Here is a 72,089-nt window from a genome sequence, read left to right on the forward strand (position 1 = left end):
ATGCCCATATCTATTTGTATCTTTTTAGTAGCCCATCAGGTATTATTGAGTGGATTTGATGGAGGGTCCTTCCCCACTAGTTTTCCTCTGAATTTATTATTTCCTTCACCCCTAGGCTTATTATTTGATGAGTAATCCATTTTTTCCTTTCTATTTTTTTTGTAGCATATGTGTAAGCAATTTCCAATGTTTCAATATTCAAGAATTTCATTTCATTTTGAATGTATCTATGAATCCCACTATGATATTTCAGTATTCATTGATTCTCTAAATCTTTTATACCAAGTTTTGTAGAGAGTGCATGGAATGTCTTGGTGTAATCTTGCACAAATTGGTCTCTCTTTTGTTGAAGCAACTATCATTCTATATATTTTTGCTCATAAACATCTTTAGGCAAGTATGCTTCTTTTATGTATTCCACAAATTCTCCCCAAGTGGGTTTATTATTAGAGAGTATTTCTAGTTGTTCTCCCGCTTCACTTTCTTTATTCAATACTTTGGTTTCCCATGCTAGTTTGACATGGATTTCAGCTTTTAAGAGGGAAAATTTTATCTTTTCCAGATTAGAAAAATTATTTATAGAGAAGTATCATTCTGACTTAGATAACCAATCATCAACAGCATTAGCATAAACTTTTCCTTCAAAATTTGGGATATAAAAATTCATCTATGCTTTGAAATGGGTGTTTGGAATGGTGCTACTGAATTCAACACTTTTTCGAACTTCAAAATTTCTAAAATCTTACTCATCATATCTTCTTACTGCCTAGCCAAAGCCTCTTCCACCATCTTCTTCATAGAATCTATCGAGCTTTCTAACATCTTTGGTTTTGTGCATCACAAGGGAATGTATTCTAAAAAAATTATTGTATCCAATCCTAGTCTTTCATAGGAAGTTTTTGTGTTAGTTTGCATATAAGAGTGTTCCTGTGATGCAAGAAAAGGATGAATAACTAGGGCCAAAGGCTCACCTAGCTATCCAAACTACCCTACAAGAGTTAACACAATGGAAGCAAACACAAGGAGCAACAACCAAATGCAAAAGAAGGTGAAATACTTTTATTGATTCATCAAAACATCTTCATACATGCCCAACTGTAAGGCCTTCTAGGTTATGGCCAATTACAATACATTCACTTGTAAAGATCCAATAGAAAATTCACACCTTTAGTTCTACTCTAAAATCTACTTCTCTAAAACTTACCTATCTCTAAGCCAAAACACTATATATATATTTGCCAAAATAGCTTACCAATCATTCTAGAATCATTACATAAGAGGAAGGCTGACCTAACAATGGTCTAGACTCATCCCCAGAAAATATCGTAACATAAATGTCGCAAATAAAATAAATCCTACAAGTGGGCTCGCAAAAATCACATCCAAATATTGACACTCGGCATACAGTGGGTAACTTAGCATATGAAGAGTGCTACAGTAACTTAGCATATGAAGAGTGCTATAGTAACTTGGCACCAACTAAGTGCTAAAGTAACTTGGCACCAACTAAGTGCTATAGTAACTCGGCACATGAGGAGTGCTACAGTAACTCAACACTAACTAAGTGCTATAGTAACTCAATACCAAGTGCTACAGTAACTTGGCACCAACAAAGTGCTATAGTAACTCAGCACCAATTGATTCCTATAGTAACTCGGCACCAACTAAGTGCTATAGTAACTCGGCACCAACTAAGTGCTATAGTAACTCGGCACCAACTTGCAAAATGAACAAAAATTGAGTAGGATAACAAGGCAACCTAGGATGCTCCTACATCAAACAACCAAGGTTGAAAGAAATGATTCTCCTAAATCATTGAGATGTTCCAACCTAAGATGAATCCAACTCAAATTTAAAAATCCATGAAGCATCTTCAATAGGTCTATTCTTTCACTTCACCAAATATTTATAGTAATATTTTCCTCTTGTGCTCTTGCCAACTCTCTGATCCAATATCTATTCAACTTCTTCAATTTGGTCCTTAGGTTAATCATCTGATACAACAAATTCATCCTCTAACTCATGATACTTATACAAATCAGCAATATTGAATATAGGAGATATATCCATGTCATCAAGTAACTCAACTTCATAAGCATTACCATTGTCAAACTTCTTCAAGATATTATAAGGTCCAAATTTCTTCATCTTCATCTTACTATATGTTCCAACTGGGAATCTTTCTTTCTTCAAATGAACCATGACCTCATCACCAACTTGAAAATCATGGTGTCTTCTAGAATGATTAGCATTCTCCTTATACTTCTGACTACTTTGTTCCAACCTCAACTTCACTTCCTTATGCAAAGACTCCATAAAATTAGCAAATTCTTCTCCTACATCACTTCTCTTTTCTTCACCAAAAAAATTTCTCAAATTTAATATACCTCTAGGATGTATTCCAGTAACAATCTCAAAAGGTGTCTTCCCTGTACTCCTATTCATAGAATTATTATATGCAAATTTATCTTGTGCGAATACCATCTCCCAATTACTTGGCTTATTCCCAACTAAACATCTTAGCAAATTGTCCAAGCTTCTATTCACAACCTTTGTCTGTGCATCTATTTGTGCATGGTTTGTAGAACTAAACTTCAATTCAGTACCCATCTTCTTCCACAAAGTCTTCCAAAAGTACAATCTCTTTAAAGAAAAATTGAGCAACATGCTTAGCATCTAATGTCTTCTTACATGGTTTGAAATGAGCCATCTTAGAAACTCTATCCACTACAACAAATATAGAATCATACCCCTTCACTATCTTAGGCAATCCAAGAACAAAATCCATACTGATGCCAGTCCAAGGTTTCTTAGGAACAGTAATAGGTGTATACAAACTAGTATTTTGACTCACTCTCTTTGCAACTTGAAAAAATCCACAACTCTTTACAAATTTTTGAACATCCTTATACATTTGTGGCCAATAATACTTCTCTTTCATCAAACTCAATGTCTTATCAATTCCAAAATGTCCAGCTAATCCACCACTATGCTCTTCCTTAATCGGATTCAACCTCATAGGACTTTTAGGAATACACAACTAAATACCTTTGAACAACATGTTGACATAAAGTTATTTGTCATTAGTGACAACACTTTTTCACAGTATTAACCGAGTTCAGTCGGTTAACCAAAAACTCAGCATTAACCGAGTTCGGTCGGTTAACATAAAACTCAATATTAACCGAGTAAAGACGGATGCAGTGTTAACCGAGTTAGGTCGGTTAATATAGGACCCAGTGTTAACCGAGCTCAGTCGGTAAACAAAGAAGTTTGTTCTACCGAGTTTGTTTTGCTATTTGGCCGACACAGTTAAATTTTGTCTACTTTTGTTCAGCCGACCATTGCATGTAATTTTAACTTGGATGGTATATATATGTAATGTATTGTATCATTCAAAGGACATATATGTGTGATGTATATGAAGTATGTGAAGAATGTGTGCGAAAGCATGTAAGCTGAATTTTGAAGGTTTTCAGCAAGGTCAGCATTGGAGCAGAAATGTGTTATCTGTCATATCAAGGACAATCAGAGCATAGCGGATCTTATCAGCAATCAGTTGTATTCAGATCCACTGTTTCATTCTAACAGGTGAATCAGTTTTTATAAATCTTTTAACAGGGTAGACTTAACAGTCTTTGTACTAAATCTCCTAACAGAGTGCATACTTATGAAGTATGTTTCAAATCCTTTAACAAGGTGGATATAACAATCCTTTATGCTCCTAACAGGGCAGATCACCAGAAGTGATCATTGTATGCCTTAACCGGCTAACTTCCTACTGCAGTAAAGAAGATTTGTGGGTTTCATCCCCACCCCAATTTTACTTTCTATTTTGGAAGGTTTCTGGGTCACCAAAATCTCTGTGCTTATGTGTTATGAATGTCTTCATACTGCAGATTAGATGATTAAATATTTTACTGGTTAATATGAATTGATTTAAGATTTTATGTTTACTAATTCACCCCTCCCCTCTCAGTAAACTGTTATATCTTGAATATTTCCAACAATTGGTATCAGAGCTAACTTGGTTCTCAGGAAACAGCTTGATAGCTTGAGCAAAGATCAAAATCAATGGAGAAAGTTATAGAAAATGAAAAGTTAGATTTTGAAATGGCCATGGTTCAACTTAAAGAAGCAAAGGAACATCTTTCTCAATCCCTAAAAAGAAGAAAGGATCTTGCAAAACAAATGAATGATCATCAGTATGTTGAAGTGAAGATTGAAGACCTGTTACCATCAAGCAATTCAGAAGAAGCTGACCAAGCAATCAAAGAACTTCTAGAAAAGAATGGATCCCTGCAAGAAGAGGTGAGAAAGCTTAAGAGAGAACAAGAAATAGAGTCAATCAGGCTATGTGAAGCTTTGGATCAAAGAAACAAAGCACAAGAAGAACTGGAAGATAGAAGTCATGAAATTCACAATCAAACTCATCAGTATGAAGATCTCATAGACCAACTCACCAATGCAAATGAAGAAATCAGGATTCTCAGAGCACAAAATGAAAGAATAAGGAATGATTTGAACATTGAAAAGCAAATCAATGAAAGTCTACAGAATGACTTGAGATCAAAAAGACAAATCAATGAAAGCTTGAAAAATGACCTAATCTCTGAAAGGCAAGTCAATGAAAGGATGATGAAATCTCAGGTAGACGTAAATCAATTGAATGAGCAGAATCTTCAAAGACAATCAAGCAAAGCTGGTCTTGGATACAAGGAAACTGGTGAATCCTCCAAGCAAGGTGAACAAAGGAATAAAAGATCCACTTGTAATCATTGTGGCAAGATAGGTCATACATCAAACAAATGCTGGAGCAATGGGAAAGCAAAATTCAATGGTAAGTGCTTCAACTGCAATCAGCATGGTCACAAGGCAAATGAGTGTAAAGAAAAACCAAAATTTGAAGGCAATTGTTACAAATGCAAAAAGCATGGTCACAAGGCATTCCAGTGCAAATCCAAATCATTCAATCCAGCTGAACAACTTGTCAAAGCCATATTCGGATGGGACTACAACACCTGGTGCAGATGTCACTATTGTGGAGAGTATGGACATACTGGCATAAATTGTGCCAGACATCACCTAAGAAAAAAAGACACAACTGTAAGGTGCTATACATGTACAGAACTTGGTCATATAGCCAAAAATTGCATGAATATCAAAAGAATTGAAGATGAAAAGAAAATCAAAGCAGATAACATTCGAAAGCAAATGAAGCAGCAATGGATTCCAAAATCTACCGAACAAGATAAGTCAGAAAGGAGTGTCACTCAAGAGGTGGGTGACTCTACCATTTCCAATTAGTATTCATAAAAAAAAAAAAAACATTGGAACTGCATCTTCCAAGATTTATCCTATGCAGCTCCAAAAGAATAAGATGGATCAAATTAGTATTATAGATACACTCTGACTCCAGGACGGTTCAATACTTTACCAAGTTTGGTTAGATGTAACAAAGCTTCATTAACCGAGTAGCAGTTACCGAGTTGAGTCGGTAAGAGACTTTGCCGAGTTTGGTCGGTCACAACTAAGTTTCATTGACCATGTTGTGTCAATCGAGCAAGGTCGGTTCGTGACCTAACCGAGTAAGGTCGGTACTTCAATATTTTCTTTCGATCACCGAGTTGATAATATCTACCGAGCTAGTGGATGACAACCTGTCATTTCTTCTGCCATCGTACCAAAACATTTATGGAAAATTTGTTATCAAAAGGGGCAAAATTTGATCTAAATTTTACTGCGAACAAAGAGCTAAGATATTTTTTTTTGCAAATTCAGAGCAAGCTTAAGACATTTCCGAGCGAATTTTTCAAAAGAACAAAAGAATCAATTCAGAATTTTTCTACACCTACCAAGTAACAATGGCATCCGGAAGTGGAAGCTCTAAGACTAAGAAAGGCTCAAAAATGCTGATTAGAGGAGAGGAATGGAAGGTGCCAAACTTCAAATTAGCACCAGCTGTTGCAGAATCACTGGACCCCAATGGTGCCCAATCTCAAATTCCTTCAAAGGTACTTCTTGTCAATGATATAAGATCTCATTTTAAATGCTCTATTCAAGAACTTGGAAACCTAGTAATTGATAATGCCCTAGGTGAAATGAGCATATATGGAAACCTAAAACCCGAACATAAGCATCTTGAAACAAAAGGGTTAACCCACATTTCGCACTTGCCAAGGAAATTTCAAGTTAAATGGGTTAGGTATGTACTCAGTCGAGTTCACAATGGCCAATTGTGGTTAGAACAACCAGTGCTCATCACAAAGAATATGATTAACAAAATTACTGGACTCCCCATGCTGAGCAAAGCCAAGGCTACCAAAACCCTAGGTCGGGAGGAATTGCAGAAACTGACCCAAGCAGAATGGGATGGTAGGGGACTTAAGCTAAATACTGTAGCTGACGTCGAATTGAAATTTGGCATTCACGTCATTGCTCACAAAATCTATAGTTCAAGCTGTCCAAACAGTGTACCCTGTGAAGCTGTGGATCTGGCGTACAAAATAGTGAAGAAGAATTTAGAATTTGATTTATCAGAATTACTTTTATCCCAACTCAATAAGAATATGGAAAGCATTAGAACCTCCAAGAACAATCCCTGCAAATTCGGTTCGCTTTTGATTTGTTTATTCTTCTATATTCAGAAATCTTTTCCATCAAAGGGATCAGTGGTATGGAGAAAAGATATACCAATTCTTTATCAGATAAACGAGTTCATTACAGAACTAGGTGAAAATTTTGATATTATTCTGGATAACTATTTTGAAGAATTTAAGGAAAAGATGAATCATAGGTTCCGAATTCCACCCAAACTGGTTGAAGAATACAAAGAAGACATATGTTTCATGGTAGATTGCGACAAGGTATACATTCAGGCAGCCAGACCTCGAGTAGCATGGGTGAAACCTCTTCCCTATGAGGTAAAAATTGACGAAGCCAAGGATATCATAGAAGCACTGGTGAATGAACCAGTAGACCCAAGGCAACCAATTTTTGGAACATATGATCAAGCTAAGGCCAGAATTGAGCTCCAAATTAAAATCCCTCAGGCCATTAGCAAAGGAAAGAGAAGGATAACCCAACTGATAACAGAAGGCAAAGAAGAAGAAGAAGAAGAAGAAGAAGAAACCGAGTCAGACAAGGAAAAGGAGCCTCAACAAAAGAAAGGCAAGGTGATCATCACCAAACCTAAAAGACAAACCTCTGCAGTCTTCTCCAGGGGAACAAGACAAGGAAAGAAAGAACCTGTACTTGTTAAGCCTCCACTCACATTTGAGGATAGAATGAAGCAGTTAGAAGCAGGTGTTAGCTTCACAAACTTCAAAGCATTGAAGTTTGAAACCAGAACAGAACAAGAAAAGATGCAGATTGAGGAACTGGTACTGAACAAGATGGGTAAATGGAAATACTCACCGGACCAGATAGCCTCCCAGATCTCCAAAGAACTATTGGAGAGGTTGCAAATCAGATGGGAAGCTGCAACCAAGACTGTAAAAGACATCTATGAGCAGACACTGAAGAATCTCTTGCCGAGTTTCACTAATGCTGAAGTGAAAGCATCACTGAAAGATCACGAAGGCAACATGATGATTAGATTCCACACCTGTTTGATACTTGTCAAAGACATTGAGCATGTGGTAAATGATGCAACAAACATGTGGAAAAACATCTATCATCTACACAAATCCAGTGATAATACTTTTGAAATCAAGGACACTGACAACAGTGATGATGATGAAGATGATGATGATATTGAAGACATTCCAGAGGATCTTCATTCAATCTTGTTAGAAGTGGAAGAAGAGGCTAAGAGAGAATTAGAGGAAGAAGAAGCTGAAAAAGAAATGGAAGAGAAAGAAGATGAACAAGCAAAGGTGGAAGAAGATCCAGTTGCAGCAGAAATCATTGCATCTCTTCCACACTCTCCAGTTACATCAACTATGGAAATAGCTTCCACTGGTAAGTCCTCTCAGCTCCATGTACCATCTATGCAAGTGCCAATCACTTCATTAACTGAACTGCAGCCACCTTCATTAACCGAGTCTCCATCAGTCTCTGCAGTAAGTTCATCATGCACATCAACCTCTACTACAGAATGTATAATAAATGTACCTACAAATACTACAATTTTGACCTCTCTTAATCAAATTTTGGCAACTAGTAGCTCTTCCACTCCATCCTGTACAGAAACATCAATTTTTGATACCATTTGCACATCTCTTAGTCTTCCTTTACATAGTCCTATTCCAGTCTTATCGGCCAGCCCTGCCTCATCAACTATAGTCTCAGTTCACAAGGGTCAAGATGAAGTCTTTGCTGGAAAAGCAAAAAGATACATGTTTTCCAGCAAGACACTGGATGAGGAAATTGATTTAGATAAAGACATTATTCTTCCTAAAATAGATCTTGATACAACATCAGTTGATGAAATGAGAATGCTCAGTCAGCTATTAGAGCAGAAGGCTAGGCAGAAACAGCTACGGCATGAAAGAGATCTGGAATATAGCATCATTGAGAGTGCCAAAAATATTATAACAGAGGCTATAGGTGTTGAAGTAGATTCTACTCAACACATTTTGATTCAGTTGGAAGAGGCTATAAAAAAATTCAATGAGGATACCTCCAGCCAAGAAAAGTTGATTGAAAAGGCAGAGAAGAAATTTGACAATAAGGTGCTTGAGCACATTGCTCAGCATATTGCATTAAATCAGGTAGAATTGTCTACAATTTTGAATAATTTTGAGAATTCTTTTAATAATGTAACTTCACTTTTTGGAAAACTCTGTGATGTTACTAAGTATACCAAGGATATAAAGGAAAAGTTGAATAAAATTGATGAGGATATGAAGGTTAGTGCCCAAGTGCTGCAATCTGACCTCAGTACAAGTTCATCCCATCATCATAAAATAAGATTTTTGTCGGAGAAACAGGCAGAATTTTTGAGAGAGGAAGCAAGAATCAGGTCTACTATCATAGATATCCAGAATATGATTCTTCCTGTCATGACTTCAATGCAAAAGCATATTGCTCATTCCAGAACATTGATTCATGACAACAATTTCTCAGTTGCAGATCATATGATTGAACTTTCTGCAGAAATTCATATTGCACTCTCCTCCAGCAAAATTTTGCAAGAAAATTGGGATAAGACTTTGGCTCTTATTCTCAAGGTACATTCATAATTTCTTTCTCATTTTGAAATCTCAGTATAAATATATGTTATTTGGCATTATTGTCAAAAAGGGGGAGACAGAACTTCAGAACTTCAGAGCTATCCGTGCAAAGAAATATGTATTGATCTGTAAATACTGTGCATATTGTATGGGGGAGACATACATCTAATAAGATCTATAATTTTGGAAAATTTTTGAAATGTATGTACATAAACCTTGATACATAATTGTTTTTGTCACTAATGCCAAAGGGGGAGATTGTTGACATAAAGTTATTTGTCATTAGTGACAACACTTTTTCACAGTATTAACCGAGTTCAGTCGGTTAACCAAAAACTCAGCATTAACCGAGTTCGATCGGTTAACATAAAACTCAATATTAACCGAGTAAAGACGGATGCAGTGTTAACCGAGTTAGGTTGGTTAATATAGGACCCAGTGTTAACCGAGCTCAGTCGGTAAACAAAGAAGTTTGTTCTACCGAGTTTGTTTTGCTATTTGGCCGACTCAGTTAAATTTTGTCTACTTTTGTTCAGCCGACCATTGCATGTAATTTTAACTTGGATGGTATATATATGTAATGTATTGTATCATTCAAAGGACATATATGTGTGATGTATATGAAGTATGTGAAGAATGTGTGCGAAAGCATGTAAGCTGAATTTTGAAGGTTTTCAGCAAGGTCAGCATTGGAGCAGAAATGTGTTATCTATCATATCAAGGACAATCAGAGCATAGCGGATCTTATCAGCAATCAGTTGTATTCAGATCCACTATTTCATTCTAACAGGTGAATCAGTTTTTATAAATCCTTTAACAGGGTAGACTTAACAGTCTTTGTACTAAATCTCCTAACAGAGTGCATACTTATGAAGTATGTTTCAAATCCTTTAACAAGGTGGATATAACAATCCTTTATGCTCCTAACAGGGCAGATCACCAGAAGTGATCATTGTATGCCTTAACTGGCTATCTTCCTACTGCAGTAAAGAAGATTTGTGGGTTTCATCCCCACTCCAGTTTTACTTTCTATTTTGGAAGGTTTCTGGGTCACCAAAATCTCTGTGCTTATGTGTTATGAATGTCTTCATACTGTAGATTAGATGATTAAATATTTTACTGGTTAATATGAATTGATTTAAGATTTTATGTTTACTGATTCACCCCTCCCCTCTCAGTAAACTGTTATATCTTGAATATTTCCAACACAACATACCCTCTTGAATGAAATATTCATCATACTTACTTATGTGCTCTATCAGATTTGGTGCTCTACACTCTCTCTATGCCTCAGAAAAATTAGTATCAGCATCATACAATTCTTTCATTTCATCAAAACCAAGAACTTCAACCTTCATTTCAGTCAACAAAGAATGTCTTCTACTCAATGCATCAACAACTTTGCTAGTTACTCCACTCTTATGCTTGATCATAAATGTAAAACTTTGCAATTACTCAACCCATTTCATATGTCTTTGATTCAATTTATGTTGAATTCTCAAGTATTGTAAAGCTTTATGATCAGTAAACAACACAAACTACTTAGGAATCAAATAATGTCTTCACTTCTTCAATGCTTGAACAATGGCATAAAATTATTGATCATACACAAAATACTTCCTTTTATCATCATTCAAATTTTCATGAAAGAAAGCAAACAGTTTCCCTTCTTGACTTAATACAACTCCTATTGCATTACCACTTGCATCACATTCAACTTGAAATACTTTGTTGAAATTAGGCAAAGCCAATATAGGTAATTCAAAAACCTTTCATTTCAAAGTCTCAAAACTCTTATCATCTCCATTTGTCCACTTGAATTCCATTTTATCTCCCCTCATTGTTTCAGTCATAATATTACAAATGGCACTAAAATTATTTATAATTTTTTTGTAAAAACTAGCCAAACCATGAAATGATCTTACCTCACCCACATTCTTAGGTGTAGGCCATTCCAAAATTGCTTTAACCTTCTGAAGATCCATCTTCAATCTATCAGCTGAAATCACAAATCCCAAATACACAATCTCCTCTTGCATAAAAGAACACTTTTTAAGATTAATCAGCAAATTTTCCTCTGTCAACCTTTGCAATACTTGTCTAATATGCTCAAGATTTTCTTCCTTAGTCTTGCTGAATACCAGAATATCATCGAAATAAACAATCACAAATTTACCCAAGAATATTTTTAGAACTTCATTAATCAACCTCATGAAAGTAGTAGGTGCGTTATTTAAACTAAAAGGCATAACCAACCATTGATACAAACTATCTTTTGTCTTGAATGCAGTCTTCCACTCATCACCTTCTTTGATTTTGATCTGATGATAGCCACTCTTCAAATCAATCTTGGTAAAATACTTTGCTCCACTCAAACAATCCATTATGTCATCCATCCTTGGCATAGGAAACCTATATTTCACTATGATCTTGTTGATAGCTCTAGAATCAGTACACATTCTCCATTCTCCATTCTTTTTAGCTGCTAATATAGTACGTACAACACATGGACTCAATCTTTCTCTAATCAAACCTTTCTACAACAACTCATGCACTTTTATGTTAAGTTATTTATTCTCTACAGGTGTCAATCTATATGGTGCTTTGTTTGGAAAACTAGCTCCAGGAATCAAATCCATACCATGACTTATACTTCTTACAGGAGGTAAACCATTTGGGATATTGTCAAGAATAATATCTTTATACTCATTCAACAACTTTGCAATTTCTTCTAGTACTCAGTAAATACTACCATCTATCACTTAGTCACCACTGACTAGCACTCGGTTAACACTATTTTCTTGCACTTGGTCTCCATTGAAAAAACTCAATTTTCTTTGAATTATAGCAAAATAGACTTGATTCTTTTTCATTTCCTTTTCAAATTATTTCCCATTAACTATTCAAATTTTTACATCAGTACAATTAACCTCATCTAGACTTTCAATCAAAGGAAACAATGTTTGTTTCTTCTCATTTACCCAAAGAGTATATTGATTTCTTCTTCCATCATATGTTACATATCTATCATATTGCCAAGGTCTACCCAACAAAATATGACAAAAATTCATGGGAATAATATCACACAAAACTTCATCAAAGTAATGTCCAATTTTGAACTTCATGAGGTATTTCTCACTTACAAATATCTTATGCTCATCTTTAATCCATGAAACATGATAAGGTTTGGGATGTTTTAGCCTCTTCAACTACAACTTGGTAACCAACTCTTCTGATGCCAGATTTGTAGAACTTCCACTATCAATGATCTCTTTGCAGCATTTTCCAGCCATCTTACATCTTTTCTTGAGAAGACTTCTCCTTAAAACAGCTTCATCATCACTTCCTTTATTACATAAGGTTCTTCTCACCATCAAATTTTCTCCAGCCTCAGGTCCACTTGGTGAACCCTCATCATCTTCTTGAATCACAACATTTCTATTATTTTGGCCACTTTCAAAGGATCTACATTCAAAAAATCTATGTCCCTATTTACCACATTTAAAACAATTAGCATGAAATCCACCTCTAGAATAGGAATTACCTTTTCCTTGATAAGAATTAGTGTCTCCTCAGTAAGAATTAACACTTGTCCATATAGTCTTGTCTTTTTCATCATTCTTGCATTTAGATTTTCCTTTATCCTATATAGAACTATCAGATCTGCCACTTTCTCCATAAGATCTACCTCTACCTCTCTAGAATCTACCACCTCTTCCTCTTTGTCTTTGTTCATGCTTCTTTGTCAAGATCTCCTTAACTTTCAAGGCATATTGATATGCTTCTTCTACACTTTCTAGCTTCACAAAAATTATTTCATCTTGTATTCCAAATCTCAATCCATTAATGTACCTTGCAATTTTCTCAACATCATCATCCACATGTCTAGATCTAATGTCCAATCTCTAGAATTCCTCGATATATTCTTTCATAGTCATGTCTTTTTGTTTCAAATTGTGCATCTTTCTCAATAGGCTAACTTGGTAATTAGAAGGAAGGAATTTATTCTTTACCGTTTTCACCATCTTTGGCCAAGTTTTGATCTTCTCCTTTCATGTCCTTTGTCTATCAGTTTGCAAGTGCTCCCACCATAGTGATGCATGACCTTTCTGCCTAGTGACTGCAATCTTTACCTTTCTATTATCAGGAGTTTTTTCATAATCAAAGAACTTCTCCATATTAGAGATCCAATCCAACATGGAATTGGTATCCAATTTTTCATCATAACCAACAACTTCTATAGTAGGCTTTGAATTTTCCATAGACAACACTCACAATAATCTTTCCTCATCTTGATCTTCTTCAAGTTTTGGACTATGGTTCTATCTTGTTGCTTCATCATCACTTACATAATCAAGATGTGCTCCTCTCCTCTAGGCTATCTCCACAGCATCTAATCTGACCATAATTTGTCTCAATTGATCCAATATAGCATCATTGGCATTTTTTCTACCATGAACCATCTTTACAAATCAAGTTCTTACAAGATCATAACCCTCTGCAAGTTATAGGTCAAATCCACAAATTTGTCACCCTATAACCAAATCCAAATTAGGGTTCTACATGATCCAATCTTCATAAGGATGAACCTCAAGCTCTGATACCAACTAACATAGGCAAAGATTGAATAAATAGGTCCAAAGGCTCACCCATCTATCCAAACCACCCTACAGGAGTTAACACAATGAAAGCAAACACAAGGAACAACAACCAAAGGAGGAAGAAGGGTGAAATACTTTTATTGATTCATCAAAACATCTTCATACATGCCTAGTTTTAAGGCCTTCTAGGTTACGGCCAATTACAATACATTCACTTACAAAGATCCAAGAGAAAATTCGCACCTTCAAGTTTGCTCTATAATCTTCTTCTCTAAAACTTAGCTATCTCTAAGCCAAAACACTCTATATATATTTGCCAAAATGGCTTACAGATCATTCTAGAATCATTACATAAGAGGAAGGCCGACCCAACAATAGTTTGGACTCATCCCAAGGAAAGATCTTAACATAAATGTCATGAATGAAATAAATCCCACAAGTCAGCTCATAGAAATCACATCCAAATACTAACACTCGGCATACATTGGGTAATTTCACACATGAAGAGTGCTACAGTAACTCAACACATGAGGAGTTTTATAGTAACTCAGCACATGAAGAGTGGTACAATAACTCAGCACCAAGTGCTATAGTAACTTGGCACCAACTAAGTGCTATAGCAACTCAGCACATTAAGAGTGCTTATATAGTAACTTGGCACCAACTAAGTGCTACAGTAACTTGGCACCAACTAAGTGCTATAGTAAGTCTGCACATGAAGGGTGCTATAGTAACTCAGCTCATTAAGAGTACTATAGTAACTTGGCACCAACTAAGTGCTACAGTAACTCGGCACCAACTAAGTGCTACAGTAACTCGACACCAACTAATTGCTATAGTAACTTGGCACATGAAGAGTGCTAGTGACCCAAGGTAAACTTTAAGCACCCCCCCTCAAAAAAGAGATATAAAAATATTGGCAAATCTTACATTATTTTGAAAAATAAAAAATAATTTATATTATTAATTGGCGAATTTTTAACTATTTAAATATTTTTTATAATTAAATTTAATAAAAATGTGGCAATTTTAAATATTTTTAAGAACTAAATTATTAGCCAAAATTTTCTAAAATTATCCAATTAGTGAATATTAGCCACTAAAAAATATCCTAAGTGCTATAGTAACTCGACACATGAAGAGTGCTACAATAACTTGGCACCAACTAAGTGCTACAGTAACTCGGTGCCAACTAAGTCCTACTGTAACTCGACACCAATTGACTGCCACAATAACTTGACACCAAGTGCTATAGTAACTCAACACCAACTAAGTGCTATAGTAACTCAACACCAACTAAGTTCTATAGTAACTCAGTACCAACTTTCAAAATGAAGAAAAATTGAGCAAGATAACAAGGCAACCTAGGATGCTCCTGTATCAAACAATCGGGGTTGAAAGAAATGATTCTCCTAAATCATTGAGATGTCCCAACCTAAGCTGAATCCAACTCAAATTGAGAAATCTATAAAGTATCTTCAATAGGTCTATTCTTCCACTTCACCAAATATTCATACTAATCTTTTCCTCTTGTGCTCTTGCCAACTCTCTAATCCAATATATATTCAACTTCTTCAATTTGGTCCTTAGGTTAATCATCTGATACAACAACTTCATCCTCTAACTCATGATACTTATACAAATCAGCAATATTGAATATAGGAGATATATCCATGTCATCGAGTAACTCAACTTCATAAGCATTACCACTGTCAAACTTCTTCAAGATCTTACAAGGTCCAAATTTCTTCATCTTCATCTCACTATATGTTCCAACTGAGAATCTTCCTTTCTTCAAATGACCCATCATCTCATCACCAACTTGAAAATCATGGTGTCTTCTAGACTAATTAGCATTCTCCTTATAATTTTGATTACTTTGTTCCAACCTCAACTTCACTTCCTTATGCAAAGACTCCTTAAAATCAAAAAATTCTTCTTCTATAGCACTTATCTTTTTTTCACTAGCAACATCTCTCAAATTTGATCTACCTCTAGGATGCATTCTAGTAACAATCTCAAAAGGTGTCTTCCCTATACTCCTATTCATAGAATTATTACATGCAAATTTAGCTTGTGATAATACCATCTCCCAATTACTTAGCTTATTCCCAACTAAACATCTTAGCAAATTTCCCAAGCTTCTATTTACAACCTCTATCTATCCATCATTTTTTGGATGGAATGTAGAGCTAAACTTCAATTTAGTACCCATCTTCTTTCACAAAGTCTTCCAAATGTATCCAACAAACTTACTATCTCTGTTAGAAATAATACTTCTTAGTAATCCATGCAATCTCACAATCTCTTTAAAGAAAAGTTTAGCAACATGCTCAGCATCTAATGTCTTCTTATATGGTATGAAATGAGACATCTTAGAAAATCTATCCACTACAAAAAATATAGAATAATACCCCTTCATTGTCTTAGGCAATCCAAGAACAAGATCCATACTGATGTCAGTCTAAGATTTCTTAGGAACAATAATAGGTGTATACAAACTAGTATTTTGACTCACTCCCTTTGCAACTTAAAAAACTCCACAAATCTTTATAAATTTTTGAACATCCTTATACATTTGTGGCCAATAATACTTCTCTTTCAGCAAACTCAATGTCTTATCAATTCCAAAATGTCCAACTAATCCACCACTATGTTTTTCCTTAATTAGATTCAACCTCATAGGACTTCTAGGAATACACAACTAAATACCTTTGAACAAAATACCCTCTTGAATAAAATATTTATCATACTTACTTATTTGGTCTATCAGATTTGGTGCTCTACACTCTCTCCATGCCTCAGAAAAATCAAGATCAGCATCCAAACCGCCTTGCAAGAGTTAACACAATGGAAGCAAACACAAGGAACAACAACCAAATGAGGAAGAAGGGAGAAATAATTTTATTGATTCATCAAAACATCTTCATACATGCCTAGCTATAAGGCCTTCTGGGTTATGGCCAATTACAATACATTCACTTACAGAGATCCAACAACAAATTCACACATTTAGTTCTTGTTTTAGATGTGGTAAAGAGGGACATAGATATTTTGAATGTAGATCCTCTAAAAGTGGGTAGAATAACAGAAATTTTTTGATTCAAGAAGATGATAAGGGTTCACTAAGTGGACCTAAGGCTGGAGAAAATCTAATGGTGAGAAGAACTTTATGTAATAAAGGAAGTGATGAGGAACCTATTTTAAGGAGAATTCTTTTCAAGACAAGATGTAAGATGGATGGAAAATACTAAAAAGTGGTCATTAAAAGTGGAAGTTCTACAAATCTAGCATTAGAAGAGTTGGTTACCAAGTTGCAGTTGTAGAGGCTAAAACATCCCAAACATTATCATGTTTCATGGATCAAAGATGAGTATAAGATATTGGTAAGTGAGTAATGCCTTGTGAAGTTCAAAATTGGACATTACTTTGATGAAGTTTTGTGTGATATTATGCCCATGGATTGTTGTCATATTTTATTGGATAGACCTTGGTGGAGCTAATAAGAGTTTTGAGAATTTGAAACAAAAGGTTGCAGAATTACTTGTATTGGCCTTGCTAGATTTCAAAAAAGTATGTCTACTTGAATGTGATGCAAGTGGTAATGCAATAGGAGCTGTATTAAGTCAAGAAGGTAAACCCATTCCCTTCTTTAGTAAAAATTTGAATGATGCTAAAAGGAAGTATTCTATGTATGATCAAGAATTTTATGCCATTGTTCAAGCAATGAAGAAGTGGAGACATTATTTGATTCTTAAGGAGTTTGTGTTGTATATTGATCATAAAGCTTTACAATACTTGGGAAGTCAACATAAATTGAATCAAATATATATGAAGTGGGTTGAGTACTTGTAGAGTTTTACATTTATGACCAAGCATAAGAGTGGAGTTACTAACAAAGTTGCTGATGCATTGAGTAGAAGACATTCTTTGTTGACTGAAATGAAGGTTGAAGTTCTTGGTTTTGATGAAATGAGAGAATTATATGATGTTGATCCTAATTTTTTTGAGGTGTGAAGAGAGTGTAGAGCACCAAATCTGATAGACCACATAAGTAAGTATGATGAATATTTCAGTCAAGAGGGTATGTCATTCAAAGGTATTCAGTTCTCTATTCCTAGAAGTCCTATGATGTTGAATCTAATTAAGGAAAAGCATAGTGGTGGATTAGCTAGATATTTTGGAATTGATAAGACATTGAGTTTTTTTGAAAGAGAAGTATTATTGGCCACAATTGTATAAGGATATGGAGAAATTTGTAAAGAGTTGTGGAGTTTGTCAAGTTGCAAAAGGAGTGAGTCAAAATACTAGTTTGTATACACCTATTACTATTCCTAAGAAACCTTGGACTAACATCAATATGGATTTTGTTCTTGGATTTCCTAAGACAATAAAGGTGTATGATTCTATATTTCTTGCTTCAATTTTTTTCCCATTAACCATACAATTTTTTATAGTAATACAATTAACCTCATCTAGACTTTCAATCAAAGGCAGCAATGTTTGTTTCTTCCCATTTACCCAAAGAGTATATTGATTTAATATTTCATCATGTATAGCATATCTATCATATTGCCAAGGTCTACCCAACAAAATATGACAACAATCCATGGACATAATATCACACAAAACTTCATCAAAGTAATGTCCAATTTTGAACTTCACGAGGCATTGCTCACTTACCAATATCTTATGCTCATCTTTGATCCATGAAACATGATAAGGTTTGGGATTTTTCAGCCTTTGCAACTGCAACTTGGTAACCAGCTCTTTTGATGCCACATTTGTAGAACTTCCACTATCAATGATCACTTTGTAGAATTTTCTAGCCATCTTACATCTTGTCTTGAAAAGACTTCTCCTTAAAATAGCTTCCTCATCACTTCCTTTATTACATAAGGTTCTTCTCACCATCAAATTTTCTCCAGCCTTAGGCCCACTTGGTGAACCCTTATCATCTTCTTGAATCATAAAATTTCTATTATTCTACCCACTTTCAGAGGATCCACATTAAAAAGATCTATGTCCCTCTTTACCACATCTAAAACAATTACCATGAAATCCACCTCTAGAGTAGGAATTGCCTCTTCCTTGGTAAGAATTAGTGCCTCCTTGGTAAAAATTATCACTTTTTCATTTAGTCTTGCCTTTGTCATCATTCTTCCATTTAGATTTGCCTTTATCCTGCATAGAACTATCAGATCTGCCACTTTCTCAATAAGATCTACCTCTACCTCTCTAGAATCTACCACCTCTACCTCTTTTTCTTTGTTCATGCTTCTTTGTCAAGATCTCCTCAGCTTTCAAGGCATAATTATATGCTTCTTCTACACTTTTCAGCTTCACAAAACTTATTTGATCTTGTATTCTAGATCTCAATCCTTTAATGTACCTTGCAATTTTCTCAACATCATCATCCACATGTCTAGATCTGATGTCCAATCTATAGAATTCCTCAGTATATTCTTTCATAATCATGTCCTTTTGTTTCAAATTCTGCATCTTTCTCAATAGGCTAACTTAGTAATCAGCAGGAAGGAATTTTTTCTTTACCTTGTCCACCATCTTTGGCTAAGTTCTGATCTTCTCCTTTCCTCTCCTTTGTCTATCAATTTGCAAGTGCTCCCACCATAGTGATGCATGACCTTTCAACATAATGACTACAATCTTCACCTTTCTATTATCAGGAGTGTTTTCATACTTAAAGAACTTCTTCATATAAGAGATCCAATCCAACACAACATTCGTATCCAATTTTCCTTCATAAGGAACAAATTCTATAGTAGGCTTTGAATTTTCCCTAGACAACACTCACAATAATCTTTCCTCATCTTAATCTTCTTCAGGTTCTGAATTATGGTTTGATGTTGCTACTTCATCCTCACTTACATCATCAAGATGTGCTCCTCTCCTTTGGGCTGTCTCCATAGCATCTAATATGGCTACAATTTGTCTCAACTAATCCAATATAGCATCATCGGCATTTCTTCTACCATGAACTATCTTTATAGATCAAGTTCCTATAAGATCATAACCCTCTGCAAGTTATAGGTTAAATCCATAGATCTACCACCCTACAACCAAATCCAAATTAGGGTTCTACACAGTCCAATCTCCATAAGGATGAACCTCAAGCTCTGATACCAATTGACATAGGCCAAGGATGAATAAGAGGACCAAAGGCTCACCCAGCTATCCAAACCACCTTGCAAGAGTTAACACAACAGAAGTAAACACAAGTAGAAACAACCAAATGAGGAAGAAGGGTGAAATACTTTTATTGATTCATCAAAACATCTTCATACATGCCTAGCTATAAGTCTTTTTGGGTTATAGCCAATTACAATACATTCACTTATAAAGATCCAATACAAAATTCATACCTTTAGTTCTAATCTAAAATCTTCTTCTCTAAAACTTACCTATCTCTAATCCAATATATATATATATATATATATATATATATATATATATATATATATATATATATATATATATATATATATATTGTTGGCATTAAGTTACTATTTCCATTAGTGACAACACTTATCTATATTAGTATAGCTATCGAGCTCAGCATCTGAGTATCCACCGAGCACCTCAGTATCTACCAAGCATCTTGGTGTCTATCGAGCAGTCAAACTGTGTCATGAGAATTTAGTGTAAACTAAGCATGGAAGTTATAACGTTTACTGAGTAAAGAAAGGTAAAATCAGTGTGGAGTATCTACCAAGTAACACTACATCTACCGAGTCACCAGTGGTCATCGAGTTGAGAACTATGTCGAGTGATTAGTATGGACCGAGCCTTCACTTCTACTGAGTGCATGATGATGCTGAGTAATGTAGTGGATGTCAAGTATCAGACGCTCACTGAGTTAGTACAGTGAGCCCGAGTTATTTACTATTGGGCCAACTCAGTAATGTTTTGTTCACTTGTGTTTTAGCCGACCTTGCAATTATAATTATTGGAATGATATATATGTAATGTATTATATCATTTACAATGAATGCATGAGAGTATCAAGAAATAGACATGTAATATTTTGAGAAGTCAAAATGTGAATCAGTAGCACAGAAGAATACTCAGCAAGGTCAACAAGGAATAGTAAAGATTCATCAATCACAAAAGGTGATTTGTACTTCAAGGATCTAATCAGCAATCAAGTTGTAAGTCAAATATATTGTTTCATCCTAATAGGTGAAGTAGTTTCTAAATCCTTTAAACAAGGTAGACTTAACACTCTTTTGTAAATCTCTTAAACAAGTGCATACTTCATTGTATGTTTATAAATCCTCTAACAAGGTGGACCTAGTAGTCCTTTGTGCTCCTAATAGGGCACATCACTAGAAGTGGTCAATGTAAGCGTTAACAAGCCAACTTTATACTGCAGTATTGAAGTTTTGTAGGTATCATCCCCACCCCAATTTTACTTTCTATTTGGAAGGTTTCTAAGTCACCAAATCACTGTGTACATGTGTTATGAATGTTTGATCTCTCATACATGTAGTAGATTAGATGAATGAATGGTGAATAGTATATATGATTAAAGTGCTGAATTGTATTAAAGTTTTGAGATTAATGATTCACCCCTCCCCTCTCAGTAACCTCTCATATCTTGAATATTTCCAACAATTGGTATCAGAGCTTTGTGGTTCTCAGGATAAAGTTTGACAACTTGAGCAAAGATCAAGGACAATGGAGATATTCAAACTTGACAAAGCTATTGAAAATGAAAAGCTAGATCTGGAAATGGCTATGGCTCAAATCAAAGAAGCAAAGAAGCATCTTTCCCAATCCCTAAAAAGAAGGAAGGAACTTGCAAGACAAATAAATGACCATCAATATGTTGAAGAGAAGATTGAAGACCTTTTACCATCAAGAAGTTTAGATGAAGCTAATGAGGCAATCAAGGAACTCCTAGCAAAGAATGGCTCTCTGAAGGAAGAAATAAGAAAGCTTAAAAGAGAACAAGAAATCCAATCAATCAGGCTATGTGAAGTTTTGGAACAGAGAAACAAGGAAAATGAAGAGTTGGAGGCAAGAAATAATCAATCTAATAAGCATGTAGATCTTATAGATCAACTATCTAATGCAAATGAAGAAATTATGAATCTAAGATCTAAAAATGAAAGCTTGAGGAATGATTTAATCTCTGAAAGACAAATCAATGAAAGCTTAAAAAGTGACTTAAGATCTGAAAGAAAAATCAATGAAAGTTTGGAAAATGACTTAATCACTAAAAAGAAAGTCAATGAAAGGATAATGAAATCTCAAGAAAACATGACTCAATTAAATCAACAAAGTGAGCAGAATCTTCATAGACAAAAAGGTAAATCTGGTCTTGGTTATAAGGAAGAAGGTGAAACCTCCAAACAAGGTGCCCAAAGGAATCAAAGACCTACTTGCAATCACTGTGGTAAGTCAGGTCACACATCAAACAAATGTTGGAGCAATGAAAAAGGAAAATTTAATGGTAAATGCTACAATTGTAGTCAGCATGGTCATAAAGCTAATGAATGCAAGGAGAAACCAAAATTTGAAGGTAATTGGCACAAATGTAAGAAGCATGGTCACAAGGCATTCCAATGTAGATCCAAATCATTCAATCTAGCTGAACAACTTGTTAAAGCAATATTTGGATGGGACTACAATACCTGGTGTTGATGTCATTATTGTGGAGAATATGGACATATTGGTATAAACTGTGCAAGACATCACCTAAGGAAGAAGGACACTACTTTCAGGTTCTATACATGCATAGAACTCGGTCATATAGCTAAAAATTGCATGAATATAGGAAGAATTGAAGATGAAAAAAAAGTTGAAGCTAATAACATTCAGAAGCAGATGAGGCAATAGTGGATTCCTAAATCTACTGAGTAGAATAGTTCAAATGATGGAAATGTCACTCAAGAAGTGGGTGACTCCACCATTTCCAGTTAGATCCATAAACAAGGATATGAAATTGTATCTTCAAGTGATATCTCAAGCAGTTCCAAATGAAAGAAAGCAAAATGATCAAATTAGTATTCCAAATACACAAGGATCAAAGAAAGTGTATCCTTCACCAACTTGCATCTACCAAGGAGAGTTAGTTGAAGACCTTGCCAAGCTAGGTCGGGAGTAACAAAAGTTTTGTGCAATCACTGAGCTACAAGCTTCTACCGAGCAATGCATGATAGCCTATCAAGCACTATGTCATCTTAACTACCTTTGTACCAAGCATTTATGGAAAAAATTTCATCAAAAGGGAAGAATTTGATTTCATTCTTCACCACAATTTCAAAGCTAAGAGATTTCTAGGTGAACTCAAGAAAATTCCAAGTGATTCCAAGTGATTTTCTAGCGAAGAATTTGTTCAAAAAAAAATTTACACCTACCGAGTAGTGATGGCATCCAGGAGTAGCAGTAGCAGCAAGGCAAAGAAGGGTTCAGAGATGCTAGTAAAGTGTGTAGAATGGAAAGTGCCTAACTTCAAAATTGTTTCGGCCATTGCAGAGTCACTTGACCCTAATGGAGCTCAATCCCAAATTCCACCAAAGGTGCTCCTCATAAACTATATTCATACACATTTTAAATGTTATATTCAAGAGATTGGAAACCTAGAAATGGACAATGCCCTAGGAGAAATGAGTGTTGATGGCTCTTTGAAACTCGAGCATAAACATGTAGAGACCAAAGGATTAACCCATATCTTGCATATGCCAAGAAGTTTCTAGATTAAGTGGATCAAGTACATACTTAGTCGTGTTCACAATGGTCAACTATGGTTAGAGCAGCCAGTATTAATCACCAAGAAGATGATTCATAAGATTACTAGTCTCCCCATACTCAACAAAGCCAAAACTACCAAAACCCTAGGTCAAGATGAACTTCAAAAGAAAACCCTAGCTAAATGGGACAATAGTGGTTTAAAGGGTAGCACTGTCTTTGATGTTGAATTAAGGTTTGGCATTCACATGATTTCTCACAAGATTTATAGCTCTAGTCATTTGAACAGTGTTCCCTGTGAGGCCATGGATTTGGCATTCAAGATTGTGAATAAAAATCTAGAATTTGATCTGTTACAATTATTGTTGAAATAATTGAACAAGAACATGGATAGCATAAGGACCTCAAAGAATAATCCCTATAAATTTGGCTACCTATTAACTTGTTTATTTTTCTATGTTCAAAAATTCTTTCCATCAAAGGGCTCAGTTGTATGGAGAAAAGACACCCCAATTCTATATCAGATTAATGAGTTTATTGCTAAGATGGGTGAAAACTTTGAGAAGGTTATGGATAATTAATTTGAAGACTTCAAGGAAAGAATGAACAATAGGTTCCAAATTCCACCAAAATTGGTTGTAGACTACAAAGATGATGTATGCTTCATCGTTGACTATGATAGAGTATACATTTAGGCAGTCAAACCTTGAGTTGCATGGGTAAAATCTCTTCCTTATTAGGTCAATATTGACAAAAATAGAGATATTATTGAAGCACTGGTGAATGAGCCTATAGATCATAAGCTTCCTGCCTTTGGCACTTATGATGAAGCAAAGGCTAGAATTGAGTTTGAAATCAAGCTACCCCAGGCTATAAGCAAAGGCAAGAGGAAGATAGCAAAATTGAAAACTACAATTGGCCCTCTAATTCTTACTGAAGGTAAAGGAGAGGATGAAGAAGAAGAAGAAGAAGAAGGTTAAAAACATGAATCTGAAAAAGAAGAGGAACTACAAAATAAGAAAGGAAAGGTGTCTATCACCAAACCTTAGAAGAAGACAACTATAGTATTCACTAGGAGAACCAGGGAAGGCAAGTAGGAAACTGTACTTGTTAGGCCTCCACTCACATTTGAGGAAAGACTAAAATAGTTAAGGATTGGAGAAGGTATCAACAATTTTAAAGCTCTCAAATATGAAACTTGGACTCCTGCAGAACAAAAGGAGATTGAGACTTGGTAATGGAAAAGTTAGGAACTTGCAAATTCTGTCCTGATCAATTTGCATCTCAAATTCTAGTAGTAATTCTTGACAAAATAAAAGTTAGATGGGAGAACATGGTACAAACTATCAAAGACATATTTGAACAAAAATTGAAGGAATCAGTACCTAGTCTGACAGATGCAGAAGTCAACAAGGCATTGAAAGATCATGAAGGAAGAATGAATAAGAGATTCAGTACTTGTCTTATATTATTAAAAGACATTGAATCAATTGTCAAAAATGCTACAGATATTTGGAATGATGCATATCATCTCAGGAAGCCATCAGATGATCTTGTTGAAATTAAGGATGATGATAGCAGTGACAATGATGATTTTGATAACACTCCATCTATCACAGTTACACTAGGAGAACTACATGTACTTATGAAAGAAAAAGAGGAAGAAGACAAGGAGTAAGAAGCATTTGAGGAAGAAAAAGATGAAGATGACCCAAAAAGAATTGTAGAGGCAGTTATTGCATCCCTTCCTCACTCTCCACAAAAGATTGGTAAATCTACTATGGAGACAGCTTCTGCAAGTGAAATTGTGAGCACAATCACTTCAATTGCTCAATCTTCACTAGCCACATCCCAGCTCTAGGTATCTAAAATAGAAGTGCTAAGCACTTTATCTACGGAGTTACCTATCACTTCTTCAACTATCAAGTTAGCTACCTTAGATCCTTCACCATTAGTTAGTGTAATAGTAAGTTCTACAATTTTGTCTCCATCTATTCCAATAAGTTCTACAGTTTTGTTTTTGTCAGCATTATCTGTATCCACTTCAACTCCAATCAGTTCAAATACTTCTATGGGAACTCTACCGAGTGTGACACCATTTTTGGGAAGTGTTTCGGTTTGTGATATACTTAGCACTTCTATTGGTATTCAATCCTCGAGTCCTATCCCATTTTTCATTGCTAGCCCTTCTATCTCCACTATTGTGTCCATTCTAAAGGTCAAACTAGTAATAAAAGAAGTCAAACAAAAGCATCCATTAAAACTTCTAATCACTAGAAAGGAAATTGAAGGAGACATTGAATTAGACACAGAGATAGTGATACCAAAGATTGACTTTGACACTGCTACCATTGAAGAGATGAGGTTAGCTAGTCAACTCACAGAGATGAAAGCTATGTAGAAGTAGTTAAAGTCTAAAAGAGATAAGGATACAGAATAATTGAGAATGCCAAAGATATAATTACAGAAGCTATAGGTGCTGAAGTAGATTCCACTCAACACATTTTTATTCAGTTAGAAGAGGCAGTACAAAAATTTAATGAAGATCCTTCCAGACAAGAGAAAATAATTGAAAAGGCTGAAAGGAAATTTGATGACAAGGTGCTAGAGCATATTTCTCAATAGATAGCAATCAAGCAAGTTGAATTGTCCACACTTTTGGGTAATTTTGAAAATTCTTTTAATAATGTAGCATCACTGTTTGCCAAACGTTGTGATGTTTCTAGTTTTACTAAAGAAATAAAAGATAAGCTAAATAAGATTGACATTGATATGCAATCAAGTGCATCCAAGCTAAAGGTGGACTCCTCCTCCACAACCTCCCATCACACCAAAATCAGATATCTGGCAGATGTGCAGGCAGAACTATTGAGAGAGGAAGCAAGGATCCAGTCTACACTAATAGACATATAGAACATGATCCTTCCTATCATGGATACAATGTAGAAACATATTTCTCATTGCAAAACATTGGTCCAAGATCAAAACTTCTCAATGGCTGATCACATGATCCAATTATTAGTAGAAGTTCAAATTGCTCTCTCCACCTATCAAATTTTGCAGCAGACTTGGGATAATACTTTTGCCACCATCCTTGAGGTACATTAAGATTTTCTATCTCACTTTGGTGTAGCCATATAAAATATATATGTAGTCCTTTGGCATTATTGTCAAAAAGGGGGAGAGATTTAGCATAATAAATGAGGAGAGTTATCAGTATAAGTGAAAGGGGGAGTTAGCACTCAATAGAATTAGCATGTGTACATAAGTATCTTTGTATATACATCATCAAGAAGATATATGTAGAAATGTATATGCAATAGTCCTACAAAGAGTTCTACGAAGATCTATTTTGAAAAATAAAAATTTAGTGAGTCAGGTTATGTACATATGTTTTGGCTTATAAGTGTTTTTTCACTAATGCCAAAGGGGGAGATTGTTGGCATTAAGTTACTATTGCCATTAGTGACAACACTTATCTATATCAGTATAGCTACCGAGATCAACATCTTAGTATCCACCAAGCATCTCAGTATCTACCAAGCATCTCAGTATCTACCGAGCATCTCAGTGTCTACCGAGTAGTCAAACTATGTCATGAGAATTTAGTGTAAACTGAGCATGTAAGTTATAATGTTTACCAAGTAAAGAAAGGTAAACTCAGCGTGGAGTATCTACTGAGTAACACTACATCTACTGAGTCACCAGTGGTCACCGAGTTCAGAACTATGTCGAGTGATTAGTATGGACCGAGCCTTCACTTCTACCAAGTGTGTGATGATGTTGAGTAATGCAACAGACATCAAGTATCAGAAGGTCACCGAGCCAATTTAGTGAACCCGAGTTATTTACTATTGGGCTGACTTAGTAATGTTTTCTTCACTAGTGTTTTAGCTGAACTTGCAATTATAATTATTGGAATGATATATATGTAATGTATTATACCATTTACAATGAATGCATGAGAGTATCAAGAAATAGACATGTAATGTTTTGAGAAATAAAAATGTGAATCAACAGTAGAGCAGAATACTCAACAAGGTTAAAAAGGAATAGTAAATATTCATCAATCACAAAAGGTGATCTGTACTTCAAGGATCTAATAAACAATCAAGTTGTAAGTCAAATCTACTATTTCATCCTAATAAGTGAACCAATTTCTAAATCCTTTAAACAAGGTAGACTTAACAGTCTTTTGTAAGTCTCTTAACCGAGTGCATATTTCATTGTATGTTTATAAATCCTCTAAAAGGTGGACCTAGCAGTCCTTTGTGCTCCTAATAGGGCAGATCACCAGAAGTGGTCAATGTAAGCCTTAACAAGCCAACTTTATACTGTAGTATTGAAATTTTGTGGGTATCATCCCCACCCTAGTTTTACATTCTATTTGGAAGGTTTCTGGGTCACCAAATCACTATGTAGATGTGTTATGAATGTTTGATCTCTTATACATGCAGTAGATTAGATGAATGAATGGTGAATAGTATATATGATTAAAGTGTTGAATTGTATTAAAGTTTTGAGGTTACTGATTCACCCCTCCCCTCTCAGTAACCTATCATATCTTGAATATTTCCAACAATGTGTGTGTGTGTGTGTGTGTGTGTGTGTGTGTGTGTGTGTGTGTGTGTGTGTGTGTGTGTGTGTGTGTGCGTGTGTGTGCGTGTGTGTGTGCATGCACGCATGCCAAAACAACTTACAGATCATTCTAGAATCATTACATAAAGGAAGGTTGACCCAACAATGGTTTTGACTCATCCTAAGAAAAGATCTTAACATAAATGTCACAAATGAAATAAATCCCACAAGTTAGCTTGCAGGAATCACTTCCAAATACTGACACTCAGCATACACTGGGTAACTTGACACATGAAGAATGCTATAGTAACTTAGCACATGAAGATTGCTATAGTAACCTGGCACCAACTAAGTGCTATAGTAACTCAACACATGAAGATTGCTACAGTAACTCGGCACATGAAGAGTGCTACAATAACTCGGCACCAAGTTCTATAGTAACTTGGCACCAACTAAGTGCTATAGTAACTCAACATATGAAGAGTGCTACAATAACTTGGCACATAAAGAATGCTACAATAACTTGGCACCAACTAAGTGCTATAGTAACTTGGCACTAACTGAGTGCTACAGTAACTTGGCACCAAGTGTTATAGTAACTTGGCACCAACCAAGTGCTACAATAACTTGGCACCAACTTGCAAAATGAACAAAACTTGAGCAAGATAACAAGGAAACTTAGGATGCTCCTACATTATCCTACTCTGATACTATTGATCTGAATGATGAAGTGGACTACAAAATTAATATCTAGTGAATCAATTACCTACAATTCCAATGTTCAAGTTCTAGAAAATCTTGCAAAACTTGAAAGAGTTGTTTGCAAACCAAAAGCCATCTTGTTCATTGAAAATGAAATAATATATACAATGATGGAATTTCAATTTCCACCACAGCCATAAATTTTGAATTTTTGTGTGCCTAAAATCAAAAAAATCAAAAAATTAAACTAAAGTATTAAAAACTAGGTGTCTTATTACCCCAACTTAAAGAGGCCATAACTTTTGACCTAGAGCTCAGAATTTGAAACTACGTACGCAATTGGAAAGAAGAACTAAAATTCTAGTTCTGGACCCTAAAATAACAAGCCTACAACTACTTTTTTTTAGGGATTGATACAGTTTTAGATTCAAATTTTGAGCAAAAGACCTCCAAAAAGGCCAAACAAAAAGATATAGAATTCTTTTTTAAAAATATAAAAAATACTTTCAAAAATTAGATCTTCTATATAATATAAGTCAACTAGCCTCACCATGATCTCATGTATGAAGCTAGAGTCCCACTATTTATGACTCGGATCCTTCAGACTTAATTTTCTTAGGCTGAAACTTGATAGCTTCTGACTGTGACTCAAGCCCTTTATAATGTGGCTCGGGCTGCTCTCAATACAACTCAAGTTCTTCTAGAGATTTTCAGGACTCGGGAGGTGAAGTCTCATGGCTTTCAATTAGATTTGGAAATGTATTAGGTTCAAAGTAGGTAAAATTTGTATAATCCTCAAATTCTTTGTTGCTCTCTTTTACACTCTTTTCTGCAAACTCATCAATTCTAACATTGCACTTTCTATGATCTTTTGAGTAGACAAATTCAAACATTTATATGCTTTACTTCTGCTGGAGTGTCTTAGGAATATACCTTCATCGTATTTGATATCAAATTTACCTTTCCTTGTCTCTTTCAAAATATAACATTTGCTACCAAATATTTTCAAGTAACTTACATTAGATTTATAGTCATACCATAGTCCATAAGGACTTCTATTTGAGTTTTTCTTCAACTATACTATGTTCAAGGTATGCACTATAGTACTGATTCCTTCCTTCCAATATTTGATTACAACATTCTTTTCTATCATCAAAGTTCTTGCATAATCCATGATGGATCTATTTCTTCTTTTAGCTGTACCATTTTGTTGTGGTGTACCAAGGGCTAATACTTGTCTTTTAATTCCTCTCTTAGTGCAAATTTTATTAAACTCGTTAGAAATGAATTCACCACCTCTATTTGATCTTAAACACTTTAGCTTCTTTCCAGTTTCCTTCACCACTCTTACCAGATACTAAATTTTTTCTAAAACTTCAAACTTATATTTTAGATACATTACAATCATCATTCTAGAATTATCAACAACAAAAAGAATAAAGTAATTATCTCCACTGTAGCTCTCAATCCCAATAGGTCCACATAAGTCAATATGAACCAGATCTAAGACTTCTTCAAAATGATAGTTTTTCTTTTGAAACTTGTCCTGTCCATCTTACCAGTTTGACCATTTTTGCATAGACCCATATCAAGTTTTCTCAAGCTAGGAATGCCTCTCACTCTTTTTTTTCTTTTGTATCTATTTCAACTTAGCAAAGTTCACATGACATAATATTTTATGCCATAACCATATTTCTTCTACTTGAAAAATGAAACATGAACTTTCACTAAGATCTAGGTAGAATAGGTTACCTTTTGTTTGATTACCATACCCAACTAGATTTCCTTTTCCATCTAGCAACTTCACCTTCCCATTCATGAATTCTACCTTGAATCAAATGCTTTAATCCTTCAACCCAATAAGCATTATCACATCTAAGTTTATTGGTTAGTGAGATACAACCTTTTCCCTTTATGAAACATGGTTTATCATTTCCAAGTCTTACACTTCCACTATCATGATGTTCATAATGTTTAAACTTTGTCTTATCACTAGTCATATATTGTGAGCAACCACTATCAATAATTAATGTACCATTTTTTTCTATAAAGAGAAATAAGTTCCAATTTATATTCTTCATCATCAGATTCATCTTTTACATCAATATAGAACATTTCATCACCATCACTATTATCTAAATCTTTATCCATAAAACAATACCTCTTACCTTTTTCTTTATATTTTTTGAAGTTCTTTAGATCCTTTTTGCTTTTGTACATTTTGTACTTCTTTTCATCCTTGTCTTCTCTGTGTGGACACCTTGTAGCAACTGTTAGAAGATTAGTTGCAAGCATGAATATTGATGAGATTCCTATGGGGGAGTATTGTAGATATGTTACTATGATGATATGTTATATTCATGACTGAGTTTGTCATTGATGTCAACATAGCAATTTTTTGTGGTATCTGACAGAAAAACAATAGAAAGATCAAGTTGGTACAGATAGATAGTTGAGCACTCTAACCATCTGTGGCTATGGGAGATACTTATGAATATTTGGTATATGCAGTTGATGTCAAAAGAGAAAAGGATAAGTCTAGAAGAAGTTATGTAATTTTTGGTGATGTCTATTCTAAGATAGAGTTTATAGAAGCATGTTTTGGTAAACTTGTTATATCTCTTAGAAGGGTCATTATTCTAAGAATTGAGGTTGAGGAAATGAAGAATACATGTTGGTGATGACCTAGCTAAGCTCACTCATTATAATATTGTATGTAAAAAAAGTTGTTCAAGTTGCAAGGTGAAAGATTTATGTTATCACTAAGTGTAATGTGTTCTTAATGTGGTCCTATAATAATTAATTGAGAAGATCTAATAGTCAAATTAGGGAATTTTTTTTCAAGACTTGGTATAAAGGAAGGACATTTTCCTTTATCATGTAATGTAATTATATATTTTTGTGATTGTTGGGTAGTAAAAAGAGCTAAATGTGAACTTGAGCAGAGCAGTGCAGAAGTGAAGGAAATTTCAATATCGAGGTTTTGTTGAGTGATCGAAGGTTTTATATTTGGATCTAAGGTTTGTGACCTAGTCTAAAAGGTCTAATAATGATTGGTTTGGTTGAAAAGAAAAAGGAAAGAGGAAGTTAACAGTAAATTACATGTTTGAGTAGTGAGCTCTTCTTGTAGTTGAAATTACATGTTCGAGTAGTAAGCTCTTCTTGCATACATTGTACCACAACTCCTAATAGGGTTGGAATCTCCTCATAGGGATTCAAAGTCACCTAATAGGGACTCATTTTACTGAATTTTGTAATAGACTCATAATAGGGTCCATCCTCTAGTAAGGAATATTTATATTAGTACATCATCTTGTGGGCATCATTCCCACCAAGGGTTTCCCTAGTCAACATATCTGGTGTAATTGTGTATGTGCATTTTATTATGGTTGTTGTTTACTTTTGTTGAATGGTTAATTTTGTTTAAAGAAGATAATTTTTTTAATTATTGGATAACTAATTCATTGCCCCACCTACCACTGCCCCCCCCCCCCCCCCCCGCCCTGTCAGGTATCTTGGTGGGATATTGTTTCTAACAATTAGTATCAAAGCATCAAGTCCTTGAAGGTAAGTTTAAAAAATTTGGGAGATCCATGGTGAATATGTTCAAGGAAGATAGTTTTAAGTTCTATGGAAAAAAATTATGATAGCTGGAAATAAAAGATGAAGACATATCTATTACATATGGGTCTGGGATATTGGATCTTAACAAAATTAGAGAAGACAATCATTGTTGAAGAGGACTTGAAAACTTGTACTAAGGCAGAAAGAAATCTTTTTATGTGTGACATGAGAGCTAGAGAAGCACTATTGACTGCACTTCCTAAAGTTGAGTACAATTAGTTAAAATCACTTGCTAATTCACATTTGACTTGGAAAGGTTTGGAAAATAGTTTTCAAGGTGACGCACATTCTAAGAAGTTGAGGCTTCAAAGTTGGATTTGTGAGTTTAGATGAATCTATAAGAACATATATAGGTAGGATATCAAAAATTACTATAGGTATCAAAGCTTAAGGAGGAACCAAAGAAGATGATGAGGTTATATGGAAGATACTTAAGATTCTAACACCACCATTCAATTCAGCAATTCAAATGATATAGTTTTTGATATTTTGTACCAAAGATTTCATAAAGGAAACATTTCTTGAAAGACTTGAAGCAATTAAGAATGAACTTAGATAGTTTAGAGAATTGACCAAAATAGAGACAACTTTCAGTGCCTTGAATATTCGACCTAATTTATCAAGGAGCACAAGTGCTAGAGGAGATTTTCTAGTAGTAACAGATCAGATGAGGACAAAAATATTGAGGAAGGAGTGGCCCTTTTGGTAAGAAAAGAGAAAGGAGGTAAGAAAAATTTTTAATGTTGGACTTGTGATGAATATGGTCATTATGCATCTAAGTGTCCTAAAAGAGAGAAAAAGTATAACGAAAATCACAAACCTAGAAAGGATTGAGATTTTTTGTATGCAAATGAAGATAATGATTCTAATGAACAAGCATTAAGTTCTAGTGATGATGAAATTGGATTTGTGGCAATTAAATAAGAAAGTCCAAAGAAGGTAGCTTTGTTGTCACGGGTTGAGAAGAAATATAATTAGATAATTGACAATGGTTGTTCATATCATATGACTAGTGACATGAACAAGTTTTTTGACTTCGAAAGTCAAGATGGTGGAAGTGTCAAAGTTGGAAACAATACAACATGCCAAGTTAAAGGTATTAGATCTATAACTCTTGATGGTAAGATTAAAAGTGAGGATGTATATTTTTTTGATGATTTAAAGCATAATATTTTGAGTGTTTGGCAATTAGTAGAAAAAGGTTATTAGTTGTAGTTCATAGAAAAGGCATGCATGATCAAAGACAGAGATAGAAAGGTAATTGGAATAGGAACCAAATCTAGAGGTAATGTATTTTAGTTCAATCCTACTAAAATGACATGTTTGGTTGCAAAGGTAGATGAAAATTGGTTATGCAATAAGAGATTTTGTCACATAAAATTTGATGGTATTGTGAAGACTAGTAGAATGTTTGCAGTTAGAGATTTGTAGAAGATTGTAAAGCCTACTAACACAATTTGCAAGGAGTGTCTTTTGGCCAAACATAATAGAACTTATTTTCCTAGCAAGAAGTTTACCACTACATCAAAATTGGAGGTTGTACACAAAGATCTTAGTGGTCCTACAAAGAATAAAGGATTCTATGATGAAAGGTACTATATGATTCTAGTTGATGATTTTTCTAGAATCATGTGGGTTACATTTCTTAAAGAGAACTCTGAGGAATTTGATAAGTTTAAGATATTCAAGAATAGAGTTAAGAATGAATCTGGTCTAAAGATTAAATGTTTAAGAGTAGATAGATGAGGAGAATTTACTTCAAATGAGTTTAACATGTTTTGTGAAGAAAATGGAATTAAGAGACAATTATCAGCTATGAGAACCCCTAAATGAAATGGAATTACAGAGAGAAGGAACAAGTCAATTACAAAAGCTATAAGAGCTATGTTAGTAGAGAATGATCTATCCAAGACATTTTGGAGAGAACCTGTGAATACAATAGTCTACACTATGAATAGAGTGCAAGTTAGGAAAGGCACAAATAAGACAGCTCATGAACTATGGTTTGATCACTCACCTACACTTAAGTATTTTAGAATTTTTGGGAGTAAGTGTTATATCAAAAGAGATGATGAGATTGGTAAGTTTGATGCTACAAGTGATGAAGGTATGTTTCTTAGTTATTCATTCAAAAGAAAGGCTTACAGATGTTATAGTCAAAGAACTAAGACTATTATGGAAAGTGCAAATGTGAGAATTAATGAGAAATTTAGAATACAAGAGAGAATAATTGATTACAATTTAGATGATGATGTTATTACTAAGCTAAGGAATAATAAAGTATTTTTGAGACTAACAGTGATTTGTAGAATGAAGGAGAGCTAAGGTAGGAACAAACCTTGGAACCTTCAATAGAGCCAAGATTTGAGATAGCAACTCCTACTACAGGAAAGAATATGATAAAGAATTACCCATCTGAGTAGATCATTGGAAGCAAAGATAAATGAGAGATGAAAATAAGTAGAGTCAATGAAGAACTATGATTGATATCTCAAGTTAAGCCTAAGAATGTAGATGAAGCATGTAAAGATGATTATTGGAAACAAGCCATAAAAGAGGAATTAGATCAAATAGTTAAGAATGAGACATGGGAATTGGCCCCCAAACTTGAAGACAAGAATGTGATAGGAACTAAATGGGTATTTAGAAACAAGAAAAATGAGTAAGGAAAAGTTGTAAGAAACCAACAAAGATTGGTTTCTTGGTTAAGCAAGAAACAAGATTGTATATCACAAAGTACAGTGGAAGCAGAGTATGTTGTAGCAAAAAATAATTGCAATCAAGTTATTTGGATGAAGAAAATGCTAAAGGATATAAGGATAGAAATCAATGAACCTATTGTCATACATTGTGACAACACAAGCATGGTAAATATGTCTAAGAACCCATTGTTGCATTCTAAGACCAAGCACATTTCTATTAAGTATCACATGTTGAGAGAGAAAGTTGCAAAAAAGGAAATCATATTGGAATATGTGAGTATAAAGAGCCTATATATAAAGGCCTCTAGAATTACTAGGAGTTAGCAAAATGATAAGCCTCACAACTAAGCACATGTCCACCAAGAGTAGATTATCCTCCATTGAGCATAGGAGTTAGTGCAATAATGAGAGGATAAGCTTACACAAGTTTGTCACATAAAATTATGTTGTAGACACCATGTGCTTAGTTAGAGTATGAACAATTGTGTTGTCTACATGACAACTCAGTTGATTATGCAAAGTCCAGTGTTGTAGACACCATTTGCTAAAATAGAGTTGCTAACTCTTGTGTTTTCAACATGACAACTCATCTGAGTATGCATACTCCTAGATATCTAACTAATAAATATTAAAATAATGCATTTATCCTAAGTAAACTTAAGTGTAAATAATAATAATTATTTACACTAACACCCCCTATTAAGTGCAACTTAGGGGATGCACTTAAGCTCACAAAAGTTATGATGAAATGCACAATGGGTCCCAGTTACTAGGCCATGTTAGGTACCCAAGTACAAATGCAATGTTGTACATACAATGAAATGCAATGAAATCTTTCTAAAAATAAAGAAAGAGGGAAAACTTCATGGGAAAAACCCTCCCCCAAAAAGAGAGATATGTACAATAAAGAAGAGAAGAGTAATGTGACCCCCCTGGTGAAAAATCTTTCACCTAGAAGAGATCTTGAAAATAAAGATAGTTGACCTTAGTGAATGGCATGGTGAAGATGTCGGCTATCTACTACTCTATAGGACAATACTACAATGCAATGACCTACTCATGAATCAACCCTTTGATGTAATGCACATGAACTTCAATGTGTTTTCTATGCTAATGTTGTACTGGATGTTTTGAGATTTCAATGGCACTCTAATTATCACAATGGATGATTGTGGGTCTAGGTAGATCAAAACTAAACTCCTTCAAAATCTGCTACAACCAAATAGCTTTTGTTGCCACATTCATAGCTCCTCAATACTTAGCCTCAGTTGATGAAAGAGAAATAGTGTTATGCTTTTTACTTTGCCAATAAATGGGCTTGAAACCAAGATGAAACATGTATCCTAAAGTAGACTTGTGAGAATCAAGATCTCCTATATAGTTTGAGTCTATATAACCCACTAACTATAGTCTAGTACCAGCTACATAAAATATCCCATATGTATGTGTACCCTAGATATAGTGCAAGATTCATTTGGCTACCTTCTAGTGAAGTTCATGTGGCTATTGCATGAAGTAAGAAACCATGCCAACTACAAATGAGATGTCAAGGCATGTATGTGTTAAGTAGATGAGGCTTCCAATCAACTATCTGTACAAAGTAGAATCAACAAGTGTAGTGGAACACTTTTCTTCTAACTTAACACTTGAAAGGAATGGAGTAGATGCAGCCTTGTAGTCACTCATGTGAAACTGAACAAGTAGATAAGAGCATACTTGGGTTGTGATAATGTGATCCTTAATGAAGACTAATGTATCTTGATACCAAGGAAGTAATGAAGTAGACCCAAGTCTATCATTGAAAACTTTTCCTACAAAGTAGCCTTGACACTATCAATGATGGATGTTGTACTCCCTATAATGATCAAGATATCAACATACAACACAAGTAGAAAATGACAACCATCCCTTTGAATAATGTAGACATTCAGATTGAAATGACATCTAGGAAACCCTGCTAAGAGAAGGAAGGAACCATCTTGGTATATGAAACTCTTGGAGCTTGTTTTAGTCCATAGATAAACTTTTTCACTTTGCAAACCAAGGTAGAATCCTAAATGAACCCCTATGGCTACTCCATATAAATCTCCTCATGAAGATCACCATTCAAGAATGCACTTTTCACATCCATTTGATGAACAACTCATCTCTAAACTACTGCTATAGCTAGTCTTAAATGAATGGAGTTCATTTTTGCAACTAGTGCAAAGGTCTTAGTGTAGTCAGTGCCAAGTACCTGAGAGAAATCTTTTACAACAAGTCTATCCCTATATTTATCCACACTTCCATCCATTACAAACCTTGTCTAATAGATCCACTTACATCGAACCAATTTTATTCCCTTAGGAAGAGAGACTAAGTCCCATGTATCACTTCTCATAAGAGGTTTCTATTCTTACTCCATTGCTTTATCCCATTTTGGAATACCTAAAGCTTCTTTGAATGATTGTGGATCAGAAGTAACTACAATATAAGCATGTGGGAGTGTGTTTTGTTGTTATCTTGTCCTCCTATTATCTGAAGGCTTCCCTACCAATGATCCTATCACATCCAATGTCATTTGAGCCCATTTGGGTCTCATGGAAGAAGATGTCGAAGGTATATCCGCAACCTCTACTAGCTGATGCCTTTGTTTGGGTTGTGGATGAACATCTACCAAGTCACTTTCATCAGTGTCACTCTCTTTAATGAAAGAAGAAGAAGGAGGAGTCAAAGAAGTAAAGCTTGGACAACTTTCTTCAAATTTTACACTCCTCTCATAGAATATGTCATGTGTCTCTAGATCCATCAACTTGTAGGCTTTATGTGACTCTACATATCCAAAAAATATGTAAGGTTTTCTTTAAGGTTCCAATGCCTTGTGTTTTTGTGGAGATATTTGTGCCCATGATAGACAACCAAAGACTCTGAAGTGTTTTATAGAAGGTTTCCTCCCAGTCCAAGCTTCAAAAGCAATTATACCATCCAAAGCTTTATGAGGACTCTTGTTCTGGATGTAGTTAGAAAAATTCATTGATTCAGACCAAAAGACTTGATCAAGAGAATTATGTAGTAGCATGCAAGTGGTCATCTCCTTGAGCATTCTATTCTTCTTATTGGAAACACTATTTTGCTATGGTGTGTATGGCACTAAATGCTAAAGGTCAATTACCTCTTGAGTACAAAAGTCTATAAGTCTTGAGTTCACATTCTCCCCTCTATTATCTATTCTAAGGACTTTGATGGCTTTCTCTAACTACATTTCTACTTGAGCCTTGAAGCTAAGAAATCTTTCAAATGCTTCACTCTTATGAGCCATGAAGTGTTGAAGTTGAGAAAACCAACTTCACAGATCCTCAAGAAGACTTGCATGTAAATATCTTGCAATGAAGAGAAACCAAAAAATGGAAAAAGTAGAGCTTAGAAGTTCTCAATAATGTGAGAGCGAAAAATGATTTCTAATTTATAAAAGTAAAGTACAAAAGTTCAACCTTTTAAGGTGAATGAAACCCTAAAGGAAAGAAAACTAGGTTTGCGCATTATAGTTAATATAAAATATTAATTATATGCACCTAAGAGAGCTAAAGCAACTAGAGTAATAAATGACTTACTCTAACACCCCCCCTTAAGTGAATCTTACGAGGGAGCTAACCTAGCAAAGCTATGAAAGTAGGAAAATGGGTGCCAGCAACAAGGCCTGATTAGATACCCAATAAAAGGAAATCTCTATAAACCAGAGACAAAGGACAAAACCTAGTGGAGAAAACCCCTCTCCAAAAGAGATAGAACAAACAATAGAAATAAAATGGCTTAAGAGACTCTCTCAAAATGATAAACAACCCCCCCAAGTGAGAGAGATGAGACATTAAAGCCCCCCTAGAATGATGAAGCCCCTATAAAAATGAATGAACCAATGGAACTCCAATGTGGAAGAAACAAGGGCATAGAACAAGGAAACCACTGAATGATAGGAAGGCCTAACTAATGCTCAAAGGAGTAGATATGAGGATCCTAAAAAGGAATCCCCAATGCAAGTGCACTGACACTATCATGAAAGAGGAAATCAATGTCCTCTATATAATCCACAACAAGTGCTCCTAAAGGCTCAATGAATGGAGTTGGAGGGTCTAGCAGAGATGAAGAAGAAAAGACTACAACATGATGTGGTGTGGTGATCTTAGGAACAATACAAAGATTCATGTGTCCTGACTGCACCACATGATGCTCTCACAAAATAGAAGAAGTATGCTCCAATGATGGAGATGGTGGACCAAAGTGTGAGAAGGTGTAGAGAAAGGTGGTATAATCAACTATCTCAGTAGAAACAAGGCCTCTTGTTGCACTATCCCCAATGTAGACTAAATCTGCAATGAACTCAACTATCTTCCCTGATCCACTATGTGTAATTTGATACATTGAGAGAAGGTTTGTAGAGAGAGATGGAACATACAATACATCATTGAATGTTCCATCCTAAATCCAAACTAAACCTTTCCCATAGACTATTAAAGTAGAGTTATTCCCCATGAGAATATGAGGAATTAGAGAAGCCTCAATAGAGGAGAAGACCCCTTGAGAAGATGTCATATGGTGAGAAGCACCTAAATCTAGTATCCAAGGGATCTGGGAAGGGGATGCAATGGAAGCCTATAGTGCATGACCCTATCCAAAATTTGGTGAAGATGTCAAAGAGGTGGAAGAAGACTAAAAAGAAAAAACTTGTGAGGTAAAAGAGGATGGGGATGAAATAGATCTCTTTTGAAGAAGGGCTTGCAAATCTACAATCTGTTTCTCATAGCCATCAAATCTCTTCTAAAAACAATGTACCTCATCATGAGCTCCTTTTCAAAAATAATAACAAGGAGTCTTAGTATTCTTTTTCTCCTTCTTCTTAGAAGAAGAGGATGGACTAGTAGAGTGCTAAGAAGAGGAATTAGATATCTTCTTTGGGTTCTACTCCTCAGAATCCTTGGCAAGTAATGCCTATGATGGTGAACCTATAAGAGAATCCATTTGAGTGAGCTTGGACTACTCATGAGTTAACCTATCATAGAATATCTCAAAAGAAGGCATCTAATGTCTATTACCTAAGGCATCCATAGTGGAGTAGAAAGTAGAAGAAAAGATCTGATACTATCCACGCAACTTTGAGAGTATCAAAAAAATACACTCATCATATGTTTTGTTTCTACTACATCCCTACAAGATTGTGCATAGAGATTTGAACTTCATCAAGCAGTCCTCAATGGTGGGGAAATTGATAGGTGTAAAATAAGTCAACTCTGCATCAAGATGAAGTGCTTGGATTTCATTCACTATGCCAAACAAAGTTTAGAATTTGGTCCAAATAGCCAATGGAGTGGTCAAGCCATCCAAGTGAAATAGTAGACTATTTGAGATGTTCAATGCAATCAGTCCCATGGCTTTATCCATTTTGTTTCTATGCTAAAGGACCTCAAAAGGGCACTGTAGAATAGGTTGGTTCACATCTAGGCATGACCATAAGCCTCTTAACATGAGAAGCCTGGTCATCTGTGTCTTCCAGGTGTGATAGTTGTGCGGCGTGAGCCAGATCACAAAATGATCTGACATTGAGAGAAAGAAAAGACAAAAGTAGAAGGGTCTGATTTTGAAGCAAATTACAGAATAGAAAATCCACCCCCCCCCCCCCCCCCCCCCCGCCCAACAAAAAATAAAAATATCCCCCAAAACCAAAGAAACAACTATGAAAAAACACAAAAATTGAAAAAAAGAAACCTGGAATTCGGATGCAAAGAAGAGGAAAATAGAAGCCTCTACTTCAATGCCAAATTTGAAAGCACAAATTAACTCAAAATCAAACAAAACTAGCACTATTGTCTCCATCTCTAAGTCATCTTTTTGGTGCTTCTTTTGGATTGCAAAAATACATCCATATGCTTAAGTTATGAACAAAAAACTGATTGTAGGTCCAAAAGAGTAGCTCACTGGAAAAATATAGACATAGGAAAAGACTTGACAATCGTACAATCATCAAATGAACGTCGCCGGAAAAAATAATTTGGCACCTATTTTTTGATGTCACTTGCTTGAATATAACATCATCATACTGGGAAATTATTTCATCTAGTGCCATGAAGTGATGATGTTAGTTGGTCCATTGATGATGTCACACTATAATATGATGATGTAATGCCAAAAACTGTTGACATCACACTTGAGATTAACGATGTGGGTTGTTAGGATATTATGTCAATTACGGGTGGTCATAGGCAGTGGCACCATGGGTGGTAGAAGGGCTGAGGCAAAGCAGGTAGTGGCTTGGCCGATGAAGGTGGCTAGTAGGTAGCTTGCTAGTGGCAGCAGGGTTGTGGTCCTACCACAGGTGGTGTGTCGGCTACAACAAGACAATGGCTAGGTGCGGGCAGTGCTCTAGTGGCCATGGGTTGGTGTTGGGGTGGCCAGTGGGTGGAGCAGCCCAAAAACTTTTTTTTTTTAATTATTTTTTCCTCATAAAATGTGTATGTACAGCCTCCTAGGGGGCTAAAAAGCTTTCGCAAATGCCCAAAGGCCAAAAACAAGTTTTTTATATATTTTGACTGCAACAAACCTTTTGGATCCAATGGTGGTGTCTATTTGAGCCCAAAGTGTCCCAAAAATTTGCTCTTCACCCTTTTGAAGAAAAAAACTCTGAAAAAGCTAGGGTTTCTAACTCCAAATCATGGCTTCAAGAATCTTTAGGCAAGGAAGTAGTAGGTCCTCTCTGATACCATGTAGAAGTTGAGAAAACTAAGTTCATAGATCCTTAAGAACACCTACATGCAAATATCCTGCAATGAAGAGAAACCAAAAAATGGAAAAAATAGAGCTTAGAAGTTCTCAATAATGTGAGAGTGAAAAATGTATTCTAAGTTATTAAAATAAAATACAAAAGTTCAACCTTTTAAGATGAACAAAACCCTAAAGGAAAGAAAACTAGGTTTGTGCATTATAATTAATATGAAATATTCACTATATGCACCTAAGAGAGCTAAAGCAACTAGAGTAATAAATAAATTACTCTAACATGAAGAAGACCTAAGTATAGCAAGAGTAGTTATCAATGAAGGTGAGTGCATAGCAAGACTTACCAAATGATGGCACTGGAAATGGGCTCACCACATCACTATGAACCAATTCAAGAACACATTATGCTTTCCAAGACTTCCCCTTGTTAAACATTTTTTCTTAATGTTTCCCAAGTGAGCAACTTGAACAAATTCCTTCTAAAAATTGGATTTGAGTAGACCATGAACCATGTTCTTGTTGCTAATTTTTTGAAGATACCTATAGTTGAGATGTCCAAATCTCTCATGCCACAATTTTCTTTTTATATTTGAATGCATTAACAAGGCTTGTGCATTAGATTTAGGCACAAAGGAAGAAAAAGTGTAAAGCCTTGAATCATGAGTGGCTTCTCCTATTGAAACCATAGAGATATATTTGATGCACCACCACTAAATCTGGAAGAAATGCAACCTTATTTCCACCTCCATAGTGAGTGATTTGGTAGACTAAAAGAAGGTTGGAGGCAAGATCAGGAACATATAGAACATCCTTGAATGCTTCATTATCCATCTCAACTTCCACTTTAGTATCATCTCCTACAAAGATGTGAGGTACCTTTAAAGTTGTCATGGAAGAAAAATCTCTCTTTGATGCACCCATATGATGTGTGGCACCTGAGTCAATTATCCATTCTCCCTAACTGATAGTGTTTGTGAGTAAATCTTGCCCTTTGATCTAAGAATTTGAAGATGAAGATCCTTTCTCCTTATAAGCATTATGCAATGGAACATTGTGTTTCTTCATGATGTTCTTCAATTCATCAATGTACTTGTGATAATAATGATGTTCATCATGACCCATCTTCTTACAATAGGCACACTTCTTCTTTTCCTAATTATTGTTCCCCTTTTTTCTAGTGTTAAGAGAAGACTTTCCTTGTTGATGATTTGACTTTTCTATGTTCCCTTGTTTGTTATTTTTCCACTTCTTATTTTTGCCCTTTCCTTTGGTTGAACTTTCATTAGATGAATTTTTAGAACCCTCATTGTTAGCCACCAATGCCTTACACCTTGAAGACATGAGAATCCCCATTGTTACCAACTTAGCTTGTTCATCCTCTAATAGTTGAGCATAATAATCAAAAGTGAGTTTTTGATAAGAAGACTCTAGAGTAGCCTTTGTGGTGTTGTAAGAAGAGACAAATGTGGAGTAATCAAATGGAAGCTTATTGTGATTGAGATAAATCAATCTATCATCTTTAATAGGACTACCACAATCAGTAAGTTTTGTTCTCAACTCATTCACCTTAATGATAAAATCCTGAATAGAATTAAAGATCTTAGGATCTAGGGAGATAAGCTCATCTTCAATCTTGTAGACATCTTCCTAAGTCACTTTTCAATATAAGTTTTTAAGAGTATCCCAAGTTTCCTTGGATGTATTATACTTCATGATCTAATAGAGGATCTTGTCTTTAACCCCTAACCTAAGAATACTTAGGGCATTCCTATCTGCCATTTGCTAAGCATTGATATCACTTTGAGACACTTGATCACCTATTGCTTTAGGAAAAGAACCATCTACATATTGTGAAACTTCTTCATTCATCAATTTACACCATTTTTTAACAAACCATGTGGAATAGTTATGTGGTGTTAATTTTGGAATCTTAAGATTTTACATGATGCAAGAAAAGAAAGATAATAGCAAGAAGAGAGGAACACAACACCAAGAGACACCACCCCTTTCACTCAATCAAGAAAACCCCCAAATGAAAGATTTAGGCACTTTATACTTAGTGTGATTACAATAGCCACTTGCCAATTTTGGCCTTAGTGGCCTTTTGATTTTTCTATTTACAACCTCCTTTTGGAGTTCAAATCTAGTACTAAGCAATGTAGCTCAAATGTACAACAATTCTAAAGTTTAGTCAAGGCATTACAATGCAAAAAGGGGCCTATTTCTAAAAGTGGTATTTTTGTCCACACAAGCCTATAATCAGATTATAGATCTAGAAAGTAGATGAAAAATATGCACTTTCAAAAAAAAACAAAATTTGAAAATGTTTCCAAATGAGCCTATACGAAGCATTTGAAGTTGCAAAATGCAAGATTGGATAGGTACAATTACCAAAAACTAAAAAATTTGACAAATTCGTGCACCAAAACTAAAAAGTAATAGCACCATTGAAAATACAAGAAATTCTAGCCAAAAAAAAAAAATTACACCTAATTTGGATTCTAGATGACTAAGATATGACCTCCCAAAGTCAGACTATCAAATCAAAACTGCATATGGAGAGAGTTTTGATCAACAAAATTTTATGTTAAATTTGATGTCCAAATGGCCATCATGGTAGTGCAATTAGGCCTGGTGATGATAGTCAAACTACTATCAATTTTAAGATAGTCAAATGCTTATGTCAATAAAAAATGGGCCCACCGGATGATGTGGTAGGCCGTACTATATGAATGATGATGTTAGCAGTACAAACATGTTGATGTTGACAATGATGTCACTATTGACTGGGCATATAGAGGTTGATGTGGCATGTATAGTCAGTGTCTACATGGTAGGTAGACTAACATGTCAAACCCACAAATGTCGTAGGCTGAGCTCTCAAGGAGTGTTACTGTGGAGTAGACACATGGCGTCTTAGCTAGTGCCAACAGTACTTATGTGTGGATGCATAGTGATGTCAAAAGAGGGGGCTAGTGGGAGCTGGAGGTCACTGGAGGTTCTATTCAGTAGCAGGCCAGAAGGCTAGAAAGTTACATGGCCAGTGGTAGCAGTGTGGGATTTTAGTCCCGCATGCGCTATGTGTGAAATTTGGTTGTGTTTTAAAAAAAACCAACCTACCTATGTTACTCAACTTTGAAGCTAAAGTTGATATTTGATGCCCACTATGTTAGGCGATGTTTGATTGTGTTTGGTGAAGGTTGCCGATGATATGAGTCACTAGAAAAAATAGAATATTCTATCATGCTATTGGAAATTCCTCCATGGGGACAAGGATTTGACCACCCGATTCCTATAAAAAATTTGCCTCTACATGCCTAATAGGTTAAAAAAATAAAAAATATAATCCAAAAATTGCAAAGAATAGAGATGGAAATTAAAATTACAGATCAAAAAAATAAAGTAACAGATCTAATAGATCATACCGAATTCTACAAATGAGGCCTTTAGGTGTCGGTTTGCAAAAAAAATTGCCTCAAATTTGACTATAGCCTAGGCTAGGAAAATTTATAATCAAAATTCACCAAATTGATGCTCTAAATGCAATGGTGAGGTCCACTTTTTCTCTAGACACTCCCAATGACTTTAGGTTTTCCAAATTTGAATCAATGGCCCTCTGAGAGGTGAAGCAAAAATGGTCTCCAATGGTTATGAAATGATGCTCCTATGGCTCTGATACAATGTAAGAATTGTCCTTAGGAAAAAATCACCCAAGATCAAGAAGCTCAAGCACTAGCACAAAATAAACTAATAAAGTATGATCAAAATAATAAAATGAAATTAAATTGATGTACAAGTACACTAGAAGTACCTATATATAAAGGTCTCTAGAATGACTAGGAGTTAGTAAAATGATAAGCCTCACAACTAAGCACATGTCTACCAAGAGTGGATTATCCTCCATTGAGCACAGGAGTTAGTACGATGATGAGAGGATAAGATTACATAGGCATGTCATGTAAAATTATTTTGTAGACACCATGTGCTTAATTAGAGTGTAAAAAACTATGTTGTCTACATGACAACTTAGTTGATTATGCAAACTCTAGTGTTGTAGACACCATGTGCTAAAATAGAGTTGCTAACTCTTGTGTTGTCAACATGAAAACTTATATGAGTATGCATACTCCTAGGTATCTAACTAATAATTAACAAAATAATAGATTTATCCTAAGTAAACTTAAGTAAAGTGTAAAAAATAATTAATTATTTACACTAACAATGTTACATTCATGGCTGAGTTTGTCATTGATGTCAACACAGTAGTTTTTTGTGGTATCTAATAGAAGATCAAAAAAAATATCAAGTTCATATGGATAGATAGTTGAGCATTTTAAATATCTAAGGTTACCGAAGAAACTTATGAGTATCTAGTATATAATGTTAGAAGAGAAAAGGATAAGTCTAGAAGAAGTTATGTAAGTTTTTCTATTGTCTATTCTAAGATAGAGTTTATAGAAGCATATTCTAGTAAACTTGTTATATCTCTAAGAAGAGTTTTTATTATGAGAATCAAGGTTGAGAAAATGAAGAAGACATGTTGGTCATGATGTGGCTAAGCTCACTTATCATAATATTGCATGTATGGAAATTTATTCAAGTTGCAAGGTAGAAGATTTGTGTTATCACTAAGTGTAATATGTTCTTAATGTGGTCCTATAATAATTAATTGAGAAGGTCTAACAACTGACTTAGGGAATTTTTTTAATGACTTGGTATAAAGGAAAGAAATTTTCCTTTATCATGTAATGTAATGATATGTTTTTGTGATTGTTTGGCAACAGAAAGAGAGGAATGTGAAGTTGAGCAGAGCACTACAAAAGTGAAGGAACTTCATTGTTGAGGTTTTGCTGAGTGATCTAGGGTTTGATATTTGGATTTGAGGTTTGTAACCTAGCCTTCAAGGTCTAAAAGTGATTGGTTTGGTTGAATAGAACAAAGGAAAGAGGAAGATAATAGTAAATTACATGTTTGAGCAATGATCTCTTCTTGTAGTTGAAATTTCATGTTTGGGCAATGGGCTCTTCTTACATACATTGTAGCACAACTCCTAACAGGGTTGGAATCTCCTAACAAGGATTGAAAGTCTCCTAACAGGGACTCATTGTACTAAATTTTGTAATAGACTCCTAATAGGATCCATCCTCTAAGAAGGAATATTTATATTAGTATAAATATAAATATAACTCCACAACTAATGATTTCTAGGTGTAACTTCATAAGTTCTTGCCATGCCTTGAAGTTATCTTTGTTCAACTTGGTAATCTCTCTTCCATAAGACATCTTGATCTTTTATGTTAGGTCGTTGAAACCTTTTCTACAAGTAGCAAAAGTTCTGATACTAATTGTTGTAAATATAAGAGGATTATTTAAGAGGGGAGGGGTGAATCATTCACCACAAAAATAAATCTCAAATCCCTTAGATTTCATCATAGAACATAAACTCTATAAAAAATATTGTAGTTCAACAAACACACATGCACTTGGTTAATATTGATAATATATTATAACACAATAATAACTGAAACAACAATTGTAACTCAAAAAATTCTTAACATGTAGATATTAGGATATTATCTATGATTAACCTTAATTAACTTAGTTGTATACATATGAAATAAATAGCATGAACACAGGTGACACCAAGATTTAGTGTGGAAACCCAATTTGGGAAAAACCACCAATTGCAACTAGTTACTAATATTTACTTTTTTGAAGTGAGTTCTATTAGGAGACAACACTATTAAAGGTGACAAAACACACTATTAGGTGTGACCCTGTTAGAGAATTTAATCACCTTGTTGGGAGTGACCTTGTTAGAGGTCTTTAGACACTTCAATCTAGAAATGCCACCTTGTTAGAGGATTTACAAATAGTTGCTAAGCCAACTCTATTAAGATATTTAGATCACTACTACAATGGCTAGAGAGTAACAATGAGATGACCTAATTTTTAATGCAACTATATTGCTAATTTTAGATCTTAATTCTGGATCAAATAATTGATCCTTCCTGATCAAATGTATCTTTGCAGCTCCTCAAGGATATTCTTCTTATCCTTCTAATTTTCTTCCTCTAAGCATCTTCTATTCTTCCATACACTTGCACATACTCAATCCTCTACTTGAACCTATACTTATACCTTATGGATAGTCAAATTGGCTTGAATAAAACTTAGAATAATTAACATTCACCTACTCAATCAGCTAGAACCAACAAAAAAATCCATTAAACTCAATATGCAAAAACAAGAAAATCCTTCTTTAGCTGACCCTACTCGATAGACGCTAACTTAGAAATGATTTTCCTATGTTAACCAACTCAACTTGGTTAACATTGCATCTTTACAAACATTCTTTAGTAACCGAGTGAGCTCAGTTAACATTAGTTCCATCCAACTTTCCTTTGTTACCTAAGTGAGATTGGTTAACACTCAACTTCTGCAACCTTATGTTTGACGCTTGAGTGAACTCAATAGACATTGCCTTCTAAACTTGGAAAACACTAGAATTCTTAGAAGATACAAGAAACTATCTCCATTGCCTAAGTGAGCTCAGCATATACTGACTAGTAGAGATATGACATTTTGTGTAACATCAAAGATAATACATAATTAAGCAATTGTTTTCAACTATTAGATGTAGTGTCCACCCACTTGTGTAACTCTGGTAATTACATAAATTTATAGCCTTTCTAAATAATCCTCTTTGATTATCTAGATTATTATGACAATGAAAGCATCATTCACCATTCTATATAATGGGCTTTCAACAAGGAGCTTTTCCTAATCCAAATGAGGGTACACAATATGTGGCCAAAATTGGCATCTTCTCTACTTCCTCTCCTTACAAGCCTTCAATATGTTGTGGCCCTTATTTCCAGAAAGTGTACTACATATGAAGTCATGTAGAATCAAGGGTCATTTTGGACCAAAGTAAGTTACTCATCCAAAGAACCACTAATGATGCCCCAATGAATTGAATGGAGTCTAGTTTTGATCTTGTCTTTAAATGAACCATTTATGTCTCTAGATGGTTTTCTATAGGAAGTCTCATTACTCTTCTCAAGAGAACTATGTAATAACCAATATTTGCAATCATGTATCCTTGATTCATGTCAACTTTGCCTAGTTTTTTATGTAGTGCCTTGGTGATCAAGTATTTATCTTGTACTATTTCCTTGGTCACTTTCTAATTTTATTTGTACCACTTTTATACACTCTCATATGTGATCTCTTGGTATTCATTAGTGATGGGAAGGTGGAATACTTCTTCTATGTTGTTTGGTATGATGTCTAGCACAATATCCCTAGTAATAATTTTCAAAACTTCCTGATCAAGGATGTAGTATTCTGTTAGCTTCATGATCAATTCAAAAGACCATAAAAATATTGTATATGATGCACCATCCACCAATCCACTTCAATGAGTGCAAAGATCATCTCTGATCTCTCATGAGGATTATTGTAAGATACCAATAATTCATCCTAGACAATGTGTCCCAATTTTGTATCCCTAATCTCTAAGTCCAAGTGTATATGAAGCATAACTTATTTGGCAGCCCTTGGAACTTGAAAGTAATTGGCTTTAGTGAAATCTTCACTACAACTCATGATGCACAAGCCATTATAATCTATACAAAATAGAAAATATAGGTAAACTTGGTTGCTAGAAGGTAAAAGGATACTTGATGACTTGAAAAGATAGAGAGAAAACAAACTGATTGGCTAAAAAGCTAATAAAATAACAAATTGTGCACTTGAGTACCTTTTGCACCTGCACAAGTGTATAAGGTGCATAATTTGCAGAGGAATGGAAAGAAAAAAAAACCTAAGAAGGGGGACATACAAACTTTTTGTTGTGGTGCACCTACATAGCTGTATAAGGTGTGCACCTATACATGGTGGAATTGGTGCAAAAGCAATGTGGAAGCTAAGATATATGGGTCTTTTTGAAGAGGAGGTGTGGATGTTTTGCACATGTACATGACTTTTATGGTGAAGGGGATCTTTGGGGGGGCTACAAAAGGTACACACTTTTCTTTCAATTTTTCTAAACTTTCTTCTAGCTACTAGATGTTGATGATATCTTCTTCCCTAACTTCTAGACCTAGGTCACAATACTTCCACTCCTTGAGGCATTCCAAGGGACACCCTATTATAAGGAAATGGTTCATATAACTAAAAAGAAAAAAGGGAGGAGTCCTCATTTTTGAATTAAAAAATGAGCATGGTTTGTGAAACCACAACAAATGGCCCTAACAAAAGGTAGAAATGACAAAGGCATTTCATTATCAATAGACAATTTGAAAACTTGCATCTAGTATTATCTCATTTGTAAAGGCCATAAGAGGTCAGTGAGGATTCACAACTAGGAACTAAAACTTTCAACTTTCACATTTAGTGTGTGATAAGTGTCTTGATTCCTCTAAAACCCAAATGTTGACTCCTACAAGCGTATAATAATGTGAAACTAATCCTTTGTTGACCAGCAATAATTTTTGTAATCCCAATGAACCTACTTTTAATCATTGCATGATCAAATGTGAGAATCAATTTGGAGGGATCTTAATGAGATATCAGTTATATTTATTTTTCATTATCTCTTTGTCAACTTTAGGGAGCTCTTGTTTTTCCATTGAATTTTTTGTTGGAGTATGCTATTTTTTGAGATAATGGGTGTTGCACACATTGCATAATATTGTTATATTGTAATATTTTATTTTATTATGTAATGTTGTACCTAGATGGGCGTACAACATGTAAAGATTCTCATGGGATAAAATTGATGCGTTGTATTGTAACATTGTGATAATATTTCATGTAATTATTTAATATTAGGGAAAAGAATTAAATTTCTAATATTAAATGTTGGGTCAATGGGTTAGGTAGCATATGGTTTAACACATGGTTTATGTAATACCACTTGGTGGTTTTGTGGGACATGCTACTATATAAGCAGCCACAAGAGTAGTTGTAGAGATAAGAAGGAGAAGAAGAAGGCAAAACGGGAAAGAGTTGAGCAAGACAAGGCTTGACAGGTTAGCTAAAGGAGCATTTGTGAAGGTTGAAAGCATGGAATGAGATGTGTGGATTCATGCTTGTTCACATGGATTGCTTGGTTATGGCTATAGCTTTGAAGGATTTCATTGTTGTATCACAATGGTGTTATTTCTAAATAATACGTGGTGATGGATGCATTTGGAGGCTAGGTATTCTTCCCTCAATGAGAGTTTCCCAAGGTATATTTTGTGTCACAATTTTTGTGGGTATGTTGTATATTCTCTTTCTTGTGAATTTTAATTACATATTTATTCTAGATCTATTATGGGTTATGTGAAAACTGTTACATTCTTTATTTTAAGTTTCCTTACAAGTGGTATTGTTGGAATATCTTAATGGGAAGAGATCTTCTAAGAGGGGGGGGTGAATCATAAGTACTGGCCTTTTAACCACTTTTTATACCCTTAATGATATATAACTGAAATTATCATGCATGCATATAAACATTAATAAATCATGTGAAACAAACATGCATCACCACATAACACTTGAGATTTTGGTGACCTAGAAACCCTCCAAGAATAAGAAGGTAAAATTGGGGTAGGGATGATAACCACAAAATTACTGCAGCAATTAATTTCAACCACTTCTGATGGTTTGCCATGTTAAAGGCCTACCCTATTAAAGGCTTTACACTATGTCAATAGTGACCTGGTTAAAGGATTTACAAACACTTTACATGAAGTGTTACCCTATTAAAGGATTTAATCACCTTTTTAAAGGATCTACAAGATAGTTGTTAAGCTAACCTATCAACATAGGGTTTCCTTTCTAATACAAAGGCTAAAGAGTATTAGGTATAATAAATCTGATAGCTTACAATCCTTGATTGCTGAATACAAGTGCTTGATCTAATTTCCCTGATCTTGATCTCTTGAGATCTGTTATACATTCATATCCCTTGCTTTGTTCTTATCAACTAAATGTCTAACTGTTGTCCTTTCCACTTAATCTTTGACACCAAAGCTCTGCAACGACCTTAATAAAAGCCTCTGCTATTACTTCTTGTCTCCAACTCTCTTTCAATGGCATCAAAACTCTCTTATAAAGATTAGTGGATCATTATGCATCCTTGGATAAAGTGTTCCTACTCAAACCCTAGAAATTCACCCACTGGCTACATGCAATTCCAATTTTCTGATTGGCTGCATGAGGATCACATAAGTAAATGAAAGGATTTGATCTTATATCCTTATCCTCTCATGAGTCATGCATAACCATTTTACATATTGGTTTGTATTGGCACAAACTCTTATGCTAATCCTGCATTACTCAGCTCATAAAGTAATATTGATGCTCGACACCATCTATTCTAGATTGCTCAGCATCCACTATGTTTCCTGTGTTACTTGGCTCCTACTGATTCTTGAGTTACTCAGCTCCTATTAACTTCGCAATGCTCGACACACACTTTCTTCTGATCTACTCGACCCATGTTGAATTTTGTATAGCTTGGCATATACTAAAATGTGTTGTGCTCAGCATCAATTGTAGTTGGCACTATCTATGACTTGGCACATAAAGAAATTTTGGATCGGCTCCCATTGTGTACTTGGCATGTATGGTGAAAATGGTTAAGTGTGTTGACACTCATTTGTCAATCTTATTTATTGGATCAACAATCTCCCCCTTTGACATGAGTGTCAAAAACACTTAACTGATCATTCATGATCTAAACCTTATGTGTACATTCTTCACTTACAAAATGTCAAAAAAAAAATATTACACCTTATAAATTCCCCTGAGTTGATTATGCCTTGTCATGTCATGAATTTTGATGTCTTGTGCCATTGTGCTTATCTTCTCCTTTAATATATCTTTCTAATAATATCTCCCCCTTTTTGATACTGATGTCAAAGGGTCCTAAATGGTAATGCCATGCTTGGCAAAAAATTTCTTATTTACCTCAAGGAGTATTTTGAGAGCTACATCCTAGTTATTGAGGGCAATATCCAATGAATTTTGTTGGATTGCAAGCTCTGTTGCTATATCAACAAGTCCTTCATGTGTAGAAATATTTGGATCCTTCTTCAAGACTATTTTTGCATACATTTTCTCCTTGTGTAATACTTCCAAGTGAGGAGTGATATAGGCTTGTATTTGCATCAGCTTTTCTTTAATAGTGGCCTCTTCTGCTGATAAGGTAGCTAATTCCCTCTAAGTGTGAAGTGTTTGAGCAAATTTCTTTTCACTCTATGTAGGATCTGAGGGTAGTTGCATGCTGGAGAGCTTTAATTTACTCTCAAGGTTCAAAATTTTTGGATTTCTTTTTTGTGTGAACCTAGAAAAATCACACAATTTGTTATAAAGGGAAAAGATGTTCCCTAAGACAATCTTTACATTATCCAATTTCTTAGCTAGGTCAACCTATCCCAAAATTATATTATTAGCTATCTTCTGGCTGACCTTACCTACAAACTTCTTTTCTGAGCATTCCATTAGTTTTACATTGGTATCATGGTCTTCATTATTCACTTGGTCAACTATATCAGATAGTTGCTCAAGAATTGGCTTGTTTGCATCTGCAAGTTGTAGCCTGAAGGCATCCATGAATATATCTTTGATATGATTCATTTCCTACTTGTATTTGTAGTCTTTCCTCATTAACTCTTGACTCCTTCTCTTATCCAATGCACTCTATATTTCATTCATCTTTTCATCATTTAGAGTGCTTGAATCATAATAGGGTGTTTTACTTTCTTCATCAAGCTTAGGAATGCCATAATGAATGGTCTTGGCTACCCTAGTAGAACTTGAGCTTGGTGTACTAACATGTAAGGTCATCATTTCAGTACTCAATTCTTAAATAGGTTTGGTAGGAGTTCCTATTTTTTGCAATTCAACCAAAGTTTGTATTGCAAACTCCTCCTTATCTTGTGTTTCTTCTTTGACCTCTTCTTCTTGCTTGGCTTCTTCTTCTTCTTGTGTCACTGTTGTTGGAGGTATACTTGATGTTTGTACTATTATACCTATGACTTCCTCTATTGTTGCACTTGGCTCCTGATGAGCTTGAATAGCTATTCTTGGTGGTGATGGAGGTAGTAGAAATGTAACCCCAGTAGTTTGAATGATTTGAGGTGGTTCTCGTGGTGACACCTTGGCTTCTTTGAGTTTGTCTACTGACTTTTGGAGATCATCTACACTGACCAATATTGGACTTGTACACAATTATGCTTGTAGAGTTATTTGGTCAAGGATCTTAATAAGATCCTATGCAGTTAATGGATTGATGTTTTGACATGAGGTGTCAACAACATCCTTAATCTTTATGATTTCTATAGGTGTGGTAGTAGAGTGAGGAGGAATAGGAGGTGAAAGTTGTGTGTCTTGCACACTTTTCTTCTCATTAGTACCTTTGTCTTCATCTTTTCCTTCCTCCTCTCTTTCTTTCTTGTTTCCCTCTTCTTCAACCTTTTTCTCTTCTTCTATCTTCTCTTCTCTCCTCTTCCTTCTTTCCTCAGGTTTAGTAGTATCTTCTTCTTTGTACTCCTCTTCAAGAATATCTTCAGTCTTCTTATTTAAATTCTTCCATGCTCTTGTAGTTCTTTGTACAACTTCTTCAATTTTGTTTTGTAAGATGGAGAATGCCCTATATTCAGGTGTAAACCTTTTATTATGCCATTTGACTACTTGAGTTACCTATTCCTTTGTCAAATAAGGAAGTATGTTTACTAGGGTTGATTCCCTCATCTCTTTCTCCATCATTAGACAAAAATGCCATCTATCTTCTACAATTTTAGACAATTCCTTTGGCAATTGTCCATGTAGTTCAAGAGGTGTATACTTGAACTATGCCATTAATGCATAGACTGATTCTTCAATGCTATTTTGCTCCTCTCTACTTAACTTATTCAAATTAATCCCTTTTATTTCACTTAAGTCTCCATTCCTAATCTTCTCACATAATATATCAACTGAAGACTTAGGAGGATGGCTTACCTTTATAGTCTGATCTTCTTCATCAGTATCAGGTTGAGCTACATATCTTTTCCTTTTCCTTGGCCCTTCATGTGCCTTCTTGACTGACTTGTTCTTCTTTTTTGCTTCCTCTTTGGTCTTTTGTGTAGAGGCCCTTTTTGTAGCTCTGGTTGTTGGCTTCTTGGGTGTTTGCTCGACAGCCTTCTTTGGTGAAGGCTAAGAAGTAGGAGGTGTCTTTTCCTTCCTTTTGATGACTCTGCCTTTGATGGGTGCTTCCTTGGTCTCTTCTTCCTTGGCACTCTCATCTTTGTCTTCACCTTGGCCTTGTGACAATTCAAGTGGCCTTTGTTCTGCCTCATCCTCATCTTTCTCTTCATCATCTTCTTCTTCTCCTTCACTGATCTCCACTACTATGCCTGCTACACTTGTTTCTTTAACACCAAATTTCTTCTTTATCTTCCTCACCAGCTTGTCCTTCTTCTTGACTGCCAAGGTTGTCTTGAGTTCTATAACAACTCTTGATTTGACAATGTCAAATGTTCCAAATGCCTTTGCAGATTTGTCCATTTCCTCAGCAAGTAATGTTGTGATGGCTGCAGAAGCTTGGTCAACATCAAGCTCATATCCCAAAGTTCTAATCCATCTTGCTCTTGGAAGGACTACTTGAATGTAAGTATAATCAATGTCAATCAGAAATCATATGTCATTTACATGCTCTTCCACCAATGAAATTGGTATCCTCATTCTTTTCTTCATTGCATTTTTGAAATCATCAAAATAGATAGACATTTGATCATCAAAGCCATCTCCCATTTGTGCAATGAAAAAATTTATTTGATCAACAATGGTTCTATTCTAACTCCAGTTGACTTTCCCAAATGAAGGGAATTCCTTCATCACATAAATGAACATACAAACCATCACTGAACCAAATTTACTCTGTGCTCCCTTGGACTTTCTAATACCTCCAAGATTTTCATTGATCTATTGTAACATGAGCTCTACAAGGTCATAGGTGTGGTCTTTCTTTACAAGCTTATATGCCACATCCACTGCTATGCAGGGTACACTATTCAACCTGCTGGATTGATAAAACTTATGTGATATGATCCTTATAGTAATGTCTAGAAGAGGATTAATTATGGTATCTATGGTCATGCCTCTATTGTTCCATCTTGCACCTATCTTCTTCTCAATTGCTTCCTTCTTTTCACTTCTCAATGTCTTGGGCCAATCTAGGGTTGGAAACCTGTAACCCTATGAACCATTTTCTTGGTAATCTTGACTAGTCCTTGTTCTAACTAGAATGATCCATCATGGATTCTGCTAAGTATTATGCATATCCACTTAGTTTTGAATACGATTGGAAAAACTATGGTTTTGGTTAAACCCTTCTTCTTTATGATAGAAAACTCATCTTTCAAGATACCATTATCACAGAGTTTGTCAAAGGAATTAAAGATTTCCAAGTCTCCTATGGCTCCTATTTTACAGTTATAACACTTTCACACATCCTGAACCATAACAATTTTTTTAGGGATAGCGGATAGGGCACCAACAAGATCGCTTTTATATGCAACTTCTAGTATAGGTCTAAACTCAGGTTGCTTAACCTCGTTGCTGAAAAGTTGAATCTCATGGCTCACCTTCCCTTGGGTTGTCTTTGAACTAGATGTCATTTATATTTGAACTAGGGTTTGATGATTAAAGAAAACTTCACAAATTGTAAAACTCGGCACCTGAAGGAAATACCTAGATAAATGCTTAGATCGCTTGGGTAGATGTTGAATCACTAAAAAACATTGGTTGAAAGCTTGAAAATTGCTTAGCCATGCTCCTGGTAATCGTTCTTCATTTGAATGGCTCAAAAATGAATCAATTTTCACTTGTAAGTGACACAAAAACCTTGCATTTAATGCATTTTTGTACCTACACCTGTCACTTGGCTTCCAAAGGTTTTTCAACTCGGCATCCACTCGGTAGCTATACTTACTTTGTTAATAACTTGGCCTCCTTATGACTTCTTAACTTGACATCCAAAGCAATTTCACTTAGCATCCAAAGATAGCTCAGCATCATCATTCAAGTTTAGTCTTAGCATCTTATCTCATGTAGATTTATACTTTGTAGTGCTTCTTCATGGTTTAGGGTTGATGTGGGATACTTCCTTATATGTATCAGCCCTATAGGCTTATCTTGTGATTAGTTGGATGAGAAATGATCACTTGCCCTTATGGGTGTAGTGACCCTTTCATTAGATGTTCTTGATCCATCCTTTTTCTGCCATGTCTTCTTCATGTCTATTCTGATGTATTCCACATCAATCTTTTCTTTGCCATTATTTACTTCAGTCTTGGGTTCCTTAGCCTTTGTTGGACAATTCCTACTGACATGTTTAGTTTTCAAGCAACTGAAGCAAGTAGTTTGGTTCAACCATCTTTTATATTTCCCCTTGAAATGTGTTCTTATGTAGTTCTAGTGTATATTTCCATACTCTTGACAATAGTGACAACTTAGCCTTGTATTGTAGTCCCAATTGTAATGGTGTTCATAGTTGTTCCTTCTTACATGCTAATTTGGTGTTCACATAGATTTTGATCTACATTCAAAGGCTCTATGTCCATACTTTTTTCAATTATGGAAATGTCCATCAAATCTTTGTGTCCTTGTGACTTTGGACCTACAATCTTGTGTCATATGTCCTTGCATGTTGCACTTGTGATAGTAACCCTTGCTTTTGGGTGTGTTAGTCTAATTGATCCTTCTACTCTTGAAAAAATTAGTAGTATGCCCCTTTTTATTACAGTAATAACAAGTGGTTTTATAATATTTATCTTTGTCACTTCTTTGCTCAACACTCTTTGATGATTCACCAACTTCAGTGTTGTTGTATCCAAGTCCTAATGTATGATGGGTTGATCTTGGGGATTTTAGAAACTATTCAAAGTACTTGATGGCTTCACTTGACTTGTTGAGATTCTTTTATATTTTTTTTTCTTTGTTCAATTCATTCTACAATTTTTCATTCTACATCCTCAAAGTAGAGATCTCAATATCCTTCATATTGAGTTCATGATGAAGGTTCATCATTTGGGCAAGTGTATCCATTTGCATGTTTGAGGTCTTTGTTAATTCAATACACTTTTCTTCAAGTCTGTTTGCAAGATTTCTTTTGTCATCTTCCATCATAACTCTATCTTCAATTGCTCTTTTCTTTTGTTCAGTGATTTCACATAGCATCATGGCCTGTGATTCATGTTCTATCTTAAGAGTTCTTATCTCTTTTACTTGAGCTCTATTTTTCTCCATCAGTTATGCTATTATTGTATCAAATTCTTTGGAATCTTCTTTGGCAAATACTTGAGTGGTGTCAATCTCCTTGTAGTGAATATCATTTTTTGATATAGCTATTTCCTTCTGTTGGTGTTTTATTATGATGTTAAAACAGTGCTAAAACTACTAAGCAACAAAAGGCTTAATACCTAGATATCAATACATACACAACCTAAAGAATAGCCAATTCTCATTATCACTTGCATATGCAAAGTACTAGGACCCAACTCCAACAAAACCTTAGATGGTTTTCTACTCTTTTGGCTCTGTAAAAACCAGGGTGGGTGTACCCGAGGATGGTTCAAAGATGGAACAATTGTATGAGAATTACTCATAGTTTCATTTTGATTCTCATCTCTAAATCCTCAAACATATACGTAAATCTTATCGAATTGATAAACACATCCCTTGAACAGATATGGCCAAGAAATCTTCTATAGCTCTGCAGATGTTTCCAACAGCAATGGCTAAATGAAGCTAAAACAATCCATGCAGGCAAGTGCTGGCCAACTTTGAATATCTTATAGGAAATATAAGTAAAAATTGATTTTATGATGTACTTTGAAAAAACCAGTCATAATATACTTCTCTTTTGGCTGAAATACTTTTGATCAGTGCTTAATCCATTGGGGATTCAGAGTTAAGTAAATTCTTAGATCTAATTTGTTGCTTTGCAACAAATTCTTATCAGCAATTCTTACCAGAATTTATCATTCAAAAATCCTTTTTAACACCCAAGCAACCTCATCACATTCATCAGAGCCTTTATTTAATCCATTGAATTAACAGCAATAACAAATGGATGTACAGCCTTACTATATTGCAATCAATTGTATAAGCTTTTACTCACACAACATCAAGGTAGCTAAGTATTTAAAAGGAGACAAAATTCAGAAAGAACAGATATGGACACAGTTCATAATTTGTATTCATTTCCTTTGAAAATGGTATATCCTTTACAATAGACACAGAAAGACCTTCAGAAAATAAGCACAGTTCTTTCTACATTCATCTATATCTCAGAAATTTTGACAGAAAAGTATACTACAAACTTCCTTTCCAAAATGTTTGGACCAAAAACAGAACTAAGCACAATACTTAGTAAAAATAGAATTCGGACCATTCTTTAGCCTTGGGATCTCACTTAAATAGTGTGAGATGCAACAAGCTTCAGGCTAAAGAAGGTGGCAGGTGTCCTTCTTTAGAAAGACAAAAACAAAAATAACAGAAAGGTTAATTACAACAACATTTCTTGGCGGGTCCCTTTCTGTTATGCTTCTTGGTTGTTGTGATCTGATCTTACAATCATTCTTCATCTTCAGAGTACATACCCATGAGGTCTGTAAGTGATGTATCATCTTCTGTTACCTGCAAACTCACTTTAACCTGGGGATTTTCCATGTCATCGTTGCCGATTACAAAAGTAACTATTACTCTTACATTTTCTTCCTCATTGTCTCCTGACATCTGCTCACTAAACTAATTTTTCCATCTATTAAAAGTATCATCATCTGGCCAATCAAAACTTAGGGTTTCTCTTTGTATCTTTATTAAAGAATTTGCATTTTCCTCTAAATCATCAAATTCTTTTCTTATAGCAGTATAGTAAAATTGTACTTTTACCAGCTCCTCGTTTGTCTTTTTCCAAAACCAATGGCCAGTCTCACTGATGATTTTTATTATTCTGTTATCGAATAATTCATCCATTTCCTTTTTCCATTTTTCCCTTTCCTTTACTGTATCAACAGATTCTAAAGCACAAGGAAATAGGGTGAATTTTTCAGCAAGATATTTTGAAAAACAGAGTATCAATTTTCTCTGTGAAGAATCTCTTTTATTCTCAAAATTATCTAATTTATTCAATAAATCAAAAATCCTTTCAACCTGATGATAAGGCATTTGGACTGTAGATATACATATAATTGTAACATCATTATTTCTCTGTCTCCATTTCTGTGCAAGAGAATCTAGTCCATCCTTTTCTTTATTCAACTCATCCATGAGGGTTACAATCCTTGTCAACTGATAATAAAAAGTTGACCATTGTATTTTATCCCTCAAATATGTCACACCCTGCTTCCATTTCTCTTCATGCTGATTTCTAAATTCTATCTGCCACTCATGTAATTTGGTTTTTTCTTCTTCAAATTCCTCTACAGTATAGAATTGGGGTCTTTCAGGGGTGTTAGGTATCTCAATAATAGGGGTTAATCCCACAGATGACTGTGGAGGATATGCAATTCTCAGTGTACTAGATTCTCCCACTTTCCTCTTTCCAAGTACCTTCTCTAATTGAGATACCCTATTTTCCAACTCAATTCTCCTTTTTACCTCTTGGTTATAAGCATCCACCACTATTTCATATTTATTGTGCATATCAATCATTTCACTCTCTTCTCTTTCTGTAGTAGCCAAGGAAAATTTAGAATAATCCACATTCATGTAGGCTGCCTGTACATTTGGAGTATCAGCAACTCTCCTTACAATGATACTCCATGTTAGTCCTGAATCATCAGGCTGTGATGAAGTAGTTCTGGATCCTCTTCTCAGGGACCACATAACAAGGGCAGCTTGATCATTGCTGAATGTTGTACCCAAGAATTCCTCTTTATTTGGATCCTGGAGTCCTAAATTATTTGAAACAGAATTAAAAATTAATGCGTCAGCAATATCCCAATTGGACAATAATAAAACATTAGCATTTTTTACCATCTGTCTTCCCTCATCAGGGGTTATATTTTGGAACTCCTGCACCATTTGTTCCTTTATTTGATTTTGAATGGAGGTCTCATCCATTTCTGGATGTTCTATTTTCATATTCTTGCACCTTTTCTCAAAAATGTGCATGTTTACCCTCCACGCAAACTGATGGAAAGCCCTAGATCTTACAAAACTGTTATCAGACAAAAAATGCTGACTGGCTTGTTCCAAAATAGGGTCCAATTCCCTTCCTCTGAAATCTGCTATAGTTAATTCAAAACTTGGCACAGGAGGTTCCTGGGGGTTCCCTTCATCAATTTCTGCTTGTGTAACAAAAATTTCTCCTTGTGACCCCATTTGTTCGAATTGCTCATTGGTGAGTTGTTCTTCCTCAATTCTTATTGGGGTTTGAGAAGGTGAGTAACCTTCATCAGGGGATTCTTCCTCCCTTATTATTTTTCTTCTTCTGGGAGAAGGTTTAGGGGGTATTTCTTCCAGGATAGTACTGGTGGATTCAACTATCTATTTTTCTTTGTGTACAATGGGCACCTGCTGCCGAACAATAGTATATCCTGTCTTCTTTCGTACCACCAGTGGACCCATTCCAATGTTGGGGGTGAAACCCAATTTTCTCATGACCTCTCTGGCTTTATCTGGAAAAGAATCAATAAAATGTTATTTCTTCTCATTCATTACTTCCATTATCTTAGAGAAAGTACTCATGAGCTTATTTATCTTATCTGCATTGGTTGCAGCATTACTAAGAGGACTGTAATCTTTGTCAAAACAATTAATGAATTCTAAAACTTTTGAATAGACTCTCCATTTTTCTTTCTTTATTTCTTGCTCATGGAGAGAATATTCATTTCTTATTATATCTTCAGGAAAATAGAATTCATGCTGAACTAGATGAAGCTTGATTCTAAATCTAAGAGCAGAGTTAAAGAAACCTTCTGTATCACAAAAATGAGAGTGAGACACTGCCATCTTATATTGATCCAAAATTTTGTGGAGAAAGATCCACCCTTCTTTAGTTATCACAAACTGGTGGGCTATAGTACAAGTAGGAAAAATTGATCCTGTCCCCCTTTTGTGCAAAAAGGCCTCCTCCACTCCTCCCAACTGCCACAAAAATTCAGCTATCCCTACCTTTAAAGGTACCTGATAGGGTAGCACATGGGGTGTTCCTTTGAATCCATAGACCCTGATGACAGTTGAGACTGAATATGGGATAATATCTCCCCAATTATGTCAAACTTTAAGATTATGGGGTTTGTCCATAGGCCTAACAAGGTGCATTAACGCCTTAGGGATTCTGGGATTATCACTCAATATGAGGCATCTTAGTTTGGAGGCAAAGTGCCTATCAAATCTAACAAAGCTAGCATTTTTTGCTTCCCAAGTCATGTCTGCACTCCATAATTGGACTGGCAGTGCCTCCCCCTCTTGTTCCCTATTTTAAACCATTTCTTTACCAAAATAAGTGGCCCCTTTAAAAAGAAACATATGCATCAATAAGGAGTACTGACCCTAAACCTTTTCCACCTTGCCCTTTGCAATCCCCACCAATCCCTGGTGAATCTCATTTGCTAAGTAAGATGCTAAATCAAAAATTATTTCCACACCAAAAGAGGAGATTTGGGTGATCATATACATGAAGCTCACCGGAATAAAATCTTCTTCGCCCTCTCCGAAGACTCTGCACAGGGTCCTATATATCTCTACTGCCCTGGCATTAAAGCATGATTTATTGAATGGTTCTTTAGAAGATGATGTTATGGTTGGGAGGCCTCCAATCCGGCCTATGTGGGCTTTCAGTGCACCCTGTCTAACTACATCCCTTTTGGATATATATTCTTTTTCTAACTCTATCAAATTAATGGGCACATGATACATGGTGAGAGGTCCCAGACTGAAAACCTTCCTAATCTCCTCGAGACTGATGGTAACTAAAGCCTCACCATCCATTCTTCTCACTACCTTAGTGGCTTGGTCATAGTTTTTTGCTATAGCTTCAAGCAGGTCAAAATCCATAAACACACTGGGGACAACAAGCTTTCCAAGATCAAAATTCCATATATTGGCATGAGGGGCATATAACTTCCTTTCTGCAAACCATTTTTTGAATTAACTCAAACCAGTTTGAGAATTTTGAGCATCCCGGACCCAATTACCCTTATCATACAATCCATCAGCTATCCTTAGCCTAGGGTTCAGTGAGGTTAACCTCTTAACTTGCATCATTTCTACAGTAGACTCAGGAAGTAACTCAAGCAAATCATCATGCACATTTCTATCCAAGTAGTTTATTGCACCTGTAAATCCCTTCTTCGGAGGCATCTTGGGCTATCTTTTTAGAACTTAAAAGCTCACGAAGATGATGGTAGTTTTACTTACTTGAATTCTGTCTCAATTCTCCTCTGTATTCCTGCAAATTTTCCGCGAACAGACAACTTGACAATTTTTTATCAAACCTTGGCACGCTTTTCTTTCAGTAATGGCTTCTGCACAAGAATGGCTCCAAATCTTTTCTCGCGTGAAATGAAACTGATGAAATCTCTCTGTATTATACTCTATTTTTCCTCACGGATGAAGCTTTCTTGTCTAATTAATATAGAGAGTGGCACTACATTTTTCATTTAAAACTGCGCCGTCGATCTTCAAAGATCCTACGATCATGCGGTACAGAGAGAACAACTAGGAGTTATATTTGCCATGTCAGTTATTTTACCCAATGAGAACTTTCCACGTACAGAATTTTTTCTTTTGATGGCGCTTATATTTGGACCCACTGACGATGGAGAACACGTGTCAGCATGTTGCTACTTCATTATGCATAAAGAACAAGCACCTTGCCATGGCGAAGTGGCGACAATCGTTGATCAGATCAAGAAATGATCGAAAGATACACTACAAGGCTTCTTAAGAAAGAAGGCGGCGGGCCCAACTCGCTATGTCGCTATAATTATCTCCCTTGCAACTCTTCATAGCAAGGAGACGACAGTCGTTGATCACTTACCAAATCAAAGGTGAAGAAGAAACACAAGATCTCCTGATTTATATTTGTTATGTCGCATGGCTTAACAAGCATGCAACTTGTCATAGCGAGGTAGCGAGCTCCATTGATCCACTTCAAGCTGACGTTCAAGATTTTTTGTACATTCAGTCAGATAGGTATTAATGAGAATCGGATCTCTACATAGTTGGCACATGTCAAAATTTATCATAGTCATCTGTCATTCCACGTCATCAAAGATCTTGCCGATCTTTTACCACTTTACGAGGCCTCGCTAACTTGCTAACGGTGAAGCACCTAAATTTTCCGATAGCGAGGTAGCGAGCTCCGGCACTTAAAAGGATTTTGTGCCAGAAAATGCAAGGGTTACCCAGCAATTACTTCTGTTAATTAAAATTGATTCTGACAACGGTATTTATGACTGGTCATGCCACCTAGTGTAATTATGATACAATCAAGATGTAATGTCATCATTTTCAGATTTCCACGTGGCCTCGCTACTTCACTAATGGTGAAGTGTCTAAATTTTCCGATAGTGAGGTGGCAGAATATTCGGAAAAACCATCATTCTGACTCTGATGTCAGATATTCTAGTGGGTCCCTATCCCTTTTGGTCGGTAACTTGCAAAGTGTACCTGCACAATAAATCATTTAATAAGCAAATCTCTGATCGCTGCATCTTCACTTTACGGTCCCGTCGCTTAAAATACTCAATACTCGTTATCTTGCTATACTTAATAAGCATGCAACTTGTCATAGCGAGGTAACGCCAATGGTAGATCTAATCAGATCTGACGGTTGGGACAAATAGGAAGAAAGGTAACTCGGGAGAAAGGAAAAGGAATATGACAGCATATTCGTCTCTTTTGAAAATTCAAAATTTTGCACCCGACAATTTATGAATAGAGATGATATAGGGTTTATATGACAATTATTTCTTATGGATGATTTATCCAAAACCCTATGCTTCACTTAGACATAGAACATTTGACTTTTCTATGATTTAACTGAAAACTTTTACTACACAAAAATTTAGACCAATAGTGGCTCTGTCTGGGGATGATAGACTACTTGAGTCTATGCAAGGATTCACAATCTATGGGAGAGTAGACCACACATCCGGTAAGGTGACAACTTCTTCAGAGAGCACAAAGCAACACACAAAAACAAAAAACCCAGACTGTACAAAGATTTACAGAAAACAGGACGACAGGAAACCCTAAAACTATTGTTCATGGAAGAAAATAAGTATTTTTCAAGAAAAATACCTCTTCAAGAACTGTCCATGAATTGGCAATTCAAGAATATTATCAAATATATCTTTGATTATGTAAGAATCTTTTCCCCAAGCATTCTTAATGAGATATGGGCCTAACCAAATGGGATCAAATTTGCCATGTTTTCCTTTATCTTCAATTCTGGCGTTCCACATTAAGACTAGGTCTCCATTTTCAAATTTCTTGTTTACAGTTCTTTTTTCATAGAGTGTTTTGACTTGTAACTGCAACTTTTGGTTCCTCAGAGATGCTTCTCTTCTGGCTTTGGTCAATCCTACCAATTCATCCGTTCTTTCTTTCATTTCATCAGTAGTATCTTCATCATATGACTGGATGTAATTGTATAATCCCATCAAGTTGTTCTGGGGCATTCTAGCTTGAATTTCATACACTAAATCAAATGGAGCCACCCCAATTGCCTTCTTTACAGTTACTCTATTAGCCCATATTGCCAACTGTAACTTGGAATCCCATGCCCTTTTATTATCGTCCAAGGTTCTCTTAATGATTTTCAACAGGCTTTTATTTGTGGACTCAGCTTGTCCATTCCCTTGTGGATGATATGGAGCAGATGATGTTCTTGTCATTCCATATTTATCACAAAACTTGATGAACTCCTCAGACCTAAAACACATAGCATTATCTGTGACAATTCTCTGTGGACATCCAAATCTAGAAATGATATTATTCAATAGGAAATTATTTACCACTTTACTTGTTGCATTTTTGGTAGGGATAGCCTCTACCCATTTTGTAAAGTAGTCAGTAGCAACCAGAATCCAAGAATGCTAGTGCTGGACTTGGGAAAAATTTCTCCTATGAAGTCCAGACCCCATTGTTGAAAAGGTGCTTGAGTTTCAAATGGCTTCAGTGGAGTATTTCCTGAGAATTTCAGCTTTCCAGCAAATCTCTGACAAGGATCACATTTCTTAACCATAACTTGAGCATCTTTGAACAAAGCAGGCCACCAGAAACCAGCCCTCATTATCTTATGCGCAGTAGTTTTGGCCATGTAATGTCCTCCACATACTCCAGCATGCATTTCTTTCAAAATCTCTTTTGCCCTTTCTTTGTCAACACATTTCAACAGAACTCCCTCAAATTTTCTCCACCATAAGTTATTTTGAACAATTACATACCTGATGGCTTGCAATTTAATATTCCTTTTTTCATTATCAGGCAGATGGGGAGGAACTTCCATATGTTGCAAGTAATGTATAACATTGGTGTACCAATCACACTGGTCCATGTCACAGAAGTCAGCTCTGAGATCATCATTTACCAGGTTTATCTGATTAGCTTCTAGGTTAGTTTCGGCCATGAGTTTGGCCAAACCTTGACCTCTTACTAACTTAGTTATCTGCATATCAATGTTAAATTCTTGGATTCTATTGATCCATCTACATCTCCTTCCTGACACTTCTTGCTGAGAGAATATATCTTTAACTGCAGCACTAGGTACAAAAGCAATAATAGTAGCGCCTACCAAATAACTTCTGAATGCTTTTACAGCCTTTACCAAAGCATATGCTTGTTTTTCATTTATTTCATACTTCAGCTCAGCATGCTACAGGGATTTGCTAAAAAAGGCAATAGGCTGCTCATACCCTTCTTGATTTTTCTGTAATAAAACTGCAGCTACAGTATGGAATGATGCAAAAGAAAAAATATGCATGGGTTTTGCATAATCTGGGGTCCTCAACACTAGAGCATTTTTTATTGCAGTTTTTATATCCTGAAATGCCTATGAAGGTTCACCATTCCAATCTATAATAGCTCCTTTCTTGAGCATTTTTGAAATGGGTCTACTAATTTTAGCGAAATTGGTAACAAACCTCCTCAAAAAATTAACCTGGCCAAAAAAGGATTGTATACCTTTAACATTTTTAGGTTTGGGGACTTTATCAATAGCTATTACCCTTTCTGGGTCTATTTTTACCCCATCCTTAGACACTATGTGTCCTAATAACTTTCCTTCTGTGACCCCAAATGAGCATTTCTTTGGGTTTAAAGATACCCCATATTCTAGGGCTTTTATAAAAAAAATTTCCAAGTGTTTGCAGTGATCTTCAGCCTTGTTAGAATATGCTGTAAGATCATCCTAGTACACAACCATAAATTTGTCAATATACTCATGAAATGCTACATCCATGGCTCTTTGGAAAGTAGCTCCTGCATTAATCAAGCCAAAAGGCATCCTCACATACATATATGTTCCCCAAGGGGTTGTGAAAGCTGTTTTGGACTGTTCACTTTCTTTTACCAGAACTTGATTATATCCAGAAAAGCCATCCATCATTGACATCAATTCAGAGCCGGTCACTTGTTGTAACATGGCTTCCATATTAGGTAAGCCATAATTATCTTTTAGAGATGCAATGTTTAGATTTCTAAAATCCACACAAAGCCTAATATCTCCATTCTTTTTTCTCACAAGAACAAGGTTTGAAACCCAAGTGGAATGCCTAATTGGTTTGATTATTCCACCATCTCTCAATTTTGTCAGTTCTTCCTGCATTTTTGGGGCAAGGGTAGGATTGATTGGCCTCTGTTTTTTCCTAAAAGGTCTTAAAATTTCCTTCAACGGTATGACATGCTGGAAAAGGTCCTCCCTGAAAGCTTTAAGGTCATCATATGACCAAGCAAAAACATGCCTGTACTTTCTAAGTAAGTCAATCAATGCTTTTCTGATTTGAACAGGCAGATCTTGGCCGATGTAAACCCTTTTAGGGAATTCATCCGTTCTCAAATTCATTTCTTCTAGCTCCTGGGGTTTGGGGTCATTTACTCCCGATTTTACTCTGTCTTGGTTATCAAAAATATTCTCCAAGACTACCAACCCCTTCGGCATCTTATTTGTTTTTAATTGCATGATTTCTTGACCAAAAATGGTTTCTTTCCCATTTATGGTTTCAATCAGTCCATTGCAGTCCATCTCCTGACCATGGTATTTGTCTTCATTTAGCAAAAAAATTGTAATATCTTTGTCATCTTCAAACACCTGCCAATTTTCAATGTTGTCAGGTATAGAAGGTCTATTTTGGACCTCAATCTGGGAGATTCCTGCAAATGATATTTCTTTTGGTTTGATAGCTACATTGGCCAGAAGATTAGCCATTCTATTCTGGGTCCTATCTCTCCTTGAGATCCCAAATGCATCAAAGAATTCTATTTGATCCCAGACTGCATTTCTATATTGTTTTAATCTCCTATTTTTTGAGGAGTAGGTTCCTTTGATCTGAGAGATGATCAATTCAGAATCCCCTATGACACACAATTTCTTAATTTTGTGGTGTGTGGCCACTTTGAGTCCTAGCAGCAATGCTTCATATTCAGCGATGTTATTAGTGCAGGCAAACTTCAACGTGAATGAATACCTGAAGGTGTTACTTTCAGGGGACACAAAGACTACACCTGCCCCTGCACCCTCTTTAGAACTAGCCCCATCAAAGAACATTGTCCATAATTTTGGTGAATTCATGCAACATTCAACCTCATTTTCAATGATAGCAGGCAAGTTTTCCACTTCCTGAATAATTAATTCAGCCCTGAAAGCATTAATCCCAGTGTCTAGGAAACAAGTGGTATCTTTGTCAATTTATTCACCTAAGATGTGGTTAACCCTTGGTTCCCTATTTACCCTAATAGCTTTGTCCCCTATATGGAAGGTGGCATAAGTAAGGTCACATTGTAGGCTTCCCCCCATGGCAGCACTCCATTTTCTGGAAAGTAGCATCCCGTAGTGTGGAGGTATATCCACCACAAGGACAGACATGGTTAATTCTACCTCAGGAAATGCAGCCAGTCTAAATGGTAACGCATTTATAGTACCTATTACTGGAACCTCTCTAGCATCCATCCCTCGGCATCTACCTTGCTTAGTATCCACCTTCAATCCTAGGGCTTCCATTACTTTGAAAGGCATTATAGTGTTGGACTCTCTCTAGCTTCCTATACCTTGTGTAGAGCGAGATGCACATCTATCACCTTATTTTCAATGATCTTCCCAAGTTTGAAGACTTCCATCTTCAAATCTTTTCCTCCAAGCTATTAGGCTTCTCCTTGAGAGAACTTAGCTTTGATACCAATTGTTGGAATGTCCTAATGGGAAGAGATCTTCTGAGAAGGAGGGCAGGGGGGGTGGTGAATCAAAAGTTCTAGCCTTTTAACCACTTTTTATACCCTTAATGATATATAACTGAAATTGTCATGCATACATATAAACATTAAACAATCATGTGAAACAAACATGCATCACCACATAACACTTGAGATTTTGGTGACCCAAAACCCCCCAAGAATAAGAAGGTAAAAATGGGGTGGAGATGATACCCACGAAATTACTGCAGCAATTAATTTCAACCACTTCTGATGGTTTTCCCTGTTGAAGGCTTTACACTGTGTCAATAGTGACCTAGTTAAAAGATTTACAAACACTTTACATAAAGTGTTACCCTATTAAAGGATTTAATCACCTTTTTAAAAGATCTACAAGATTGCTATTAAGCTAACCTATCAACAAAGAGTTTCCTTTCTAATACAATGGCTAAAGAGTATTAGGTATAATAAATCTGATAGCTTACAATCCTTGATTGCTGAATACATGCACTTGATCTACTTTCCCTGATCTTGATCTCCTGAGATCTGATATACATTCATATCTCTTGCTTTGTTCTTATCAATTGAATGTCTAACTACTATCCTTTCCACTTAATCTTTGACACCAAAGCTCTACAATGACCTTAATAAAAGCCTCTACTATTCCTTCTTGTCTCCAACTCTCTTTCAATGGTGTTAGGACTCTCTTATAAAGATTAGTGGATCATTATGTATCCTTGGATAAAGTGTTCCTACTCAAACCCTAGAAATTCACCCATTAGCTACATGCAATTCCAATTTTCTGATTGGCTGCATGAGGATCGCATAAGTAAATGAAAGGATTTGATCTTATCTCCTTATCCTATCATGAGTCATGCATAACCATTTTACATCTTGGTTTGTATTGGCACAAACTCTTATGCTAATCTTGCATTGCTCGGCTCATAAAGTAATACTGATGCTCGGCACCATCTATGCTGGATTTCTCGGCATCCACTGTGTTTCCTATGTTACTCGGCTCCTACTGATTCTTGAGTTACTCAGCTCCTATTAACTTCACAATGCTCGACACACACTATCTTCTGATCTACTCGGCACATGTTGAATTCTGTATAGCTCGGCATATACTGAAATGTGTTCTACTTAGCATCAACTATAGTTGGCACTATCTGTGACTCAGCACATAAAGAAATTTTGGCTCAGCTCCCGTTGTGTACTCGGCATGTATGGTGAAAATGCTTAAGTGTGTTGACACTCATTTGTCAATCTTATTTATTGGATCAACAGGTATTAGAGCTATGATTTTTATTATTGTAACCCTAGAGTGAATCCATAGGAATGCATGAGATGATAAAAGAAAGGGAAAGATATATGAGTTGTTTATTGCAAATCTAAGGGTTTTAGATTTGCTATTATCATGGGATATTGGTAGATTTTGGGCATGTGAAATTATTGGTCAAATGGATTTTTTAAATGTTTAATTGAAATGAGGGTTTTAGGGAGAACTTGTAGAAATAACCTCTTGGGCAAAAATAGACCTCACCATTGGATCTAGGTGGATGGTTCCATAAATTCTGATATATAATATGCCTTAGTTTGACCATGTTTAGAGGAAATGAAAGAGTTTTTAAGTTTCAGCCATGATGGCTGTCAAATTTAATCCTGTCAAAAATTTTGTCAAAAAAAAAAAATTGCAATGAAAATGGTAAAAAGACTTTCTTAGTAAAACAACTAAAAATTTCTCTCAAGATATCAGATTTTAGACTTCTTACAGTCATTGGAAAGCTAATTCAAAGCACTACAAATTGGTGTAGGTTTGGGTCTATGATTTTGATATTTTGTTAGGTTTTAAGAGCCTTAAAGTTAGATGTTGTTTATTTTGAGCATATATTAGAGTATAACTTGGGCATATAGAGTCAATTTTTGGACTTTGATTAGTCAACAGAAAGCTCTTAGAGAGCTCTACACATTGGTTCAGATTTGGTGCAACTTTGACATGGTTTATTTAGTGATATATTGATCAACACAATTTATAATATATATTGACTATGGTAGCATTATGAGTTTATGACATTGTATGTTTGGAAATTTAAGATTTGATGTCATTATATACTCAATTCATATTTCAAATTGGTCTCATGATTATATGGTTATCAGTGTTTGGTTTGGATATGTATGATGACTTGTTGGGTCTACAAGTTGTGCAATGTTGTAAGTGGTCTATACTTATAGGTTACATTTATAGCTTGGTTATGAGTTCTCTTTGCCCATTGATCTTTCATTATTGATGCATATTTAGATTGGTGACTTGGATTTGGGTTTTCTATGCCCTAAGTCACATGATTTTTTTATTTTTCTTCATGTAGAAGGGATAAGATGTTGTTACTAGGTATGGTCATGGTGGAGGATTTATGTTGACTATTTTATGTTGATAGGTTGGACACATTGAGAGTCAAATGCTCAATTTAGGGATGTGATCATGGTGCCATAGATTTTAGCATAACATGATTGGATATATAGCTACATCCTTGGTGTTCATTGGCTTGGATTCCTAATTTAGTTATGGTGGTAAATCTTCTTGGTTGAGGATCATGGTTATTTGGTTTCTTTTGAGGAGCTCATGATGTGCACTTTGTGTTCTTTGATAGTTTGTTGCATTGGTTGATTCTCATGGTTAGAGGAAGCTTTTTTCATCAAGGGTGAACAAGATATCAGAGCTAGAGTGTGTGAAAGCCAAGTCGAATGGAGAACTGAAATAGAGATTTTTAATTTGCAAGTGTGTTGTAAGTTTTAATTAGATCAAGCCTTATTGTTACTTTCTAATCATTGTATTAGTCTAGGAAAAA

The sequence above is a fragment of the Cupressus sempervirens genome, chromosome 5 (genome assembly GCF_028749045.1).
Source record: "Cupressus sempervirens isolate cs-2001-9-10 chromosome 5, ASM2874904v1, whole genome shotgun sequence".
NCBI lineage: Eukaryota > Viridiplantae > Streptophyta > Pinopsida > Cupressales > Cupressaceae > Cupressus > Cupressus sempervirens.